At 42.3% G+C, this 70,563-nt stretch overlaps 8 protein-coding genes and 1 long non-coding RNA gene across 9 annotated transcripts; 1 reads left to right on the top strand and 8 right to left on the bottom strand.

The window, feature by feature from the left end:
• Positions 1-1,510: 1,510 nt before the first annotated feature.
• LOC145528425 (interferon alpha-H-like) lies at positions 1,511-2,080 on the bottom strand. Its single transcript, XM_081550847.1, has one exon. It carries the CDS (start codon positions 2,078-2,080, stop codon positions 1,511-1,513), a length of 570 nt encoding a protein of 189 aa, XP_081406973.1.
• Positions 2,081-9,299: 7,219 nt separating this feature from the next.
• On the bottom strand, positions 9,300-9,887 carry LOC145523778 (interferon omega-1-like). Its single transcript, XM_081538419.1, has one exon. It carries the CDS (start codon positions 9,885-9,887, stop codon positions 9,300-9,302), a length of 588 nt encoding a protein of 195 aa, XP_081394545.1.
• An 8,513-nt stretch (positions 9,888-18,400) lies between these two features.
• On the bottom strand, positions 18,401-18,970 carry LOC145518578 (interferon alpha-H-like). Its single transcript, XM_081526920.1, has one exon. It carries the CDS (start codon positions 18,968-18,970, stop codon positions 18,401-18,403), a length of 570 nt encoding a protein of 189 aa, XP_081383046.1.
• An 11,767-nt stretch (positions 18,971-30,737) lies between these two features.
• LOC145507131 (interferon tau-11-like) lies at positions 30,738-31,211 on the bottom strand. The gene has a single exon (XM_081493444.1). It carries the CDS (start codon positions 31,209-31,211, stop codon positions 30,738-30,740), a length of 474 nt encoding a protein of 157 aa, XP_081349570.1.
• Positions 31,212-39,551: 8,340 nt separating this feature from the next.
• Positions 39,552-40,139, bottom strand: LOC145513940 (interferon omega-1-like). The gene has a single exon (XM_081515278.1). It carries the CDS (start codon positions 40,137-40,139, stop codon positions 39,552-39,554), a length of 588 nt encoding a protein of 195 aa, XP_081371404.1.
• An 8,970-nt stretch (positions 40,140-49,109) lies between these two features.
• LOC145538160 (interferon omega-1-like) lies at positions 49,110-51,221 on the bottom strand. Its single transcript, XM_081569728.1, has one exon. The coding sequence runs from the start codon at positions 49,770-49,772 to the stop codon at positions 49,110-49,112; it is 663 nt and encodes a 220-aa protein (XP_081425854.1). The 5' UTR covers positions 49,773-51,221.
• A 3,690-nt stretch (positions 51,222-54,911) lies between these two features.
• On the bottom strand, positions 54,912-55,481 carry LOC145509633 (interferon alpha-H-like). Its single transcript, XM_081503108.1, has one exon. The coding sequence runs from the start codon at positions 55,479-55,481 to the stop codon at positions 54,912-54,914; it is 570 nt and encodes a 189-aa protein (XP_081359234.1).
• Positions 55,482-61,290: 5,809 nt separating this feature from the next.
• LOC145538123 (interferon omega-1-like) lies at positions 61,291-61,764 on the bottom strand. The gene has a single exon (XM_081569635.1). The coding sequence runs from the start codon at positions 61,762-61,764 to the stop codon at positions 61,291-61,293; it is 474 nt and encodes a 157-aa protein (XP_081425761.1).
• A 3,564-nt stretch (positions 61,765-65,328) lies between these two features.
• LOC145538139 (uncharacterized) lies at positions 65,329-70,138 on the top strand. The gene is made up of 3 exons (XR_014076664.1): positions 65,329-65,429; positions 66,392-66,477; positions 69,018-70,138. It is a non-coding gene; the product is annotated as an uncharacterized LOC145538139 (long non-coding RNA).
• Positions 70,139-70,563: the final 425 nt, after the last annotated feature.

The raw sequence follows: 70,563 nt of genomic DNA, 5'->3' as shown, positions 1-70,563 counted from the left end.
GAAATCAGCCCTGAATATTCATTGGAAGGACTGATGCTGAAGCTGAAGCTCCAATACTTTGGTTACCTGATGTGAAGAACTAACTCCTTGGAAAAGACCCCGATGCTGGGAAAGATTGAAGGCAGGAGGAGAAGGGCATGACAGAGGATGAGATGGTTGGATGGCATCACCAACTCGATGGACATGAGTCTGAGCAAGCGTTGGTGATGGACAGGGAAGCCTGGCATGCTGTAGTCCATAGGGTCACCAAGTCAGACACTATTGAGTGACTGAACTGAACTGAAAGAGAAAACTAAAATTGAGACAAAAGAGAACAACTATTGAGCCAATGGAGATAAAACAGAAAATAGAATCATATTTAACGTCAATTAATTCAAGAGAGGGGGCTTCCCTGGTGGCTCAGACAGTAAAGAAGCTGTCTGCAATGAGGGAGAATCAGGTTTGACCCCTGGGTTGGGATGATGCCCTAGTGAAGGGAACAGCTATTCCAGTATCCTTGCCTGGAGAATTCCATGGACAGAGGAGCCTGGTAGGCTATAGTCCATGGGGTTAGGAAATTAAGAAAAGAACAAAGTCACAATAACAATTAAATATAAAATAAATATAAGGAGAATGGCAAAAGTCAAGGAAATAGGAAATCTATAAAGAAAGTAAGAAAAGGCAAGCATGTGTTTAGAGAAAAAGTTTAATAACTTATAGAACTCTAGCCAGACTGATCTAGCTAAAAAGAGGAAACAATTTACCACACTACTATTATTCATGCCTCAATCTACACCAGTCTGGTTTCTGCCCTACTTTTCTGCCAAACCAGATCTTACTAAAGTCACCAAAGGCATGGTGCTTCCAGAGCCACTGGATAGTTTAGCCCTGTATGAAAGTGGTAGTTGCTCAGTAGTGTCCGACTCTTAACAATCCCATGGACTATAGCCCGCCAGGCTCCTCTATCCATAGGGATTCTCCAGGCAAGAATACTGGAGTGAGTTGCCATGCCCTCCTCCAGGGGGTCTTCCCAACTCAGGAATCAAACCAGGGTCTCCTGCATTGTATGCATATTCTTTACCAGCTGACCTACCAGGGAACCCCCTTTGTATATATATGCCACAATGTAATTTTTTTTAAAAATAATAAAAAATAGAAGTTTTCTATACCCAAAAAGTTTAATGAACAAAGAAAATAATAAATTGTCTAAATACAAAGAATATGTTTTTTTTTCTGAAACCACTGTGTAAAGATTCACATATTATTATATGAACAAAAGTTATTTAAATCTTTATAAATAGATAAATAAATAAATAAATGATAGATAAATAGATCAGCTTGGGCATCTGTGAGGGCCTAATGACTGTCGAATAGAACATGATGTAGCTTAAAATTCTTGAAAACATTTGACAAACTGATTCAATTCAGGGTACAATAACAGCAGAAATGAGAGTCCTTGACATGGCAGCGCAGGAGGAATTGTGGTCTTGTTGGTCCGTGAGAATCATTTCCCTGTTGAACCAGGTGTGTGTCAGTCCTTCCTCCTGAATCTCTCCTGCAAGTTTGTTGAGGAAGAGAAGGCTCTCATGACTTCTGCTCTGACAACCTCCCAGGCACAAGGGCTGTGTCTCTTCTCTTGCAGATAGAGAGTGATTCTGTGGAAGTATTTCCTCACAGCCAGGCCGGAGTCCCCCTTGAGCAGGGGAGCCCCTTGCAGCCCCTCCTCCTGCCTCAGACAGGCTTGCAGGTCAGTGAGCTGCTGATCCAGTGCGGAGCGGAGCTTGTCCAGGAGGCTGTCGTCCCACGCAGCGGCCGAGCCCTCTGTGCTGAAGAGCTGGAAGGTGTGCTGGGTCACCTCGTGGAGCACAGAGATGGCTTGAGCCTTCTGCGACTGGCTGCCACCCAGCGCCTCCTGGGGGAATGCGAAGTCATTTCTGTCCTGCAGGCAGGAGGAAGGGGAGACCCTCCTCAGTTGTTGCAGGAGCGTCAGGACCCTCCTGTTGGCCAGGCTGTGGGTGTGAGGCAGCTGGCAGCCCAGAGAGCAGATGGAGCTGCAGCTGAGCAGCAGCAGGGCCAGGAGTAAGGACCAGGCTGGGGCCATCGGGGACCTTGCAGATGCCGCTGGCCTGGGGAGGTGGGTGACTCTGTGAACGTGCTCTCTAGGTTCTCTGAAGACCTTCCTTCACGCCTGTGTCTTAAATAGGAGCTCATGGTTTCCATTTTCTGAAAGTTCCCTCTTACTTTCCACTTTTGTTTTGCTTTTCAATTTGCACTCTCCAAATGGGTTAGGATCGTGTTTCGCAAACATTTTGTCATTATTGCCTCCGCTTCCCCTATTGACAGAGTCTTCTGAGATTTTTTTTTTCCTAATTACCCCACCATGAAATTTTGACAACACAGTTATGCTCTGGATCCATCTTTGTACTCCATGCATATCTTTATACATAGAAAAGAAAGTGCAAAGCTTACTTGTTGTATTCACCCTAGGGTTAACAATGCCATAAAATGAAAGGTGTACATTAAATGTAAAAGCTGTTGAATTTTATTTAACTTTATGAATTAGTTTGAAGAATGATTTTTAATGGAGGATATTTACTTATATAAATAGTAATGTACCAAATTACATGTTCATATGAAATTCATATAAAAATATATAATAATACCACAGTATAGATAGACTTAAAAATCTGTCAAAACTCAAAATCATTGAAAATCTTAGGTTATTTTCTTCATATTTATTTTGAAGTACTTTTAACTTTGTTTCATATCAGAAATCAATTTTTTATTGCCTGTCTGTTGAATACTCATCTCAATTTTATAACATTTCTTTCTGTTTAGCTCTTGACATACTTATGGATGTTCTTAACAACTTTGATAGGAATAGATAATAAAATACCATGATACCAATCCAATGGAGGAAAGCAAAGAGGAACTAAAGAGCCTCTTGATGAGGGTGAAAGAGGAGACTGAAAAAGCTGGCATTTCAACATTTAAAAACCTAAGCTTCTGACATCTACGGCAAATAGATGGGGAAAGAGAGGAAACAGTGACAAATTTTCTTTTCTTGGTCTCCAAAACCACTGTGGACATTGACTGCAGCTACCAAATTAAAAGACACTTGCTCCTTGGAAGAAAAACTATGACAGAACTAGACAGCATGTTAAAAAGTGTAAACATCACTTTGGCAACAAAGGTCTGTATAGTCAAAGCTATGGTATTTCCAATAGTCTTGTATGGATGTGAGAGTTGGACCATAAAGAAGGCTGAGTGCAGTAGAATCAATGCTTTTCGAGTTATGGTGCTGGAGAAGGCTCTTGAGAGTCCCTTGGACAGCAGGAGATCAAACCAGTCAAGAAATCAACCCTGAATATCATTGGAAGGATTGATAATGAAACTGAAGCTCCAATAAATAAGTAAACGTTAGTTGCTCAGTCGTGTCTGATCTTTGTGACCCCATGGACCGTAGCCAGCCAGTTGCTCTTCTGTCCAGGGAATTCTCTAGCCAAGAATACTGGAGCAGGTTGCCATTCCCTTTTCCGGGGATCTTCCTGACGTAGGGATCAAATCTGAGTCTCCCACACTGCAGGTACATTCTTTACCATCTGATCTACCAGGGAAGCCCTGTACTTTGGCTATCTGATGTACAGAGCCAACTCATTGGAAATGACCCTGATGCTGGGGAAGATTGAGGGCAGGAGGAGAAGAGGGCAACAGAGGAGGAAATGGTTGGATGGCATTACCAACTCAGTGGATATGAATTTGAGCAAACTCCAGGAGATAGTGAAGGACAGGGAATCCTGGCGTGCGGCTGTCCATGGGGTCGCAAAGAGTCAGACAGGATTGAGCACAGATTTAGCAACTCAAAAATAGAAATAAAATATCCTTCCCTTGAGCCCTAGACAGCGCGCTTCTCCAGGCAGCTGCAGGAGGGCCAAAGAGCTCTTTCTCTCGGGTTCCTTTGGGATGCCCACTTTGGAAGGTTTGCAGTTCTGGGCTCTGCAGACCCTCAGGGCACAGCATCCTCAGTGAGTCTTTTGATACTGATTACTATTGGGGGTAAAAACCTTTTGTTTTTACAGTGCTGAGAGCTGAAGAGGGAGCCCTGTAGCCCTGCCAGCGACAGTGTTCTCTGGTTAAGAGCTCAGAACCTTGCATTTTCCGAGCCTTCCCTAGAGTTTTGTGCTGTATTTTCCAGGAAGGATTTCATTTACTGAGGGGTTTCAGGCAGAGAGTCAGCAAGTTAGGGTCGATTGTACAGATTCGGGTCCCTTCTGGCGCCATCCAGCAACAGCTCAGAGGCAGGGAACCTGGTGGTGGTGATGGGACCTCTGGAAGGTGTCCAGGATGTCCTGGGGGTGAGTCAGAGCGCGGCCACCACCAGGACCAAGGACTGGGGAGCTGTGATTTCCTGCCTTAAGAATATTTATCCCTGTACAGATTAAATTTAAAAAAATATCTCCTGGCCTATTCATGGATAATAAGGAAATAAAATGAAAATAATTTAGAACATGGAACCAACAGATTTCTTCTTGAACAAGTTGGCAGGAAAACTCAGGAATTAAGGGGAAATATTTTAATTCTCAAGATATTGAAATTTACTGACTTTCACCGATATTTGAAGTTAAGTAAACTGGTTAATTTCACTGCCCCCTCTCTGACTGAGTCAGTCAGATTAAAGGATTACTGATTAAAGGAATGGTTGATGTAAATATTTGGACCAAGCCATGGTTAGGGAACAATTGGCTAAATGGTTAAATAATTTTTAAAATATCCAATTTTTTTCAAAATATATTAAAATAAAAATCATTTTAGGTATATTTTTCCCATTATCCCTTGGGTAGAACCAGAAGGCAGAGCATTCTTTCCTGTTGCCTCATTTTTCTTGCTGTTTCCTTTCTTTCATCAGTACTCTTAATGTCCTTTAGATGGGCCATCATTCCTCTCTCTTTGATTCAGAATCTATGGTTTTTACCTGTGAGTGCAGATTATCAGTTTTCTTTCTGAAGAAGGGGATTGAGAATAATTACACATGACAATTTCTTCTCTGGCATGTATGCTTTGAACATGAAATATTTACATACAACCTCAACTAGCGTACTGCAGGGGCTAAACGTGCCATGCCCTGCGTCTTCGTTCAGGCTGCTCTAACAAGGTCCCAGAGTCTGGGTGGCTCATCAGTGATAGAAGTTTATTTGTCAGAGTCTTGGGGGCTGCAAGTGTGAGATCAGGGTGCCAGCAGGGTAGAGTTCTGGTGAGAACCCTCTTCTGGGTTGCAGACTGCCAGCTTCTCTCTATGTCCTCACATGGTGGAGAGCAGAGAGGAAGCAAAGTGTTTTGTGAGCCTCATGGAGACAGTAATCCTGTGCATGAGGAATCCCCCCTCATAGCCTCATCTAACCCTAATGATTTCTCTAATATCCCACCTCCTGATATGATCACATGGTGGGGGTAGATTTCAATACATGAATTTTCGGAACACACACACATTCAACCTGTAACATGGTAATAAGAAGATACCGAGGCATTGTGTTTATTGCACATTCATTAGAATCTATTTCATTCTTGATATTTATTTGAGGATAACACATTCCTTGATGCTGTCATCCCTTATTATGGCTCATTCATCCTGAATTGATTACTAAATAAATGTTACAATGCTACTGTGAACATGATTGCCAAGAACTTACCAAACAACTTCCACAGACTTTCAGTCTTTATAAAAAATGACGTTGACAACAACTACAAATTCCTTAACCCTTAAAAGGGACACTTAATCCTTCCAACATAGTTGAATCTGAGTTGTAAATATTCTCGTTTCCAGGAGCCACCTGCTAAGACTTTATTTGAATAAAACAATCTAATATAAAAATGGCAAGTCTGGGTTTCAAAACCTATTGTCAAATTCCAAACTCCACTTCCCTATTGATACCATAAACACCTGTGCAAATTGTATGTATTGAACCATCGCTTATTTTCCTATTTCACTAACACATGTTGTGCCTTTGTTTTCCATACCTTGCTGTTACAGTATCTATAATTTCATTAGTTTATCGCCTACCTCCAAATTTCTAGATGAATAGATCAATTTACAAAGTATCCTGATTATTTTATGTAATAAGCAAAATGAAATTATCAACTGGTAAAAGAGCCTCTTGATGAAGGTGAAGGAGGAGAGTGAAAAAGTTGGCTTAAAGCTCAACGTTCAGAAAACTAAGATCATGGCATCTGGTCCCATCACTCCATGGGAAATAGATGGGGAAACAGTGGAAACAGTGTCAGACTTTAACTTTTTGGGCTCCAGAATCACTGCTGATGGTGACTGCAGCCATGAAATTAAAAGACGCTTACTCCTTGGAAGGAAGGTTATGGCCAACCTAGATAGCATGTTTAAAAGCAGAGACATTACTTTGCCAACAAAAGTCTGTCTAGTCAAGGCTATGGTTTTTCCAGTGGTCATGTATGGATGTGAAAGTTGGACGGTGAAGAAAGCTGAGTGCCGCAGAATTGATGCTTTTGAACTGTGGTGTTGTAGAAGACTCTTGAGAGTCCCTTGGACTGCAAGGAGATCCAATCAATCCATCCTAAAAGAGATCAATCCTGGGTGTTCATTGGAAGGTCTGATGTTGAAGCTGAAGCTCCAATACTCTGGCCACCTCATGCGAAGGGTTGACTCATTGGAAAAGACCTTAATGCTGGGTAGGATTGGGGGCGGGAGGAGAAGGGGACGACAGAGGATGAGATGGTCAGATGGCATCACCGACTCGATGAACATGGGTTTGGGTAAACTCCGGGAGTTGGTGATGGACAGAGAGGCCTGGCGTACTGCAATTCATGGGGTCGCAGAGAGTCGGACACGACTGAGCGACTGAACTGAACTGAACTGAATTCTTTCTGAGAGTCTAAATGTGACTGATAAAATTAATAATTCTAATAATTATAAAATAATCATATTTAACTGTCCAAGATGATTCATATAGATTGCTCAATTAACCATCACCATATATTTGAGATGCATGATAGATAAGACCCTTGAGAATTATAGACATTGCAAGAGATTGGATTACAAACATTTCAGTGAGTCTCTGTAGAAAACAGGCTTCCCTGGTGGGAAAGAATCTTTCGGTGGATTAAAGAATCTACGTGTCCATGCAGGAGAGGCGTGTTAGATCCCTGGATTGGGAAGATCCTCTGGAGGAAGAAATGGCAAGGCACTCCAGTATTGTCTGGCAAATCCCATACAGAGAAGCCTGGCAGGCTACAGTCCATGGGGTCACAAAGAGTCAAATAAGACTTAGCGACTAAACAGTGAGAACACTGTAGAAAACACAAAGCTGACAGGGCTCTTGTGGATTTAGGTTAAAAATACTTAATGCTACCAAATTACATGAATATGGGAAATGACTGGAAGAATAGAAGACAACATACGCTAATGGGTGAAATGTCAGGGATGGAGCAGAGCATCCCCATGGCCATCAGCAGAGACCAGAGTTTCTGAAATTCAGCACTTCATCTGGGTCTCAGTGAACCAGCTCAGGTCTTGCCCTAAGGTAAGTCCTCCAAGCTCCCTTCGCTGCGAGCCAGCGGCCAGGATGTGCACCTGAACTCTCAGTAATGGCCCGGACGCGCCTCCAGGTCCAGCGCCACGAACTCCCGCGCAGGATCCAGGGGAGAACCGGGGAGTCGCCGTCGACAAGAGCCTTGACCCTGGCAAGGCGCCGCCTTAGCCGAGGAGCGCGTGGGGCCGCTCGAGCAGTGAGGAAACTTCCTTTTGGGTCCCACTGCCTAGGGGAGCGTTGCCACTACTTCGCTCAGATCTTTAGATTTCTGCACCTGCCCCCATGTCCACCCTCCCCTTTCTAGAAGGAGATTTTGACCAGAGCGGTTTACACTGGTGCCCATTTGTTTATGCTGCGATTGATCGCTGGAAGTCAGAGCATGTTGTGAAGTGTTTTCAAATTCAGGATTGTTTCTGGGGAGAAAGACTAATTCTTTCAGGGACTCAGGGAAAAGGGAAAGGCACCTGATGTCTGGACAGGAATCTACTAGGTATTGGGACCCTCCAGTGGGAAGACTTGGGGACAAGGCTGAGATTTAAAGGGAAAAGTATTTCATTTAATATTAATACAAATTGATAATTTGTCATGCAATGTTAATTGGTTAAAAAATATTTCAAAATTTATAGTGAAAGTCGTTCAGTCATATCTGACTCTTTGTGACCCCATGGATTATACAGGCCATGGAATTCTCCAGGCCAGAATACTGGAGTGGGTAGGCATTCCCTTCTCCAAGGGATCTTCCCAACCCAGGGATCAAACCCAGGTCTCTCACATTGCAGGCAGATTCTTTACCAGATGAGTCATTAGGGAAACCCAAGAATCTGGAGTGAGTAGTCTGTTCTTTCTCCAAGGGATCTTCCTGACCCAGTCATCGAATCGGGGACCCCTGCATTGCAGGTGGATTCTTTTAATTTATAAGTAATTATAAATAACTTAAAATCTGTAAGTTTTAAATATCAAGTTAAGATACTTTGTTTATGACCAAACAAAACTTTAGTTTAAGTTCTTGGCTTCAGTGGAAGCAAAATCATCAGTAATGTTTTCAAAATTGCTTCCTAGTTTATCTCACTTCATTGCATGAATGCCGTATTTGACTAACCTATGACCCAGTAACTGTCGTCAATAATTAATTTCAGTTTACAAAATCCCTTTTTCTCTCATTTCTTTCAACCAAGGGTCTTCCCTAGTGGCTCAGACAGTAAAGAATCTGCCTGAAATGCAGATTCCAGATTCCATTCTTGGTTGGGGAAGATCCCCTGGTGAAGGAAATGGCAACATACTGCAGTAGTCTTGCCTGGAAAAGCCCATGGACAGAGGAGCCTGGTGGGCTATAGTCTATAGGGTCACAAAAGAGTTGGACTTTTCTTAGCAACTAAACAAAAAACAATAAAAAATTCAAGAAGTTCACTTTGATAATATTTAATAAATAAATTACAAATTTAATGAAATAAAAATGTGAATGTATTTGCTAAATTTTAATACAATGTAAACAAAAATAATTTATATGAAAAAATAAATATGAGGAGACAACAGAATAAATATAACAAAATAACTAAGCAAACAAACAATAACATCAGGGCAGTCTTCACTTCAGACCGATGCACCTGCAGCCAAAAATATTTATATATATTCATTTACTACTGACAAAGTATTGGCTGAAGTAATTCAATAAATTTTGTGGCTAAAGCAGACATCAGAGTCTTCTGAAATGACCACAGGTGAGTTTGCAAAGATGATGGGGCATCTTAGTCAGTGAGAGTCATGTCAAGGTGAGTTCAGGTCTCCATCCATCTTTCTTAAGCTTTCTTGCAAGCTGGTTGATGAAGACAAGGATCTCATGATCTCCACTCTGACGATTTCCCAGGCGCAGTGGCTGTATTCCTTCTCTTGCAGGTAGAGATGGATGCCCTGGAAGTACCTCTTCACGGCCAGTGTGGGGCCCGTCCTTCCCAGGGCAGAGACTTCCTCTCCCATCACCTGCCCCAGGCAGGCGTCCAGGCCCTCCAGCTGCTGAAGGAGGCCAGTGCGGAGCTGCTTCAGGAGGGTGGTGTCCCAGGCAGCAGAGGAGCGATCTGTGTGGAAGAGGTTCAAGCTCTGCTGGAGCATCTCGTGGAGGACAGAGAAGACCTGGGCCTCCTGGAGCTGGCCGCCCTCCACCATCTGCTGGGGGAAAGCGAAGTCTTTTCTGTCCTGCAGACAGAAGCGAGGGGAGAGCCTCCTCATTTGGCCCAGGAGCCTGAGGTGCTTCCTGCCAACCAGCACTTGATTCTGAGACCAGTCACAGCCCAGGGATCCTCCAGGGCCGAAGCTGACCAGCACCAGGGCCATCGGTAGAGAGAGCACGAAGGCCATGGGGAAGATGAGGCTGCTGCTGGGCTGGCTGAGATGGCGTCTGGGTGAACCTTGACGTAGGCTCTATGATGCCATGTTTTCTAAGCAAGGCCATTAAATAGGGAACAGGGTAGTTTTCATTTTCTAGTCATTTCTCTACACTTTTACTTCCTTTTTTTATTTTCATTTATGTATTCTGAATATGGTCAAACAAATTGTCATCAATCTAAAGTATTAATTTTGTCTACTTCCCAATAACTTCAAATGTACCCATCCAAATGGATATTTATCAATCAAATGAGAAAGGTCTTTGTCTTATATCAGAAATGATGTAGGTTTCTGAGTACAAACATTATCACTCTCTTTCATATGTAAATGTAGCTCTTCTCTGTTCCAGGAATACATTTTTGGCCCTGATCTTAGGCTCAATTTTTGTTTCTTACTTTACTTAGGAAGGCAGGCTCTGTATTTATTAGGGATTTACCAGGTCACTCTATCAAATAAACTGTTTGAAAGAAACGATGGATTTTCTTTAGTGTTTGATTTAGAGAAGAGGCTGATTATTATGAGTCCATGAGCTCCTCCCATGTTTCTCTTCCTTCTACAACACGTTCCTGCATTCATGTGGTTGTGCTTCTGGGAACCATGAAGTCAGGACTGTTACAGACATCACACTTTCTTTCCACCATTTTCATACTGGAGACCTATTGTCCTTCGCTGGCTCGGCCATTATCCCCACCAGGCATTCTGGTTCTTCTCAGATAATATGGGTGGGAAGACTCTAATCCCAGGATAATTGTATTTCTCCAGCAGCACCTCACTCAAGCAGGCAAGATCACATGGAGCCACACCTTGTCCTCTAGAGTGACAGAGTCCCCTTGCTCACCTGCTGGACTCCCTCCCTGAGGACAGGCTCACCACATTCTGAGGACTCAAAAATCTTCTTTCTGTCAAGGGCTTGTTTATTTGTTGGGAAAAGAGATCGTCTTCCTGAACCATCAACTTTCACCTGCGGTGTTTGTGTGAAGGCCCTAGTTCTCAGTGGTGACCTCCTCTTCTCTGACCCGTTTCCCCAGGTGTCCAAAGTGTCAGCAAAGCTCAGATGCTGAGAGCAAAAGTGCAATTGTGCAAGTTGGTGGAGGAATTTCCAACTGCAGTTATTTTGCTTTCAGTAGATAAATAATATTTACTTTGCCAGTATAGTTTTTATTATTCAACTCTTTTACTTAAACTGTTTGATACTTGTTCTGCTCAGAGTTTCTGAGCTGGAGGAAGGATTCAGTGCTGGTGTTGTCTCTCACTGGAAGCTTATGTCACAGAATCTAGTAAGTTACAGTTGTTCACTCAGGCAGTTGATTCCACTGAGCATCTCTGTTCCTCTGTCTCTGTTCCTGTGAGAATGCAGGGCAGTGAGACCCAGCCTACTGGATCAGGAGAAATAGTCTTCTTTCCTTGAGTGTAATTTTTCATTTAAACTTTTTATATTCACTTAGTGACTTATTCTGGGTAGGCTCCGGGAGTTGGGGATGGACAGGGAGGCCTGGCGTGCTGCAGTGCATGCAGTCGCAAAGAGTCGGACACGACTGAGCGACTGAACCGAGTAACTAATTGGACAAGATTTGTCTCAGTGCTCTTGCTCTGGTTGTAATTCATCATGACGTGAGAACAACAGAGGGAAGTAAAGAAAGCCAGAGGGGAGGCATCTCTATCACTTTCAAGACGTTAGATTTTTTTGTTTTTCTTTGCAACTTTTCTAGAAAGTAAAATTGCACAGTTGTTTTGTGGGCAACAAGAAAACAAGGGTAAGTCTCAATGTCATGAATATGAAAGAAGGGAAGTGGTTTTCCCCTGACACAGTGACGTATCCTGAGTTAGCCAACTTCAGTGCAGCACAGCTGGGGACAAGCCTGAGGCAGAGGGAAACGATGAGGCCAATATGAACAACAGAAAGGCTGGGACATGACTGTTTCTTACAGAAGCTCAACGAAGGACAAGACCTGGATCTGTTGACTGCCCTCAACTCTGTAAGACTAGCCACCTAATTTTTTTTTTCTTTAATCCACATGTGGTCAGTATAAGGGCAGAGGGAAGAAGTCACACTCACCAGCTCACAAGAGACAGGCAATCAGAGCCCCAGTTGCTCGAACACTAATCCTCTCTGGCAGGGTCGAGGAGACCAGCTTTGCTGAGCATCTGCATAGGTGATAAATCCACTTGGGCAAAGAGAATGTGCTTTGAAATAACTAGAATGAAAGGGAATTAAATGATTCCAAAAGATCCTGATCTTAGTCTGCTGCTGCTGCTGCTGGGTCGCTTCAGTCGTGTCCGACTCTGTGCGACCCCATTGATGGCAGCCCACCAGGCTCCACCGTGCCTGGGATTCTCCAGGCAAGAACACTGGAGTGGTTTGCCATTTCCTTCTCCAATGCATGAAAGTGAAAAGTGAATGTGAAGTCACTCAGTTGTGTCCAACTCTTCGAGACCCCATGGACTGCAGCCTACCAGGCTCCTCTGTCCATGGGATTTTCCAGGCAAGAGTACTGGAGTGGGTTGCCATTGCCTTCTCTGGATCTTAGTCTAGCTAATAGTAATTATGATATTAAAAATAATAACTGAATTTTATTGATTACTAATCCTAATGATCTCCCCAATATTCCAGCTCTTGATACTATCACATTGATGGGTTGGGTTTCTGTGGGTTTCTTAAGAATTTTAAAAATATTTCTTTTATGTTTTTATTTGGCTGGGCCAGGTCTTAGTTGAAGCATGCTGGATCTTGGATCTTCCTTGCTTCATGCAGAATCTTTACGTGGGCCATGGGGAGTCTTGCTTGCTGTGTAGGATCTAGTTTCCTGACCAGAGATCCAGCTCAGGCTCCCTGCTTTGGGAGCATGGAGTCCTGGCCACTGGACCATCAGGGAAGCCTTGAGGGGTAGGGTTTCAACATATGAATTTGGGGAACAGACACGTTCAGTCTGTAACACAGTAGTAAGGAGATACCAATGTGTTGTGTTTATGGGAAGGATTCATCAGGATATATTTCATTCTTGATATTATTGAGAAGTAAGAACACATTCCCTGAGGCTGCCCTCACTTTTTATTGCACATCCATCCTGAACTGATTACTAATTAAATGTTACAAGACTACTGTGGACATGATTACCAAGGACCTGCAGACAAATTTCACAGATTATCAGTGTTTATTGAAAATGACAGTGACACAACTACGAATTCCTTAGCCTCTCCTCTTGTCCAGAAGCACATTTGTAGCCCTCATCTTAGGCTCCGTATTTCCCTCTCACTTTATCTAGGAAGCCAGGCTCCCTCAGCTATGGTTTCCGTATTTATTTAGGTATTTACCAGATCACCTTGGCAGCTGAGCTCTTTGAAACAAAGGATGGGTTTTCTTTAGGGTTTGATTTAGAGAAGAGGCTGATTAGTATCAGTCCATGAGCTTCTCCCATGTTTTTCTTCCTTCTAGAACACGTTCCTGCAGGTCCGTGTGGCTGTGTTTTAGGGAACCACAACATCAAGACCATTACAGATATCACGCTTTCTTTCCACCATTTTCTTGCTGGAGACCTGTTGTCCTCCACAGACTGGGCCAGTACCCCCACCAGAATCCTGGTTCTTCTCAGGGAACATGGGTGAGGAGACTCTAAATCCAGGACAATTGTATTTTCCCAGCAGCACCTCATTCACAAGGGAGAGATCACATGGAGCCACCCCTTGTCCTCTGGAGTGACAGAGTCCCTTCCTCACCTGCTGGACTCCCTCCCTGAGGACAGGCTCACCTCAGGATGTGGTGAGCAAACGTCTCCTTTCTGTGGCGGGCTTGTTTATTTGTTGGGAAAATAAGTCATCTTCCTAAACCCATCCTCTCCTCTGCAGTGTTTGTGTGAAGGACCCTAGTCCTCAGTGGTGACACCCTCTTCTCCTGACCCATGTCCCCAGATGTCTGAAGTGTCAGCAGTGCTCAGATATGAGAGCAAATATGTATTTGTGCAAGTTGGTGGAGGAATTTCCAACTGCAGTTATTTTGCTTTTAGTAGATAAATATTATCTGCGTTGCCAAGTATAGTTTTATTATTCAATCCTTTTACTTAAACTGTTCAAGACTTGTTCTGCTCAGAGTTTCTGAGCTGGAGGAAGGAGATTCAGTGCTGGTGTTGTCTCTCATTGGAAGCTTATGTCACAGAATCTAGTGAGTATCAGTCATTCATTCAGGCAGTTGATTCCACTGGGCATCTCTGTTCCTCTGTCTCTTTCTCCCCCTGAGAATTCAGGATGGTGAGAGCCAGGCTACTTGTTCAGGGAGAAATAACCTTCTTTCATTTACTTGAGTGTAATTTTTCATTAAAGTTTCTGCATTCATTTAGAGGCTTGTAGGTCAAGATTTGTCTTGCTGCTTCTGCTCTGGTTCTAACTCACGTTGAGGTAAGAACAATAAAGTGAAGAAAGGCAGAGGGGCTGTATCTCTTATCATTCCTAGACTTTAGTTTTTTTGGTTGTTGTTGTTGTTTCCCTTTGCCACTTTCCTAGAAAGTAAAAGTCCACCATTGTTTTGTGGGCAAAGAGAAAATTAATGTATTCTGAATGTCTGAAAGGAGGGAAGTGGTTTTCCCCGATACAATGACGTATTCTGAGTTAGCAAATGCAGTGCAGCCCAGCTGGGGATGAGGCTGTGGCAGAGGGGAAGCATGAGGCCAGTATGAACCACACAAAGGTTGGGACATGGCTGCTTCTGACAGAAGCTCAACGAAGGCCAAATCCTGGGTCAATTGACTGCCCTTTGCTTTGGAAGATCAGCTATGTCAGTTTTCTTTCAATTAATCCACGTAGGATTAGTTTCAGGAGAGAAGGAAGAAGTCAAACCCACCACCAAACAAGAGGTGGACAACTAGAATGCCAATTGCTACAACACTAATCCTCTCTGGCAGTATCTTGGAGACCAACCTTCCTGAGCATCTGTCTAGGTAACAAATCCGATCAGGCAATGAGAAGATGCTTTGAGAAAAACTAAAAGGAAATGGAATAAATGATTCCAAAAGACCCTGATCTTAATCAGGAAAATAGTAATTATGATATTAAAATAATCACTGAATTTTATTGCTTGCTACTAACGGACTAGCCACTTTGCAAGTTCTTTAGAATTTTAACTGAATCCTCTTGTTAACTCTTAGGTCACACTTACTTATAATCCTGGAGAAAAATATAAATCTGGACAAATGAGCTATTCCAATCATAGCAAAGATTCAAGGGCAAACCTTGGCGGCTTTGATTTGTCTGAACGATCCCATTGAAAAAAAAAAGGAAGGGTGAAAATCAACATGACATTAAGAAACCAGTGAAATAAGTGATAGGAGGAGAATGAGATGACAAAGACCCCTTAATCCATTTCAAATGCCAAAGGGTCACTATTGTTTTGTAGGGCCACAGGGTGTGGTCTGAAGTCAACAGAACTCAGATCTAATCATAAATAGATGAAATCAGTATTAAGTAGTTAGAAGGGAATAGATTGTTCTGCCCACTGAGGGGAGAAAAAAAGCAAGTGTTTGCTCATTGGCTAGTGGTTAGGATCCAGCACTTTCACTGCTGTGACCTGATTTCAATCCCTGGTTGGGGAAGTCCAATCACACAAGCCTTGCAGAAGGAAGGCTAAGCTTCTATGAGTGGTTTCTTCAATGAAATATAGTGAAATAACTTTATTATCCCTACTAGTAGTGAGCCCTCTTTTCTAGTATTTTAAACTCTTGATCTTTCCTGTGAATTTAAGTACAAAGAACAAGCATCTAATAGTTTCTCGCCACATGAGCTCTGACCTTTCTCCTTCAGGATGACAATGAAAACATCTTTCAGCATCAGGTTCTGCAGAATGAAGACAGTACCCACTGCACTCCCTGACCTCCAGCACATCCTGATAGGAGTTCAGGATGGAGATCAGGAACGAGGCACTCTGTGCTCTGGGAAAACTGACACAGCAGGTCAGCAGAGAGTTAGATAATTTCCAGAGGAAATTTATGAACCCAATTTTGCACCTTTTCATGGGTAGAAAAGCTGTAAAATCTTTCAGAGAGATCTGTTCCTCCTGATTCTCAGCCACATTGTCCCAAGATGTGAGCTTATCAGCACGTCACCCCTTCACCACAATCACATGCATACTGACCTCCCCTATGTCCGTGGAGCAGTCCCTTAGAGCAGAAGAGAGGCTGACCTCCAGCCTGTAGTCCTCAGCAAGTCCTCCTGAAAAAATGAGCTCCCACCACCTGCAGTTCTCATTCTAAAGGAAGACCCCTGCATTTCTCACCTCCAGTCCAAACGGGTCATTCTGATGTCGAGTCCAGTGAAGAACCTCTGCTCCTTATTTTCCAATTACTGGTCAAGATGTGGGTGTCGAGGAGGCCTGTGTGTGACAAAGATGGAAAAACATATGTGCTTCCTAGACAGAAGCAGTGAAGATTTTTCTTCTTAGCATGGAGAGACTGGCTTGAATTGTGAAGTAAGCCTCAAAGCTTTGTGTAGTTATCTTTTTTTTAAATTTCTAGATCAACTTATTAGACATCATTAAGTAATAATATAGAACTGAAATTAAATAGTTATTTAGAAAATAATTTGTTAATAAAATGATACGTTTCCCAGTAATAAAAGAATGTTTTTTACTTGTTTTAGGACCCTAATTCTCAAGAAGGCTTCTAAACCTCTCAATGTACTTTAAATGTCCTCTGAGGGGCTTCCCTGGTGACTCAGTGGTAAGGAATCTGCCTGCCAAGGCAGGTGACACATTGGACTACATGTGGTCTAGAGGCTGTGAAGCCCACGCACCACAACTATTGCGCCTGTGCCCTAGACCCCGGGACACCACTACTGAAGCCTGAATGCCCTACAGCCCATGCTCCTCAACGAGGGAAGCTACTGCAATGAGAAGCCTGTTCACCACCACTAGGAGAAGCCCTGCTTTGGGCAACTAGAGAAAAGTCCATGCAGCTGTGAAGACCCAGTACAGTGAAAAATGAAAAAAGAAATTAAAAATTATATAAAAAATGCCCCTCTGACTTTACATGTAGCTGCTCAGTGCTATATGTCCTAACTGGGAAGAAGAGCAAGATGATTGATCCATCAATGTCCTCCTTCAAAACTGCCTACATTAAATACATGAATTTCCACAAAGATCTTTGTTACTTTGAGAAATTGCGATCTCCCAGTCTGCACATTACTGACATATGTCCTCGTCTGTGTTGTTCCCTGTCCTGAGGACCTGCCGCTGTTCCAGGAAACACTTTAAACTTCTCTGTTCTCCTTTCAAGCTCTCAAGCTGCTGCTGACTTTCAACTCCAAGTTTCCTGCGCTTTGGGTTTTTTGAGCAAATGAGATTCCTGATTCAGGCAAGCTCCTCCTAGTGTAATCAGCACGTGGAAGAGCCCAGGTAGGGGCACAGAGGAGCCCCTGGAGTCTCCACCATTGTTCACTGTGGGGCGGGGTTCCCTCTATTTACTGTGTTTCTCTGGGAGCCTGGGCAGTTTGGACGTTCAGTGCTTGGCAGGCAGAGTAGGTGAAGTCATAGGGGAGTGCCTGACAAATCTAGAAGTTTCACTCAGGTTCTGCTTTTAGTTGGTGGTTTGAAGTCATAAAGGAAGACTGACAATACGAAACCATAATGGAGAATGAAACACCTATATGAATGGAGAGGACACCTTCATGCAGAGTGAATGAGGAAAGCACACTGGGGATTCCTACACTGGGAGGAAGTGAATGATTGTGATATTTGAGTGTAAAGATAAGATATTCACCTGACCTCTCACCAATTGACTACCATGTCTTCAAGCATCTCTACCACTTTCCAGGGAAAAACCTTTGACAACCAACAAGAGGCAGAAAGCCCTTCCCAAGAGTTCATCAAATCCTGAAGTATGGATTTTTTTGATCATTTTTTTAGGTTACTTTCTTTTTGAAAAAATCAGAGTTACAAAATGTATTGGAGTAGTTCTGTTCATTTCGAGGTCCTCAGAGCAACAGACAACATAGGTAGAGCTTGTGTATTTTTTGCTTCTAACATCCAAATCCTAAAGAGGGGTCAAGGTTTTAAAAAATGCATGTTTTTAATCAAGCTGCCATTCAGGCTTGGTGTTTCTGCTTTAGCAAAAAAACAAAGTAAGTTTTTTACAGTAAGAATTTAGTGAATGAAGAAAACTCATTAACTGACTAAACACAAAATATACATTTTCCCATAAATATACATACTTAATATTATATCAACAAGATCATTTAAATATTTGTAAATAGATAAATAAATACTAAAATAGATAAATAACAGTCCAGGTAGTGAATAAGTAGATAGATCAGCCTCGGCATCTGTGAGGAACAAGTGCCTGTAGAGTAGAACATGATGTCACTTAATATTCCAGGAAATATTCGACAAATTGATTCAATTCAGTGCATGATGACAGCAGAAATGAGAGTCCTTGACATGGCAGCGCAGGAGGAATTGTGGTCTTGTTGGTCCGTGAGAATCATTTCCCTGTTGAACCAGGTGTGTGTCAGTCCTTCCTCCTGAATCTCTCCTGCAAGTTTGTTGAGGAAGAGAAGGCTCTCATGACTTCTGCTCTGACAACCTCCCAGGCACAAGGGCTGTGTCTCTTCTCTTGCAGATAGAGAGTGATTCTGTGGAAGTATTTCCTCACGGCCAGGCCGGAGTCCCCCTTGAGCAGGGGAGCCCCTTGCAGCCCCTCCTCCTGCCTCAGACAGGCTTGCAGGTCAGTGAGCTGCTGATCCAGTGCGGAGCGGAGCTTGTCCAGGAGGCTGTCGTCCCACGCAGCGGCCGAGCCCTCTGTGCTGAAGAGCTGGAAGGTGTGCTGGGTCACCTCGTGGAGCACAGAGATGGCTTGAGCCTTCTGCGACTGGCTGCCACCCAGCGCCTCCTGGGGGAATGCGAAGTCATTTCTGTCCTGCAGGCAGGAGGAAGGGGAGACCCTCCTCAGTTGTCGCAGGAGGGTCAGGACCCTCCTGTTGGCCAGGCTGTGGGTGTGAGGCAGCTGGCAGCCCAGAGAGTAGGTGGAGCTGCAGCTGAGCAGCAGCAGGGCCAGGAGTAAGGACCAGGCTGGGGCCATCGGGGACCTTGCAGATGCTGCTGGCCTGGGGCGGTGGGTGACTCTGTCAACGTGCTCTCTAGGTTCTCTGAAGACCTTCCTTCACGCCTGTGTCTTAAATAAGAGCCCATGCTTTCCATTTTCTGAAAGTTCCCTCTTACTTTCCACTTTTGTTTTGCTTTTCATTTTGCAATCTCCAAATGGGGTAAGGCAGCGTTTCTCAATCATCTTTTTTTCATGTTGCCATTTTTTCTTCTGCCCACAGAGCCTTTTTGGATATTTTTTAGGTGCCCCTACTGTGAAATTTTGATAGCACAGTTATACTGTGTATGTTTTTATGTACTCTATGGATATCTTTTCTCTGTACATAGAAAAATGAACTGTAAAACTTACTCTTTGTATTCAATGTAGAGTTAATAATTACATTAAATTTTAAGCTATAATTTAAATGTGAAAGCTACTGATCTTTTATATTTTTTATTGAAGGATAATTGCTTACAGAATTTTGTTGTTTTCTTTCAAACCTCAACATTAATCAGTCATAGGCATACATATATCCCCTCCCTTTTGAACCACCCTCCCATCTCCCTCCCCATCCCACCCCTCTAGGTTGATACAGAGCCTCTGTTTGAGTTTCCCGAGCCATTCAGCAATTTCCCATTGGCTATCTGTTTTACATACGGTAATGTAAGTTTCCATGTTACTCTCTCCATACACCTCACCCTCTCCTCCCCTCTCTGCATGTCCATAAGTCTATTCTCTATGTCTGTTTCTCCATTGCTGCCCTGCAAATAAATTCTTCAGTACCATTTCTCTGTATTCAGTATATGTGCATTAGAATATGATATTTATCTTTCTCTTTCTGACTCACTTCACTCTCTATAACAGGTCCTAGGTTGATCCACCTCTTCAAAACTGATTCAAAGGCATTCCTTTTTATGGCTGAGTAATATTCCGTTGTGTATATGTACCACCACTTCTTTATCCATTCATCTATTGATGGACATTTAGGTTGCTTCCATGTTCTAGCTATTGTAAACAGTGCCACAATGAACACTGGGATACATGTGTATTTTTCAACCCTGGTTTCCTCAGGGTATATGGCTAGGAGTGGGATTTCTGGGTCATATGGTAGTTTTATTCCTAGTTTTTTAAGGAATCTCCATACCATCTTCCATAGTGGCTGTATCAGTTTACATTCCCACCAACAGTGCAAGAACTTTCCCTTTTCTCCACATCCTCTCCAGCATTTATTGTTTGTAGACATTTTGATGATGGCCATTCTGACCTGTGTGAGGTGATATCTCATTGTGGTTTTGATTTGCATTGTTCTAATAATGAGCGATGTTGAGCATCTTTTCATGGGTTTGTTAGCCATGTGTATGTCTTCTTTGGAGAAATGTCTGTCTAGGTCTTTTTCCCACTTTTTGATTGGGTTGTTTGTTTTTCTAGCATTGAGTTGTATGAGCTGCTTGTATATTTTTGAAATTAATCCTTTGTCAGTTCTTTCATTTGCTATTATTTTCTCCCATTCTGAGGGATGTTGTTTCACCTTGCTTATAATTTCCTTTGCTGTGCAAAAGCTTTTAAGTTTAATCAGGTCCCACTTGTTTACTTTTGTTTTTATTTCCATTACTCTAGGAAGTGGGTTAGAGAGGATCTTGCTTTGGTTTATGTCACTGAGTGTTCTGCCTATGTTTTCCTCTAAGAGTTTTATAGTGTCTGGTCTTATATTTAGGTCTTTAATCCATTTTGAGTTTATCTGTGTGTATATTTTTGGGAAGTGTTCTAATTTCATTCTTTTACATGAAGCTGTCCAGTTTTCCCAGCACCATTTATTGAAGAGGCTGTCTTTTCCCCATTGTATATTCTTGCCTTCATTGTCAAAAATAAGGTCCCCATAGGTGCATGCATTTATTTCTGGGCTTTCTATCTTGTTCCATGGGTCTATATTTCTGTTTTTGTGCCAGTAACATACTGTCTTGATGACTGTAGCTTTGTAGTATAATCTGAAGTCAGGAAGGTTGATTCCTCCAGCTGCATTCTTCTTTCTCAAGACTGCTTTGGCTATTCAGGGTCTTTTGTGTTTCCATATGAATTGTGAAATTTTTTGTTCTAGTTCTGTGAAAAATGCCACTGGTGATTTGATAGGGATCGCATTGAATCTGTAGATTGCATTTGGTAGTATAGTCATTTTCACAATATTGATTCTTCCTACCCAGGAACATGGAATATCTTTCCATTTGTTTATGTCATCTTTGATTTCTTTCATCAGTGTCTTAAAATTTTCTGTGTAAAGTTCTTTTGTCTCCTTAGGTAAGTTTATTCCTAGATATTTAATTCTTTTTGTTGCAATGGTGAATGAGATTGATTCCTCAATTTGCCTTTCTGGTTTTTCATTGTTAGTATATAGAAATGCAAGTGATTTCTGTGTATTGAATTTGTATCCTGCAACCTTGCTAAATTCCCTGATTAGCTCTAGTAATTTTCTAATACTATCTTTAGGGTTTTCTATGTACAGTATCATGTCATCTGCAAATAATGAGAGCTTTACTTCATCTTTTCCAATCTGGATTCCAGACAATGTTGAATTCCAGGCTATGTCCAGGACTTACAGAACTATGTTGAATAATGGTGGTAAAAGTGGACACCCTTGTCTTGTTCCTGATCTTAGGGGGCATGCTTTCAGCTTCTCACCATTGAGAAAAATATTTGCTGTAGGCTTATCATATAAGGCCTTCACTATGTTGAGGTAGGTTCCTTCTATGCCCATTTTTTTGAAGAAGTTTAATCATAAATGGGTGCCGAATTTTGTCAAAGGCTTTTTCTATATCTACTGAGATGATCATGTGGTTTTTATCTTTCAATTTGTTAATATGGTGTATCACATTGATTGATTTGCATATATGGAAGAATCCTTGCATTCCTGGAATAAACCCAACTTGATCGTGATGTATGAGCTTTGTGGTGTGTTGCTGAATTCTGCTTGCTAAAATTTTGTTGAGGATTTTTCCATCTATGTTCATCAGTGATATTGGTCTGTAGTTTTCTTTTTTGTGTTGATTTGTCTGGTTTTGGTATCAGGGTGATGGTGGCCTCGAAGAATGTATTTGGAAGTGTTCCTTCCCCTGCAATTTTTTGAAAGAGTTTTAGAAGGATAGGCACTAGCCCTTCTCTAAATGTTTGATAGAATTCTCCTGTGAAGCCATCTGGTCCTGAGCTTTTGTTTTCTGGGGAGACTTTTTATCACAGCTTCAATTTCAGTGCTTGTAATTGGGTTGTTCATAATTTCTATTTCTTCCTGGTTCAGTCTTTGAAGATTGAACTTTTCTAAGAACCTGTCCACTTCTTCCAGGTTATCCATTTTATTGCCATATAGCTGTTCATAATAGTCTCTTATAATCCTTTGTGTTTAGTCATTGTCTGTTGTAACCTCTCCTTTTTCATTTCTAATTTTGTTGATTTGATTCTCCTCTCTTTTTTTCTTGATGAGTCTGGCTAAAGGCTTGTCAATTTTGTTTATTTTCTCAAAGAACCAGCTTTTAGTTTTATTAATCTTTCCTATTGTTTCTTTCATTTCTTTTTCATTGATTGCTGCTCAGATCTTTATGATTTCTTTCCTTCTACTAGTTTTGGGGTTTTTTGTACTTCTTTTTCCAGCTGTTTTAGGGTAAAGTTAGGTTGTCTATTAGATGATTTTCTTGTTTCTTGAGGTAGGATTGTATTGCTATAATCTTCCCTCTTTGGACTGCTTTTGCTGCATCCCATAGGTTTTGAGTTGTCATGTTTTCATTGTTATTTGCTTCTAGATATTTTTTGATTTCCCTTTTCATTTCTTCAGTAATCTGTTGATTATTTAGAAATGTGTTGTATACTTTCCTTGTGTTTGTGTTCCTTACAGTTTGTTTCTTATAATTAATATCTAGTCTCATAGCGTTGTGGTCAGAGAAGAAGCTTGATACGATTTCAATTTTCTTAAATTCACCGAGGGTTGATTTGTGACCCAAGATGTGGTCTATCCTGGAGAATGTTCCATGTGCACTTGAGAAGAAGATGTATTCTTTTGCATTTGGATGGAATGTCCTGAAGATATCAGTGAGATCCATCTCATCTAATGTATCACTTTAAGATTTGTGTTTCCTTAGTAATTTTCTGTTTTGATGATTTGTCCATTGATGTGAGTGGGATGTTAAAGTCTCCTACTATTATTGTATTACCGTCAGTTTCTCCTTTTATGTCTGTTAGTGTTTGTCTTATGTATTGAGGTGCCCCTATTTTGCGTGCATAGATATTTACAATTGTTATGTCTTCCTCTTGGATTGATCCATTGATTGTTATGTAGTGTCCTTCTTTATCTCTTGTAATCTTTATTTTAAGGTCAATTTTGTCTGGTATGAGGACTGCTACTCCATCTTTCTTTTGCTTCCCATGTGCATGGAATATATTTTTGTATCCTCTCACTTTCTATCTGTGTCTTGAGGTCTGAAGTGGGTCTCTTGTAGACAGCATATATATGGGTATTGATTTTGTATCCATTCAGCCAGTCTGTATCTTTGGTTGGGGCATTTAATCCATTTACATTTAAAGTAATTATTGATATATATGTTTCCATTGCCATTTTCTTAATTGTTGGGGGTTGATTTTGCAGATCCTTTTTCTTCTGTTGTATTTCTTGACTATATAAATCTGTTTAACATTTGCTGTAAAGCTGGTTTGGTGGTACTGAATTCTCTTAACTTTTGCTTGTTTGAAGAGCTTTTTATTTCTCCATCAATTTTGAATGAGATCCTTGCTGGGTACAGTAGTCTTGGTTGTAGAGTTTTCCCTTTCAGTACCTTAAATATATTGTGCCATTCCCTTCTGGCCTGTAGAGTTTCTGCTGAAAGATCAGCTGTTAAGCATATGGGGTTTCCCTTGCATGTTACTTTTTCCTTCTCCCTTGCTGCTTTTAATATTCTTTCTTTGTGTTTAGTCTTTGTTAGTTTGATTAGTATGTGTCTTGGCATGTTTCTCCTTGGGTTTATCCTGTATGGGACTTGTGCCTCTTGGACTTGATTGACTATTTCCTTTTCCATGTTGTGGAAATTTTCAACTATAATCTCTTCAAATATTTTCTCATGCCCTTTCTTTCTCTCTTCTTCTTCTGGGACCCCTCTAATTCAAATGTTGGTGCATTTAATATGGTCCCAGGGGTCTCCTAGACTATCCTCATTTCTTTTGATTCTTTTTACTTTATTCTGCTCTTCAGAAGTTATTTCCACCATTTTATCATCCAGCTCACTGATTCATTCCTCTGTTTCAGATATTCTGCTATTGATTCCTTCTAGAGTAGTTTAAATTTCAGTAATTGTGTTGTTTGTCTTTGTGTGCTTATTCGTTAATTCTTCTAGGTCTTTGTTAATGGATTCTTGGTTTCCATTTCGCTTTCAAGATTTTTGAGCATCTTTACTATCATTATTCTCAATTCTTTCTCAGGTAATTTGCCTATTTCCTCTTCATTTATTTGGACTTCTGTGTTTCTAGTTTGTTCTTTCATTTGTGTAGTATTTCTCCGTCTTTTCATTATTATTTTTTTCTACCTTATTGTGTCTGAGGTCTCGTTTTCCCAGGTTTCAAGGTTGAATTCTTTCTTCCTTTTGGTTTCTGCCCTCCTAAGTTTGGTCCAGTGGTTTGTATAAGTTTCTTATTGGGTGAAATTTGTGCTGAGTTTTTGTTTGTTTGTTTTCCCTCTGATGGGCAGGGCTGAGTGAGGTGGTAATCCTGTCTGCTGATGACTGGGTTTGTATTTTTGTTTGGTTTGTTGTTTACATGAGGTGTCCTGCACAGGGTGCTACTGGTGGTTGGGTGATGCTGGGTCTTGTATTCCAGTGGTTTCCTTTGTGTGAGTTCTCACTATTTGATACCCCCTAGGGTTAGTTCTCTAGTAGTCTAGGGTCTTGGTGAGTCAGTGCTCCCACTCCAAAGGCTCAGGGCTTGATTTCTGGTCAGGAATGGAGATTCCCCAAGTGGTTTGTTATGACATTAAGTGAGATTAAAACAAATATCCAAAAACAAGAAACCAAAGATGAATCCCAGACAAATGGCAGTTACAAAATCAGGCAAATTATAATTAAAATAAGGGTATATACACATATGCACATACACCCATGAGCAATGTCAAAACAGTCCAACAAAAATAAAGTACAATAGACTGACCCGGTGAACAAAGGAAATCAAAAATTATATTTACCAGTTAATCACAAAATTAACTAAAGCACAGACTGGAAAACAAAGCTAAAGCAAGGTGCCAAGTAGGGGATAAAGCAATGAAAACAAAACTAAGAAATATGAAGATTTATATACATTAAAAATTAACTGCAAGGGGAAAAGAGCAGTAGGAAAGGCACACAAAGAAATAAGTGTAGAAACAAATATGATATGTTTCAAAAGTTAAAAGTTAAAACTATAAAAAAGAGAAAAGAGAGAAAAAAAAAAGGAAGAATAAAGAAAACAGGAAAAAAAATGGATAACTATGCAGAACTGTGAAAGCCCAGCATAGATGCAGAGGTCTCTAACAACAAAAAGCGTGACTGAATATACGCATATACACATACACCCATAAGCAAAATCAAAACAGTCCACCAAAAATAAAGTACTATAGACTGACCCAGCAAACAAAGGAAACCAAAAAGTATGTCTACCAGACAAAACTAAGAAAACTACTGAATTATACTTTAACTTTATAAACTAAGTATTCCAAGTGACTTTTAATGTCATATGTTTACTTATATAAGTAGGAATGTATCAAATTACGTATTCAAATAGAACTTGCATAAATACCTGATAACAATACCAAGGTATAGACACTCTTAAAAGACATTCAAAGCTGCTCAAATCATTGAATAAATTAAAATAGTTCTTTAATATTTATTTTGGGTACTTAACATTGAATTTTCTTCATATCAGAAAGTAATTTTTAGTTTTACTGCCTGCTAGATATTCATCTGGATATTATCAACATTTTCTTCTGCTTAACACTTGGATATGTTGAACAGCTATAGTAGAATTACATAAAAATATATATTTTTGTATTTTATTTACAAATACAATTTTTCACTTTTATTTAATTTCTGAAGCCCAAATCACACAGAGGTTAAAACATGAGCAACAAGCACAAGACAGCCAGTGGTTGCTCATAAGTATGGAAAGGCCACCTCTCACGATATGACTTTGAGATCAAGCAAATGATGGAGAGAAAGTCCTCCAGCGAACCATCAAGTTGCCTTACGTTGCACCACTGACCTTGTATACAATTTGTTTATATTCCATGAACTCAATCTCTATGCTCCTCTTATGTATGATACACAAGAAAGGCCAAAGACAGAAATAAATACTAAGGAGTCAGATTTTGTTGTATCAGATTGGGTTTTGGAGTGTAATAACAAATCATTGTAATGACAAGTTTGTTCATGTTTCAGAAAACTAATACCTGCATGTATGGAAGCATATCATCTCCAGTGAGAAAGCATGATTTAGGAATCACCATCCATGTGAATCTCTCTCTCTGTTCATTTGCATTAAATTTCATATTTTCCAAATGACTTTCAAGTTACAATCCAAGTCTGTTCTTTTCAAATAAAAGGAAATCATCTTTGTAATTAATTCAGAATGGGATAAATATTGATTATTTCATGGGAAGATTTAACTTTTGGCTCTGCTCCTAAATTCTTTTGATTTTACAGTGGATTTTATGTTGCCTTCTCCCCTTACGTTCCAAACTTCAAATAAGAGATATGTGACCATCTTTGGCAAATCAGCTCTGTAATGACTGAACTCTGTCTTCTTCTCTGTGGTATCCTTTGTACCAGGCCCAGTGTAATCGCTCACCAAGTTGTTTTTTTGTTATTTATTTATTTATTCACTTTTGGCTACCCTGCGTCTTCATTGCTTTGCCTGGGCTTTCTCTAGTTGCGGCAGTTGGGAATCATTCTTCCTTGCAGTGCCTGGTTTTCCTGTTGTGCAGTCTTCTTCAGGCTCTAGCATGCAGGCTGCAGTAGTTGCAGCGTGTGGGCTCTAGAGCAGGGGCTCAGTAACAGTGGAGCACTGTCTTCGTTGTTCTGTGGCAGGTGGAATCTTCCTGGACCAGGGATCGAATCCGTCTCTCCTGAAGAAAGATTCTTATTCACTGCACCACCAGAGAAGTCCTCAACAAGTAATTTTAGCTAAAGCAGTTTCTGAGATTTCCTCCTACTACTGGAAGGCATTTACAAATGATCAAGCTATTTTACTTCCCCTGGGCCCTATTTCCTGGAATTATAATAGACGGCGGCTGGTATTTCCACTCTATTCCTGCTGGAACCAGTCATACTGAGTTTGTTGCTAAAACCACTAGAAGTCTCCTTCCTTGAAGGCACATGTGGTCTGGTCTGGGGATTCAAGTAGCAAGTGGAACACACTTTCAGCCTTTGCCCAGCACTATATTAAACTCAGGAGAATGCTTCACCCCTAATTGTCCTCAACTAGGTCATGATTCCAGAAAACATCTACTTTTGCTGCATTGACTACACTAAAGCCTTTGACTGTGTAGATCTCAGCAAACTGTGAAAAACTCTTCAAGAGAAAGGAATACCAGGCCACATTACGTGCCTCCTGAGGAATCTGTATGCAGGTCAAGAAGCGACAGTTAGCACCAGACATGGAACAAAAGACTGGTTCCAAACTGGGAAAAGAGTACATCAAGATTGTATACTGTCACCCTGCTCATTTAACTTATATGCAGAGTACATCACGAGAAACACTGGGCTGGATGAAGCACAAGCTGGAATCAAGATTGCCGGGAAAAATATCAATAACCTCAAATATGCAGATGACACCACCCTTAAGGCAGAAAGCAAAGAGGAACTAAAGGAACACTTTCACTAAAGATGAAAGTGAAAGAAGAGAGTGAAAAAGCTGGTTTAAAACCTAAAACATCCAGAAAACGAAGATCATGGCATCCAGGCCCATCACTCCATGGAAAATAGATGGGGAAACAATGGGAAGAGAGACAGACTTTATTTTCTTGGGCTCCAAAATCACTGCAGATGTCGACTACAGCCATGAAATTAAAAGACACTCGCTCCTTGGAGGAAAAGTTATGGCAAACCTAGACAGCATATTAAAAAGCAGAGACATTACTTTCCCGACAAAGGTCCATCTAGTCAAAGCCATGGTTTTTCCAGTAGTCATGTATGGATATGAGAGTTGAAGTATAAAGAAAGCTGAGTGCTGAAGAATTGATGCTTTTGAACTGTGGTGTTGGAGAAGACTCTTGAGAATCCCTTGGACTGCAAGGAGATCCAACCAGTCCATCCTAAAGAAAATTAGTCCTGGGTGTTCATTGGAAGGACTGATGCTGAAGCAAAACTCCAATACTTTGGCCACCTGATGTGATGAGCTGACTTATTAGAAAAGACCCTGATGCTGGGAAAGATTGAAGGCAGGAGCAGAAGGGGACAACAGAGGATGAGACAGTTGGATGGCGTCACCGACTCGATGGACATGAGTTTGAACAAGCTCTGGGAGTTGGTGATGGGCAGGAAAGCCTGGCGTGCTGCAGTGCATGGGGTCGCAAAGAGTTGGACACGACTGAGGGACTGAATTCAACTGAGGTCGTGACAGAAAAGGACATGCCTGGTGTCATACACAGAGCCATGTTTCTGCACTCCAACTCTCCCTGATGCTCATAGCTCACAGCAACCAGGCAGTTTACCACAATACTCTTTGGTGGATCTTTACCGACACGGCAATTACTACTACACTGATCCAGATTCTTCAGAGAATCCTCACAAGGAATGATGAATGATCATTTTCATGCTCCATTTTATTCCACTGCATCGGCTGTGGAGCTCCATTTCAGTATGACTTCCAGTATTTGACATGTAATAATTAAAGCCTTATGACAGGTTGAAAATCTAGAGTTTGGATATGAATCCCTGATCTCCTTTTTTTGCCAGCTAACCTGCTCTTTTTTTTTTTCTTTTGCTCAGCGTGAGTATATTCTTACAAGCATGTAGACTTTAAAGCCCTTTATGTTCTGAATGGTTAGCACCCCACAAAATTCATCTCTTGAAGTCCTAAATCCCAAATTAATGATATCAGGTGACAGACCTTTTGGGATATGCTTAGGGTGTGGGGATGGAGACCTCACAACAGGAAATAATGCCCTTCTAAAAGAGATGGATATGAACTAGTCCCTCTCCTGCCCTGTGATGATACAAGGAGAACTCTGCAGTGTGAGATCTGAAGCATGCTCTCACCAGAACTGGACCACACTGACATCCAGTTTTCAGATATCCAGACTTGAGAACTAACTTGCAGCAATATATTTCTGGTCTTTGCAAACTTCCTAGTCTATGCTATTTTGTTGAAGAAGCTTGAACATGCTTCTTCAACATGAACATGAAGATACAACATGCCTTGTTTTATCCTAAGAATATCTCCAGGAGTCTGTAAAATACCTGAAAGGAGAAATCAACTTCCTCAACCCCGTTTCCTAGACATTTTGTCTGGGCCGTAACATTGCTTGAACTCAATCAATATTCATGTAACATCAATTCACAAAAATGGTAATGATAGGAGAAACAATAATATCAACATCTGTTAATAGATATGATGTGATAACACAATAATTTATATATCCTTCATGGTTCTACAAGGGAGGATATGATGAAATAATGTGTGAGATAATTTTTAAAGATCATTTGTAGAAATATTTTCTTCAAGTTTGCATTTTCAATATTTGGAAGGTGTGGTGAGTAGAAGACCCACTGTCCACTTTTAGTGGAGTGATTCTCAAGTACTTTGCTTGTAAATGTTTTCCTCATTAGCCTATGCCTTTGGGAGTCAACCTGAATGCTTCTTTCAAATAGTCTATGATGCTCTGAACTCTGAGTGACAGCTCTGTCATCTTCCCCAAGGTGAAACTGTGGAATAAGAGTTTGTCAGAGTGTGTGCAAGTACGAACATTGGTATTCCCCTTGCACACTCACCCAGAGCTCCATTAGGACAAATAGTGCAAAAATGAAAAAAAGGTATTGTGCACTGAACTTGTCTTCTCATTTCTTAATCATCCAATTATTTCCTAACTTCCTTGCCGCGAGACTCCCATGAGGATAAGTCCGGGCCGGATAATGTGAGAAGTGCTATTACCCCGTGTAGTCCTGGTCCTTGGAAGCATCCCATGTGATCCACCAGACTTTTCTGTTTGCCTTCGAGGAGAATAGACTCAAGTACTACAGGCAAATTTGGAGTCACAGGTTGATGATGGAAAAAATCTCAAAACAATGGCACCAATGTTCTCAACTCACTCTTTGGAGGAGAGCAAGCTAGAAGATTCACCTGATCAAGAAGGCCTGCATTGTGCTCTTCAAAGAAGGAAAGTAAAGCGTCCATTAGAATCAAATTCCTGACACATTGCTGTTTACCTGTTAAAGAAGCTAAGCTTTAGGTTAACTGACAAATACCTTTAACAACATTCTCTCTTAAAAACTTTTCCATAAAAAAATAAATTTCATATGTTGAAATAGCAAATACCCTCAAAACACATAAAATCTGTTCAATTATGTTATAAAATTATTTATTTAAGAAAAGAGATTGTGTTTTCCTGTCTAGATATTTTTGTAAAATTGTGATTTTCATTTCCGACATTTTTCAGCTTATAAGCAAACAGATGATCACTTTGGAGGCTTCAGCAAACAACAGTCTGGTATAGTGGAGATTTGTCACAAGTATAATTTTCATTTTATCTGTTGACTTTTCTTGAGGATTCTTACATGAGGGAAAGGCACTTTTCAATTTCCACTTTGACAACCTCCCAGGCACAGGGGCTGTATTCCTTTCCCTTCAGGTAGAGATGGATTCCTTGGAAATACTTCCGGACAGCAATTCCCAAATCGGGACAATCCAGAGTCACTTCTTCCAGCTGTTCCAGGCTCTGAGCCAGGCTGGAGAGTAGTTTGTCGAGGAGAGTGCTGTTCCAAGCAGCACAGCTGCTCTCCATGGTGAAGAGGTTGAAGATCTGCTGGAGCATCAGTTGGCGATAACAGGTGCCTTGAGTCATCTGGATTGGGGTGATATTCTCTCTTCTCCAAGGAAACTTGAAGTCGTGTCTGTGCTCTAGGCATGACTGAGAGGGGATCGTTTTCATCTGTCTCAAATGTATGAAGATTTCTTTGTTGTCAAGAGGACAAGCAGGGATGAAGCGGAGCATCACTCCTACCACTAGCAAATAGATTTTGGCCATAGAGAGTTTCCGTGATTCACTGGAAGGCCAACAGGGGGCGCGCGGATACCGCTAATCAATGAGCGAAACGTTTCTTCGCCTCGTCCTGGCACAGCGCGCTTCTCTGGGCGTTCACAAGAGGGCGAAGGATGTCTTTTTATCGGTTTTATTAGGGACTTTGCGAGTTCTGAGATTTCCTTTCAGTGGGTTTGGCAGCCAGACAGGAAAGGCGTCGCTGCTCAGAGACCAAGTTGGTGCTCCTTTAATAGTGCACTAAGAAATCTTCAGCCTGAGCCCTCGCCAGAGACATGTTGTGTGGTGGTAAGCCCGGAACCTTGCGTTTTCTGCTTTCCCCCGAGTGTTGTGCTTTCTTTTCGCACAGAAACATGAGCGAGGCCACTTTTACAAAGAAAATGCGTTTACGGAGGCTTTTGAAGCGGAGAATTAGAACGAGTTGGGGCCGATTTTACAGATCCAGGCTCATTTCTGGCGCGATGAAGGGACAGCTGACGGAAAGGGGAACTTGGCGGCGGCGACGGGACGACTGGACGGTGCTGGGGACGCCCTGGGGGGAATCGGAGCGCGGTCCCCACCCGGGCCAAGAACGGGGAAGCTGTGCGCCCCTGGAGATGCTCTGGGACTTGCAAGGTGTCGTTCAAGGAATTGGCCTTGAAGTGGGGGAGTAAGTCTTGAACAACTGAAAAGTAGGAATATTCAAAAACTCACAGCGCTGTATTTTCATGCGTTTAAATTTCTATTTAATTATATTTGTCTCATTAAATATTTAAATGTTTTAATTTTTGAAATATTTTATGAAAACATTTAAAATATTGATATATGATATTAAAATATGTGAGTATTGAACTATTTATTCATTTTATGAAAATATTTTAAATGTTAGATAATATATTAAAATATTAGTTTTGAAATGATATTAATATTTATTAATATTTTATTAAATTCTTTTTAAGCTATGGTTTATTTATACTGAAACAAGTATTTAATATGATTTTACTTTACTGGCTTTAATGGAAGCCAACCTTTTAACCTTCAACATCACTTCTATATTTGTTTGACAATTTTTGTGACTCTGTGACAGTCTTAAATAATTTTTATTTAACCTGAGTTTCTGAAATACCGCTGCCAGCACCCCACCTTGAGTGTAGTGAAGAATAAAGAATTAGTGCAGATGTCCCTGGTGCAATGATTAAGACTGTGCTTTCAATGAAGGAGGTGCGAATTTGATGCCTGGTCTGGGAATTAAGATCCCACATGCAGTGCTGTGCAGTCAAAAAGAAAGGAAGAAGGATGGAAGAGAGAGAGGGAGATAGGAATGAAGGAAGAAGAGGCAGTGTCCTGTACAAAGCGTTAAGGGCATTTACCAGGTCTGATCTTTTCATTTTCTTTAGGATGAATTTTATAGGTGAAATGAAAATTGCCCAGATTTCATTGGCAATGTGAAGCCTTTCTTTGTAAGACACATATGATCTTGCAAATGAAAGGGCATTGCTTGTCTTTCTTGAAAATTTTGATGTTTTGTTCAGCGTGTATATTTTGGTATTTTCATTTTTTAATATTTAGTTACAATGTTATTTATCTTGATGTCTTAGACTTGGTGCCATTTAACATTTCATACTCAAGAGAAGTCCTTTCTTACTTTACCGCAATACTAACCCAAGAAATAGCTTTAGAAGAACTGTTGCCACCTTCCCTGGTGGCAGGGAAAGTATATGAATGTCCCATTTCTTGTCATCCTCTCCTCTTGTCACATTTTATAACCGATTTCCTGGCCTCTTTAACCATTAAAAAAAATCTATGTCTTAATATCACCAGAGGTGGTCTGAGACTAAGTGAGGATGATGTCAGGGACTGTTTACCTCATTTATACTCTTCACAGAGCAGATATAATTTTGTAAGACAATTTTTCAAGATGCTGGTCCCGAGCAAAAGGATTCAAGTGCTGTAAGATTTCTTTTCATAATGTTCCAGGACTGCTGTAAGCGTGGAATCTTGGGATCTGCTCCTTCACAGCACTTTGGGCGCCCCCTCTCCTAGGCTTTGGTTTTGGTGGGCCTCAAAACACAGCATTTTAGCCATTTCCCTTCTCTCCATTTCTTTTTAAACAAAACTGTCATTTTTTTTTTCTTTTAGAAACAAATTTCCTTTAACTAACTACAAATCTGATTTCTTTTTCTCTCAGTATGATTTTGAAGTATGACACAATCTGTATCTTAAAAAGTAGCATCAGAGGTGGTCTAAAACCTACTGAGGTTGAGAAAAGGGAGTGCTTATTATCTCATTTATTAACAGAACAATTGTGTTTTGTTAGACAACCTTCCTAGAATCTGTTTCTCTGCAAAGAACTTCAAGTGCTGTGGGATTTCTCTCCATAATGTACCAGGCACTGATCAAAAGGGAGGAAACTTGGGCTGCTGGGCTCCTTCAGAGTCCTGCAGGCAGTCCCTCTCCTAGAATTAACACTTGGGTCTCAACATGCAGACCCTAGACAGTGTTAAGAGACTTGCAGGCAAAACTTCTTTGGTTGGACTGAGGGTGGAGTGAAGAGATTACTATTGGTTATATTAATATGAAGGATTGCTATCATTCACTAAGTTCCACATTCTCAGCCTAATTTGCAAACTGCATTATTTGAAGTAAAGGATGTCCCCTGTGACAGCTACTAAAGTTGTCTCGATGTTTCAGAAGACGAAAGGAAGGTCTGGTGTGGGCTACACTCAGGAGCCCCAGGTTGTGTGAGAGTAGAGCTTCCTGCTGCTCCCGGTCCCTCCTCTTCATCAGCTCTGAGTACTGGCCCTCAGCTGCTCTGAGCTCCTGCTGCCTCCTTCCTCCTCATCCTGCCTCGATGTCCTCTCCCCTGCTCCCAAGAGGGCAGTCATCATTCGTGCCTGACTGTTCTGGAATGCACATCATCAAGCACATTGTCACATGTGTGTGTGGTCAGCACACTTTGGTGACAGAATAAAGAAACTATATGAATTAACCCATGTTCAGTATTATGCCACTATTATCTGTAGACCATCAGAAAATAAGAACTATGGTCCTGTAAATAACTGTGGAAGAATTCAAACCTTATGTATTAGACCTTAAAAAGGAAATGCAGATGGTTGTGGATAGATATATTTTGGTGCAATTTAAACTGTCAGAATAGAGTATGTAGTCACACCTCTGAGTTCTCTTTTCCACCAAAGAAAAGAGTTAGATTGAGCTTCAGGTTTTTCTTTCAAGCTGAGTTGACTCATACAGATGAATATCTCCTTTTGGACTGAGACTTTTCCATGAGTATATCTCATTTCCAGTGTAATAACACAAAAGAAGCATCAAAGCTGTGACATTCTCCGATGCCCAGGATAGAAGGGAAAAGTTTCTCCGTGAAAACGAAATTGAGAAAAGAGCAGAACATGACAATTCTGGCCTATTTAAAGATCTTATTTGAGGGAAGGTGCTGGGAACAGCTGGATAAAGGCTGGCACAGCCCAACATCTGCAGCATCACCAAGCTCACCAGATGCCAACCCCTTTCCTGATGACATGGAGGGTGATGTTCTCCAGCCCTGGGGAATGGTGATCATCACCATTGCCACCCTCTGAGAGACCAGGAATCCCCCAAACTCAGCGCTTCAGTGAAGCTGAGTCCCAGGGCTACAGCTCAACAAGGTGCTCAAAGCTGCCTTCTCAACGCCTCTGCGGCTGGGATGGGCACCACAGATCTCCCTGTAACAGACCAACTGGCCCTGCCTGCCCAGTGGGAACTGACTCCATGTCAAGCGCCTTGAGCTCCATCGTGGGATCCACCAAGGAGACCGGAGAGTCCTGGTTGGCAGGATACCCGGGTCCAGGCAAGGCGCTGCTGGGGCCCAGGGAACGCATGGAACAGCGGGAGCAGTGAGGAAACTTCGTTTTCTGGCCCGACGGCCTAGGGGAGCTTTGCAGCCACTTAGCTCGGGGCCTCTGATTTCTGCACCTGCCTCTCCTTCCACCCTCCCCTTGCTGGGAGGAGATTTTAGCCGGAGTGCTTTACACTGGTGCCCATTTATGCAGCGACTGACAGCTGGAAATTAGAGCATGTTGTGGTGTGTTTTCAGATTCAGAGTTGTTTCTGGGCGAAGGACAGATTCGGGGAAAGGGGAAAGGCACCTACAATCTGGACTGGCACCTACTAGATATTGGGGCCCTACTGCGGGAAGACGCGAGGGCAAGACTGAGACTTACAGGAGCTCCTGGGAAAGGGAAAATGATTTAATTTAATATAAATGGTCAATTGCTCCTTCAACGTTCAACTAGTTGAAAAATATTTTAAAATGTATAAAGAAGCCTGAAACTCACACCAAGTTTAAATATTTCCCTTATGCCAAAACAAGGTCACCTGCAAATGTTTTCAAAATGACTTCTTTGTTCATCTCAGTTCAATTGAGCGAAAGCTGTAGTTGACAAACTTATGACCCAGGAACTCCCTTAAATAACAAAATTTTTAAAATCTTTCTTTCTTCCCATTTCTTTTAGCCTAGGATCTTATGTTAAGCTTTAAAATTTATAGATAGTTTTGCATTGGAGAGTTTTATTAGCTTTTTAAAAATGTCATTTCATACACATAAATTGCTTTAAAATTCGTAATCAAGATGTTTTTGTGTTCAGCATAATGTAGGTTTCCACTTAATATACCATTTGCTACTTAATAGGCACTTTATATGCCAAACACACTGATTGCATGTTGACTTGATGCCCGGTAAATATCTCGGTGTGCTTGCTACAGCTATGAGATTATTTCATTTGCTAGTAAAATTTTAAAATGTTTAGATATTCTTTGTACAATACTAGAAAAGATTAACTTATTCTAATTTGCAGAGGTAGAAGTTTTGCATTAAAAACTAGAGTTGAGCAATGCACAGATGTGGCATACTCTTCTTTAAGGTAGATATGAAATAATGGCGAAAACTTTGTATACACCTGTCACAGTAACAACTCTCACAGCTATGTTTAATGTGTCCCCAGTTCTTTATATAATCTATTCATATATGATAATTTTGTAAGTTGTTATATTATCATCATATAGAGTACATAACATGAGATGGTATATTGAATGGAGTACAGTATTCTCATTATCCCTATTTTGTTTTTAATTAGAGAATAATTGCTTTACAATGTAGTGCTGGTTTCTGCTGTACAACCATGTAAATCAGGTATAAGTACATATATATGCACTCCGATATCCCTATTTTAAAGCTGAGAAAACTGTAGTATAGGACTGAAAAATCAACTGGACTAAATGATGCAGGAAATTGAGGGAAAACTAAAGAGATGCCCAGATAACAAATATACTGGTCACCTGAGAACACAAGAGTAGCTCACAAAAAATAAAAACAAAAAATGTGGCAAGATTGTCATTTTCAAACAGTTTAACTGGTAAAACGATTTTAAGCTTATCATTATTATTATTATCATTATTACACTTACACTTTCATTGACAACCCTGAGGATCAGTAGTATCCTACCATTGTGCAGGATGCTGGGTGGGAATAAGAAATGGAGACATGCTCTGCTCTGGGGAGTCAATTCCTCCCTATTTAAGGGACTCTCAGAAGGTCCTGATGGAGGATGTGGGGGGGGCAGAGGTGTTTAAAATGAAAAGAAAGACTTTGATCTTGAAAACTACAGATGATAAGAAATTCTTAAAATAATAAACGTTGAAATATGGTGAATGAAATGTATAAATTGGTGGGATCTTTGTTGATCAATTTTTATAAATGAACCCTGGCTTGTTACTGCGGGAACTTGGATATACCTCAATAACAATATTTTCTGTGCAGCACATTGACATATTGATTATTAAACTCCTTCTTAGAAAATCATGCTATTTGAAGATAAAGAATATACCTATTACCAGTAATTAACTTCCTGTTCAAATCTCAGCCAAACATAGGTCCATGGTGCTGAATAAAAGATATGGTGGGTGTGCATGAGATGCTTCAACATATTTCAAATGGTTGAATATCAAAGTTTTGGCTTAGTTTCTGGCACAAGATGGCAGAATGGAAGGACATGCACTCATCTCCTGCAAGAGCACTGAAATTGCAAGTAGCTGTTGAAAGCCATCTACAGGAGGACTCTGGAGGCCAACCAAAAAAGATACCCCATGTCCAAAGACAACAAAGAAATTATAATGAGATGATAGGAGGAGCTCAAGCACACTAAAAATAAACCCCATACCTGCCAGTTGGGAAACCAGCAAACTGGAAAACAATACTACCAAAAAAAGTCTCTCACTATTGTGAAGGATCTAAGACTCACGTCAGGCTTTCAGGTCTGCGAATCCAGCAAAGGGCCTGGGAATCCCCAGGAAATCTGACTCTAAAGGCCAGGGAGATTTGATTACAAGACTTCCACAGGACTGTGGGGAAAAGAGACTCCATTCTCAAAGGGGACAAACAAAATCTTGCGAGCACCAAGATGCAGGGGAGCTGAGCAGCAGTGACCCCACAGGAGACTGAACCCGATCTACCTGCTAAAGTTGGAGTCTCCTGTGGAGGTGGGGCAGCAGTGGCTTGCCGTGTGGACAGGGGCACTGATAGCAGCAACCCTGGAAGGTGCCTCTTGGCGTGAGTCCCCTTGGAGGCTTCAGAAAATCAAACATTTCACGCATTAATAATGTTTCTCACGTCTTTAGTATGAGAAGGGTAACAGAGCTCTTTGTTGGGTTTTGGTCTTTCAGGAGCAAGGCAGAGGCTCCAGGAGGTGACATTACCAGCAAGTATGGACAAGGGACTTTATGGAAAGGAGAACTAGGATCCAACCCGGGACAGCCCAGGACTGGAGAGCAGAAATGCATTTCACAGCGCCTGCTCTTTGCTTCCTGCCTCTGCATGTGTTTGATTTTCTGCACTGATATGAGATCTCTATTTTTCCCTATTATTCGTCTTTGTATTACATCAAAGCATTTTCTACTAATTCATCTTTCTCAGAGAGTTTTTTACAAACTCATAGGAGTGCTTTAGAGATATGAAACCCAGAAAATGGAATTCTCTAGAGCACACAGCAAAGGAAAGTTCCCACACTGAAAACACTATGAAACTAGCACCCAAGTTGAAAAGAAAATACCTTTGCCAGGGGCCTAGGATCTTTCTAGTGTTGCCTTCCACTCACTGTCTCAGGGAAGCTGTCCTGTTTCCTCCCTGAGGGCAGCCACTCTGTGATTCTCACTGTCCTGATGATTTCTGCCAGGAGCACTTAATGCCTCTTTTGTGATATGGACTCGTATCCAAACAGTAATCCTGTGAAAACTGCTCTTATTGTCCCCATATTAAAGATGAGGAAACTCACCTGTTGTGTTTGTGATATTTTTCAGGGTCACTCTGCTGGTAAATAGCAGAGCTGGGATTCAGAGGCTTTGGAATTTCTAGAACTCTCCTTTACTTGGGCTCTCTTCCTGTGGCTTCCACTCTGACTACACCATGCAGCTAGAAACCAGCACAGAACAGAGCTCCTGTGTTGGAGGCAGTGAAGTTACTGTGTAAGGGAGTGAACTGCTCAGGAAGGGAGTGCTGAGGAGAAGGTGGAGACAGAGTAACAGGAGTCAGGAGCAGCCAGTCCACTCCGTATGTCATCAGGTTTCCAGCAGGAGGTGACATCTTCCCTCAGATATTTACATCAACCATTCTTTAATGAGTGGTTATCAATTAGTTATGCCTAGGGCATCAAAACTAACCGTTTTCTACAATTTCATAATTCCTTTCTACCTGTTTTCTTTTTGGCACCCTCCACAGCTTATAGGATCTTAGTTCCTCAACCAAGACTCCCAGGAGGGAAAGTCAGAGTTCTAACAACTGCACCCACAGAAAATTCCCAGAATTCGACATTTTGACAAATGTTTCCTAGAAAGTGATAGAACTGTTCCATAGTATAAAGTGAACAAATACTATTTTGTGATAGTTATATGTAGACAAAGTAAGGATTTAGGTTTTCAAACTGAAAACTTAAAAAATTTATCTTGATAACTATTTAGTAAATAAAAAAATTACAATTGTAATGAAATAGGGGAATATAGTTTCTAAATTTTAATACAGTGTAAACATACACATATTTTATATGAAAATAAAAATATAATGAGATAAAATATTACATTAACTAAATAAATACAGAATAAATAAGTAACATTAGAGCAGGCATCGCTTAAGGATTGATTCCCCTGCACCTGAATACTTATATGTCTACTTGCTTATTACTACTGACATGTATTGGCTGAGTTAATTCAATAAATTTGGTGGCTAAAGCAGAATTCAGAGTGTTCAGAAATGACCCCAGGAGAGTATACATGGATGACATGTCATCTTAGTCAGTGAGAGTCATGTCAAGGTGAGTTCAGGTCTCCATCGATCTTTCTTAAGCTTTCTTGCAAGCTGGTTGATGAAGACAAGGATCTCATGATCTCCCCTCTGACGATTTCCCAGGCGCAGTCGCTGTATTCCTTCTCTTGCAGGTAGACATGGATGCCCTGGAAGTACCTCTTCACGGCCTCTGTGGGGTCCGTCCTACCCAGGGCAGAGTCTTCCTCTCCCATCACCTGCCCCAGGCAGGCGTCCAGGCCCTCCAGCTGCTGAAGGAGGCCCGTGCGGAGCTGCTTCAGGAGGGTGGTGTCCCAGGCAGCAGAGGAGCGCTCTGTGTTGAAGAGGTTCAAGCTCTGCTGGAGCATCTCGTGGAGAAAAGAGAAGGCCTGGTCCTCCTGGAGCTGGCCGACCTCCACCATCTGCTGGGGGAAAGCGAAGTCTTTTCTGTCCTGCAAACAGAAGTGAGGGGAGAGTTTGCTTATTTGGCCCAGGAGCCTGAGGTTCTTTCTGCCAACCAGCACGTGTTTCTGAGACCAGTCACAGCCCAGGGATCCTCCAGGGCTGTAGCTGAACAGCACCAGGGCCATCAGTAGAGAGAGCACGAAGGCCATGGGGAAGATGAGGCTGCTGCTGGGCTGGCTGAGACGGCGTCTGCGTGAACCTTTGGGTAGGTTCTCTGATGCCATGCTTTCTAAGCAAGGCCATTAAATAGGGAACACGGTAGTTTTCATTTTCCAGTCATTTCTATACACTTTTACTTCCTTTTTTGGTTTTCTGTTATGTATTCTCATTACAGTCAAAGAAAATTTCTTCCATCTAGACTATTCAGTCCTGAATATTCATTGGAAGGACGGATGCTGAAGCTGAAACTCCAATACTTTGGCCACCTGATGGGAAGAGCTGACTTATTTGAAAAGACCCTGAGGCTTGGAAAGATTGAGGGCAGCAGGAGAAGGGGACAAAAGAGGATGAGATGGTTGGATGACATCACCGACTCAATGGACATGGGTTTGGGTGGACTCCGGGAGTTGGTGATGGACAGGCAGGCCTTGCATGCAGCGGTTCATGGGGTCACAAAGAGTCAGATACGACTGAGCGACTGAACTGAGCTGAACTGAACTAGACTATTAATTTTGCCTTTTCCTAGTGATTCAGGTGTGCGCATCCAAGTGGATATTTTTCAGTCAAATGAGAAAGGTCTTTGTCTTAAGTCAGAACTGATGCACATTTGTAATTACAGATGTTATTGCCCTTTGTCTCTCACGCGTAAGTGTTGCTCTTTCTCATCCATGAACACATTTGACTTGCTCTTAGGCTCCGTTTTTCCCTCTTATTTCCATAGGAAGCCAGGCTCTGTCAACTCAATGGTTTCCGTATTTATAAGGGATTTAGCAGATCACTGTGGCAGTTAAGCTCTTTGAAACAAATGATGAGTTTTCTTTACTGTTTGATTTAGAGAAGAGGCTGATTATTATCAGTCCCTGAACTCCTCCCACATTTCTCTTCCTTCTAGAACACATTCCTGCAGATCCCTGCCCTTCAGGGAACCATGAGGGCAGGACTATTACAGACATCACCCTTTCTTTCCACCATTTACTCCCCTGTGGTCCTCCAGAGACTGGGCCAATACCCCCACCAGAATCCTGGTTCTTCTCAGGGAACATGGGTGAGGAGCCTGTAATTCCAGGATAATTGTATTTCCCCAGCAGCGCCACACTCACAAGGGAGAGGTCACAGGGAGCCACCCCCTGTCCTCTGGAGGGACAGAGTCCCCTTGCTCACCTGCTGGACTCCCTCCCTCCCAGAGGGCAGGCTCACCACATCCTGTGGACTCGAAAATCTCCTTTCTGTGGAGGGTTTGTTTATTTGTTGGGAAAATATTGTCTTCCTGAAACCCCAACCTCTTCCTTGGAGTTTTGTGTGAAGGGCCCTAGTTCTCCGTGGTGACCTCTTCTTCTCCTGACCCATTTCCCCAGGTGTCCAAAGTGTCAGCAGTGCTCAGATGCTGAGAGCAAAAGTGTGTTTGTGCAAGTTGGTAGTGGAGGAGTTTCCAACTGCAATTATTACACTTTTTGTACATAAATAATATTTACTTTGCCAAGTATAGCTTTTATTATTCAACTCTTTTACTTAAACTGTTCAACATTTGTTCTGCTCAGAGTTTCTGAGCTGGAGGAAGGAGATTCAGTGATGGTGTTGTCTCTTATTGGAAGCTTATGTCACAGGATCTAATGAGTTTCAGACATTTATTCAGGCAGGTGATTCTACTGGGCATTTCTGTTCCTCTGTTTCTATCTCCTCTGAGACTGCAGGGCAGTGAGACCCAGGGCACTAGATCAGGAGAAATAGCCTTCTTTCGTTTACTTGAGTGTAATTTTTCATTTTGTATGCAGGTCAGGAAGCCACAGTTAGAAGTGGACATGGAACAACAGACTGGTTCCAAATAGGAAAAAGACTCCGTCAAGGCTGTATATTGTCACTCTGCTTATTTAACTTATATGCAGAGTACATCATGAGAAACACTGGGCTGGATGAAGCACAAGCTGGAATCAAGATTGCCAGAAGAAATAGCAATAACCTCAGATATGCAGATGACACTACCCTTATGGCAGAAAGTGAAGAAGAACTAAAGAGCTTCTTGATGAAAGTGAAAGTGGAGAGTGAAAAAGTTGGCTTAAACCTCAACATTCAGAAAACTAAGATCACGGCATCCAGTCCTATCACTTCATGGCAAATAGATGGGGAAACAGTGGAAATGGTGGCTGACTTTATTTTGGGGGCCTCCAAAATCATTGCAGATGTTGATTGCAGCCAAGAAATTAAAAGACGCTTACTCCCTGGGAGGAAAGTTATGACCAACCTAGACAGCATATTAAAAAGCAGAGACATTACTTTGTCAACAAAGGTCCGTCTAGTCAAGGCTATGATTTTCCCAGTAGTCATGTATGGATGTGAGAGTTGGACTATAAAGAAAGCTGAGCACAGAAGAATTGATGCTTTTGAACTGTGGTGTTGGAGAAGACTCTTGAGAGTCCCTTGGACTGCAAGAAGATCCAGCCAGTGCATCCTAAAGGAAATCAGTCCTGGGTGTTCATGGAAGGACTGATGTTGAAGCTGAAACTCCAATATTTTGGCCACCTGATGCGAAGAGCTGACTCTTTTGAAAAGACCCTGATGTTGGGAAAGATTGAGGGAAGGAGAAGAAGGGGATGACAGAGGATGAGATGGTCAGATGGCATCACCGACTCAATGGACATGGGTTTGGGTAAACTTCGGGAGTTGGTGATGGACAGGGAGGCCTGGTGTGCTGCGGTTCATGGTGTCACAAAGAGTCAGACACGACTGAGTGACTGAACTGAACTGATATACACTGAGTGACTTATTGGACAATGTTGGTATTCCTGCCTCTGGTCTGGTTCTATTTCGAGATGAGACAAGAACAATAAAGGGAAGTAACGAAAGCCAGAGGGGCTGCATCTCTATCACTTTCAAGACGTTAGACTTTTTTTGTTTCTCTTTGCAACTTTCCTAGAAAGTAAAATTGCACAGTTGTTTTGTGGGCGACAAGAAAACAAGGGTAAGTCTCAATGTCATGAGCATGAAAGAAGGGAAGTGGTTTTCCCCTGACATAATGATGTATTCTGAGCTAGCAAACTGCAGTGCAGCATACCTGGGACTAGGCTGTGGCAAAGGGGAAGGATGAGGCCAATACGAAAACAGAAAGACTGGGACCGGGCTGCTTCTTACAGAAGCTCAATGAAGGCCAAGTCCTGGGTCAGTTGACTGCCTTCAGCTTTGGAAGACCAGCTAGCTGATTTCCCTTTCCTTTAATCCACATGTGGTCAGTATAAGGGGAGAAGGAAGAGAGACGGGCAATCAGAACCCCAGTTGCTAGAACACAAACCCTTTCTGGCAGGGTTTAGGTGATGCCAGCCTCGCCTAGCATCTGTGTAGTTGACAAATCCACTTGGGCAATGATAAGATGCTTTGAAAAAACTAGAATGAAAGGGAATTAAATGATTCCAAAAGATCCTGATCTTAATCTGGGTAACAGTACAATTATGAAATTAAAAGTAATAGCTGAATTTTATTGATTGCTAACCTTAATGATCTCCCTAATATTCCAGTTCGTGATACGATGACATTGATGGGTAGGGTTTCTGCAGGTTTCTTAAGAATTTTAAAAATATTTCTCTTATGTGTTAATTTGGCTGGGCCAGGTCTTAGTTGAAGCATGCTGGATCTTGGATCTTCCTTGCTTCAGGCAGGATATTTACTTGGGCCATGGGAAGTCTTGCTTGCCACATGCAGGATCTAGTTTCCTGACCAGAGATCCAGCTGAGGCTCCCTGCTTTGGGAGCATGGTGTCCTGGCCACTGAAGCATCAGGGAAGTCTCGAGGGGTTAGGGTTTCAATATTTGAATTTGGGGAACACACACACTTTCAGTCTGTAACACGGTAATAAGAAGATCCCAAGGTATTGTGTTTATGGCAAGGATTCATTATGATATATTTCATTCTTGGTATTTATTTGAGGAGAAAGAACACATTCCTTGATGCTACCCTCACTTTTTATGGCACATCCTTCCTGAATTGATACTGATTAAATGGTACAAGACTACTGTGAACCTAATTACCAAGGACCTACCAGGCTTCCCTGGTGGCTCAGATAATCAAGAATCCGCCTGCAATGCAGGAGACCAAGGTTCAATCCCTGAGTCGGGAAGATCCCCTGGAGAAGGAAATGGTAACCCACTCCAGTATTCTTGCTTGGAGAATTCCATGGGCAGAGGAGCCTGACGGGCTACAGTTCATGGGGTCACAAAGAGTCGGACTCAACTGAGCGACTAACACCTTCACCAGACAAATTCCCCAGACTATCAGTGTTCATCAAAAATGGCAGTGACCACAACTACAAATTCCTTAGCCTCTGTAAGGGACTCACTTAATCCTTCCAACATAGTTGAAACTGAGTTACTATTCTCCTTTTCAAGAGCCCCCTGCTAAGACTTTATTTGAATAAAATAATCTAATAATGAAATTGCAAATCCAGGTTTCAAAACCTAATATGTCAGATTCCAAACTCCCTACGCACAGCACAAACACCTGAGCACACTGCATGTACTGAGCTCTCTCTTGTTTTCCTATTTTACTTCTAACACAAGATGTTACTGTGGTGTTTCACACCTCGGTGTTACAAATCTCTTATTTCCATTAGTTAACGTCTCCCTCCAAATTCTAGATAACCTGAGTGATTTACAAAGTATCCTGGTTATTTTGTATAAGAAGCATAATTAAATCATCAACTGGTAGTTATTACTGAGAGTCTAACTGTGCTTGACAAAGTAATTCTAATAATTATAAAATAATCATATGTAATTGTCCAAGATGACTCATAGATTATTAAGTGATCCTCATCATAAAATTGAGATACATGATGGACAAAATCCTTGAGAGTTACGACCCACGCACGAGACTGGATTACGAACATTTCAGTGAATCCTCTGTGGAAAACCCCATGCTGAACTTGTGGATATAGGTAAAGCATATTTAATACTACCAAATTACATGAATATAGGAAATGACTGAAAGAAGAGAAGACGACATATGCTAACGGGTGAATTGTGAGGGATGGAGCAGAACATCCCCATGGCCATCAGCAGGGAAACCAGGAGTTCAGAAATTCAGCACCTCACCTGGGCCTCAGTGAAACAGCTCAGGTCCTGCACTAAGCTAAGCCGCCCTCCCAACTCCTTTTGCTGCGCCCCAACGGCCGGGAGGGGGCGCCCGATCTCTCAGTAACTGACAGACCGGCGCCGCAAACGCAGCTGGACCCGCCTCCCGGTACAGAGCGGCCAACTCGGGCGGCGGATCCACGGGGAGAACTCGGGGGTCGCCCTCGGCAGGAGCCGCGACCCCGGCGAGGCGTCGCCGGGGCCCAGGGAGCGCGCGAGCAGAAAGGAAACTTCTTTTTCGGGACCGACTGCCAGGGGAGCTTTGCCGACGCTCCTCTCAGAGCCTTTGATTTCAGCACCTGCCCTTGTATCCACCCTCCCCTTCCTGGGAGACTTTACCCAGAGGATTTACACGGTTGCCCATTTGTGCTGCGATTGATGGCGGAAAATCAGAGCATGTTGTGGTATGTTTTCAGAATCAGGACTGTTTCTAGGGGAAAGGACTGATTCAGGGACAATGGGAAAGGCATCTACAATCTGGACAGAAATCTACTAGACATTGGGACCCTCCAGTGGGAAGGAAGACGTGGGGATTAGACTGAGGCTTAAAGGAGCCCCAGGGGAAAGAGAAAATTATTTCATTCAATATTAATATAAAAGGTAAATTTCTCCTATAATGTTAATTGTTTGAAAAATCTTTTTAAATGTATAAGTCTTAAACTCACATCAAGTTGAAATATTTTCCTTATGCCACAACAGTACTTTTAAGTTCCTGGCTTTAATGGAAGCAAAATCATCAGTAATGTTTTCAAATTGCTACTTTAAATGTATCTCTCTCCACTGAGGGAATGCCATATTTGACAAAATTATGACCCGGTAACTACCTTAAATAACCAATCTCAACTTACAAAATCCTTTTTCCTCTCATTTCTTTTAACCAAGGATCATCTATTAAACATTCATTTTTTTATGTAGTCAGTTTTTCATTGGAGAGTTTCATTAACTTTTTCAAAATATCAAATCATATGGATAAGTTGCTTAAAAACCTGCCATCAAAATGCTTTTGATTTTAGCATAATGAGTGCTCAGTAGGTACCAACTGTGAAATAGGCAGCTGGGTATATGATTCCAGCATGCATCTTGGGAAGGCATCACCATCAAGACAGATCTTTAAAGCCCTGAAAACTAGAGCAGGTCATGACCTAGTTCATGAGTGTGAATGGAAAACAGTTCTGGGCCCTGAACACAGGAAAACCACAAGTGTCTTTGTCACAAGTGAAACTCAGACTGGATACCAGCCAGATGGCAGGAGTGCAGTGTGAATGTGGAGCCTGGGATCCGGTTGAGGACCTTGCAATCTGTGTGTCTTCTAGCTGGAGATCACGGAGTTTGAACAAAAATGATTAATGAGCTTCTTTACATGGGTGAAGTGACAGTGCAAGAGCAATGGGTGCACTGTGTGTGGATCAGAAATTCACAGAAGAAACCTGCATTCCCAGTGGATATGACGGGGAAAGGCTGCCACCTATTCTAGCATCCTGGTCTTAAAACTAAAGTCTCAACTCCACAGCTCTTCTTCTCAGCTCTACTGTGATGCTGGGGCTCCAGTTCCTTCCAGTACATTTCTCCTTTGCCTGCAGATTGTTTTTCTTTCTGAGTTCTCCCTTACCAATTCCAAGAGGTGGACTAGAAGGATAGAGTATGACTGATAACAACTGCCATCAGTTAGGAAAAGGAAAACTAATGGTTGCTGCTAGATGCTATGTGTCACCAGTCAGATTGGCAAAAACTAAAAAGGATGATTAGATCCTGTTTTGGTCAATGTGTGAGAACATATAAGGACTTACATGGTCTTGAATATGGATTAATGTAGCCATTGTTATCGTGGACAGTTGGCAGCATGCATGTGCAAGGTTTATGTATTTTGACCAATAAAATTGACTTCATGGCCTCTTGTTCGAGAATGACTCTCACTTGGGTATAAGACACCTGCATATGCTTGTAGCAGTCTCTCTAAAGGCACTAATTTCTGAGAAGGACCGACCCTAGGAGGTGACACTGCCAGCACTTAGGGACTGAAGTCTTTATGGAAAACAACTAGGACCAAAGCCAGGACAGCCCAGGGCTGGAGAGCAGAACCTCACACTCCATGGCCTTTGCTCTTTTCTTCCTGCCTCTGCTTCGCTGCTGAAAGACTGAAACCCACCAGAGAGTTGAGAAGGTAATTTTAGAAATATCTAAAGAAGTAGTAGAGCAGTACTCATACTAAAGAAGCAGAAACATTATAATGAGTAACGTGTGCGATTCTCCGCATCCCTCTGAGGTCTCTAGGATTTCCCTATTACTCGTTTTTATAGTAGACCAAAGCATTTTCTACTAATCCTTCTTTCTCAAAAAATTTGTATGACTTCTAAGAATACTTCTAGAAGTCTGAAACACAGAAATTGGAATTATCTTCAGCATTGAGCACAGGAGAGTTCACACACTGAATATACTGTGAAACTAGCACCCAAGTTAAATATTTTTACCAAAGACCTAGCAGCTTTCTACTGTTGCCTTTCAGTCACTGCCTCAGGCCAGCTGTCCTGTCTCCTCCCTGTGGGCAGCTACTCTGAGACTCTCACTGTCCTGATTATTTCTGCCAAGCACACTTTTATGCTTCTTGTAACATGGACTCATTGACCCGAATAGTAGTCCTGTGAAAAACTACTGTTATTTTCCCCATGTTTGAGAAGAAGATCAAGACAGCATGTGTGCCTGCGTGCATGCTAAGTTGGTTCAGTCGTGTCCGACTCTTGTGACCCATGGATGTAGCCCATGAGGCTCCTCTGTCCATGGGATTTTCAAGAAAGAATACTGCAGTGGGTTGCCATTTCCTTCTCTTTAGTGTTTGTGATATTTTTCAGGGACACACTGCTGTAAAATAACAGAGCTGCAATTCAAAGGTTTTGAAACTTCTAGAACTCTCCTTTCACTTGTGTTATCTTCCAGTGATTTCCACTGAGAGAAACTTTGAAGCTAGAAACCATCTCAGAACAGAGCTGCTGTGTTGGAGACAGTGAAGATATTGCATAAGGGAGTGCATTGTTCAGTAAAGCAGGACTTAGGGAAGGTAGGAGCAAGAGTTAACAGGTATCAGGATCAGCCACTCAGCACCACATGTTGGCACCTTCGCTGGAGGAGGTGAGTCCTCCCCCACATACTGACACCAACCATTCTTTGCTGATTGGCTATAAACTAGTTATACTTGTGACTTCAGGACTAATCATTTACCACAGTTTCAGAGACTCCTTTCTACCTGTTTTTTTAGGGTGGAGGGGGGCTGCATTCTGTAGCTTGCAGAATCTTAGTTCCCTGACCAGGTATCCATCGTATATGAGCTTCTTACACTGGAAGCATGGAGTCCTACCCACTGGACTGCCAGGGAATTCCAGGAATTCCACCTTTTGACAATCATTTCCTGAAAAGTGATATGACTATTCTGTAGTATAAATGGACAAATGCTATTCCATGATAGGTTTATGTAGACAAAATAAGTATTTAGGTTTTCATAATGAAAAAAATATTTACTTTCATAAGAATTTAATAAATAAATTACAAGATTAAGGAAATGAACGTATTTTCTGAATTTTATTACACTGTAGACAACCATTTTTATATGGAAATATAAATATGATGAGAGAAAATAAATACATAAATAAACATAAATAACATCAGGGCAGTCATCCTTTATGGACTGATCCCCGTGCAGTTGAAAACTTTATATCTACTTGCTTATTGCTACTGAGAAAGTACTATTGATTGAATTCAGGAAACATTGTGGCTAAAGCGGAAATCAGAGTCTTCTGAAATGACCGCAGGTGCGTGTACAAGGGTGATGTGGCGTCTTAGTCAGTGAGAGTTATGTCAAGGTGAGTTCAGGTCTCCACCCATCATTCTTAACCTTTCTAGCAAGTTGGTTGATGAAGAGAAAGATCTCATGATTTCCACTCTGATGATTTCCCAGGCACAGTCGCTGTATTCCTTCTCTTGCAGGTAGACATGGATTCCCTGGAAGTACCTCTTCACAGCCAGTGTGGGGCCCCTCCTTCCCAGGGCAGAGTCTTCCTCTCCCATCACCTGCCCCAGGCAGGCGTCCAGGCCCTCCAGCTGCTTAAGGAGGCCAGTGCGGAGCTGCTTCAGGAGGGTGGTGTCCCAGGCAGCAGAGGAGCGCTCTGTGTCGAAGAGGTTGAAGCTCTGCTGGAGCATCTCATGGAGGAAAGAGAAGGCCTCGGCCTCCTGGAGATGGCTGACCTCCACCATCTCCTGGGGGAAAGCGAAGTCTTTTCTGTCCTGCAGACAGAAGTGAGGGGAGAGTCTGCTCATTTGGCCCAGGAGCCTGAGGTTCTTCCTGCCAACCAGCACGTGGTTCTCAGACAGGTCACAGCCCAGGGATCCTCCAGGGCTGTAGCTGAACAGCACCAGGGCCATCAGTAGAGAGAGCATGAAGGCCATGGGGAAGATGAGGCTGCTGCTGGGCTGACAGGGACAGCATCTGGGTGAACCTTGAGGTAAGTTCTCTGATGCCATGGCTTTCTAAGCAAGGCCATTAAATAGGGAACATGATAGTTTTCATTTTCGAAACATTTGTATACACTTTTACTTCCTTTTTTGTTTTTCATTTATGTATTCACTATATGATCAAAGAAAATGTCATCAATCGAAACTATTAATTTTACCTATTTCCCAATAACTTCAAATGTACCCATCCACTTGGATATTTGTCAATCAAATATGAAAGTTTTTATTATTCAACACTTTTACTTAAACTGTTCACCACTTTTCTGCTCAGAGCTTCTGAGCTGGAGGAAGGAGATTCAGTGCTGGTGTTGTCTCTCATTGGAAGCTTATGACACAGAATCTAGTGAGTATCAGTCATTCATTCAGGCAGTTGATTCCACTGGGCATCTCTGTTCCTCTGTCTCTTTCTCCCTCTGAGAATGAAGGATAGTGAGAACCAGGCTACTCATTCAGGGAGAAAGAGCCTTCTTTCTTTTACTTGAGTGTAATTTTTCACTTAGAGTTTCTACAGTCATTTAGGGACTTGTTGGCCAGGATTTGTCTTGCTGCTCCTGCCCTGGTTCTAATTCAAGCTGAGGTAAGAACAATAAAGGGAAGTAAAGAAGGCAGAGGGGCTGTGTCTCTATCATTTTTAAGACTTTATTTTTTTGTTGTTGTTGTTTCCCTTTGCTACCTTCCTAGAAAGTAAAATTCCACAATTCTTTTGTGGGCAAAAAGAAAACTAATCTAAGTTTGAATGTCTGAATATGAATGAAGGGAAGTGATTTTTCCCAACACAATGATGTATTCTGAGTTAGCAAACTTCAGTGCAGCACAGCTGGGGATGAGGCTGTGGAAGAGGGGAAGCATGAGGTCAATATGAACCACAGAAAGGCTGGGACATGGCTGCTTCTGACAGAAGCTCAACGAAGGTTAAGTCCCAGGTCAAGTGACTGCCCTTTGCTTTGCAAGATCAGCTACCTCATTTTTCTTTCAACTAATCCACGTAGGATTAGTTTCAGGCGAGAAGGAAGAAGTCATACCCATCACCTAACTAGAGATGGACAGCTAGAATGCCAATTGCTGGAACACTAACCCTCTCTGGCAGCGTCTTGGAGACCAGCTTTGCTGAGCATCTGTCTAGGTAATAAATCCACTCAGGCAGTGAGAAGATGCTTTGAAAAAAACTAGAATGAAATGGAATTAAATGATTCCAAAACATCCTGATCTTAATCTGGATAATAGTAATTATGATATTAAAAATAATAGCTGAATTTTATTGCCTGCTGCTAATGGACTAGCCACTTTTCAAGTTCTTTAGAATTTTAACTGAATCCTCTCATTAACTCTTAGGGTCACAGTTACTTATACTCCTGGAGAAAAATAGAAATCTAGACAAATGAACTATTCCAATCATAGCAAAGATTCAAGAGCAAACCTTGGGGCTTTGATTTGTCTGAACGATTCCATTGAAAAAAAAAAAAAGGAAGGGTGCAAATGAACATGACATGAAGGAACCAATGAAATAAGTGATTGGAGGAGAATGAGTTGACAAAGACCCCTTAATCCATTTCAAATGCCAGAGGGTCACTATCTGTTGTTTTGTAGGGCCAGAGGGTATGGTCTGAAGTCCGCAAAACTAAGACCTAATCATAAATATACAAAATCACTATTAAGTAGTTGGAAGGGAATAAACTGTTCTGCCAGCACAAAGAAAAGCAGGAGTTTTCTCATTGTCCAGCACTTTCACTGCTGTGACATGATTTTAATCCCTGGTTGGGGAAGTCCTATCACACAAGCCTCACAGAAGGAAGCCTAAGATTTTATGAGTGGTTTCTTCAATGACATATAGTAAAATAATTTTATTAACCCTATGAGAGGTGAGCCCTACTTTCTATGTATTTTAACCTCTTGGCCTTTCCTGTGGGTATAAGTACAAAGAAAAAGCATCTAACAGGTTCTCGCCACATGAGCTCTGACGTTTCTCCTTCAGAATGACAACGAAAACATCTTTCAGCATCAGGTTCTGCAGAATGAAGTCGCTACCCACTGCAGTCCCTGACCTCCAACACGCCCTGCTAGGAGTTCAGGGTTGAGATCAGGAACGAGGCACTGTGTGCTCTGGGAAAACTGACACAAGAGGCCTTCTGAGAGTTAAATAATTTCCAGAGAAAATTTATGAACCCCATTTTTACAACTTCTCATGGGTAGAAAAGCTCTAAAATCTTTCAGAGAGACATCTGTTCCTCCTGATTCTCAGCCACATTCTCCCAAGATGTGAGCTTATCTGCACGTCACCCCTTCCCCACAATCACGTGCATACTGACCTTCCTACGTCCGTCGGGCAGTTCCTCAGAGCTGAGGAGAGGCTGTCCTCCAGCCTGTAGTCCTCAGCAAGTCCTCCAGATAAAATGAACTCTCAGGAGTCATGTTTTGGGTTTTTTTGTTGCTGTTGTTTGCCAAGGACCCCTTCCGGGAGACCCCCTCAGCTAACCTGCCGTTCTCGTTCTAAAGGAAGGCCCTGCATTTCTCGCCTCCAGTCCAGACGGGCATCCTGTTGTCTATTGAGAGTCCAGTGAAGAACCTCTGCTCTTTATTTCCCAAGTTCTGGTCAAGATTAGGTGTTGAGAAGGCCTGTGTGTGACCAGGATGGAAGAATATGTTTGCTTCCTAGACAGAAGCAGTGACAAATTTTCTCCTTAGCAGGGAGAGACTGGCTTGCATTGTGAATGAAGTAAGCCTCAATGCCTTGTAGAGTTATCTTTTTTTTTTTTTTAATTTCTAGCTCAAGCTATTAAACATCTTTAAGTAATACTATAGAATTGACCTGAAAAGTTTATTTAGAAAATAATTTGTTAGTGAAATGATATTTTTAGCAATAATATCAGACTGTTGTTTACTTGTTTAGGACCCTAATCCTCAAGAAGGTTTCCAAACCTCTCAATGGTCTTTAAATGTTCTCTGAGGGTCCTCTATGGTGGCTCAGTGGTAAGGAGTCCAGCTGCCAATAGAACCACATGTGGTCCTAGAGGATGCCACATGCTGCAGAACAGCTGAGCCCGTGTGCCACAGCTATTGAGCCTGTGCTCTAGACCCCGGGACCACCACTACCGAAGCCTGTGCTCCCCAGCAAGAGAAGCTACCACGGTGAGAAGCCTGTGCCCCACACCTAGAGAGTACCCACCTTTGCCACAGGTAGAGAAAAGTGTGCAGCAGTGAAGACACAGCACAGTGAAAAATGAATAATTAAATAAAATTATTTTAAAAGTCCCTCTGACTTTATATCTAGCTACTCAGTGCTATATGTCCCAACTGGAAAGAAGAGAAAGATGATTGGTCCATCAATGTCCTGATGACTGCCTACATTAAACACATGAATTTCCACAAAGATCTTTGTTACTTTGAGAAATTGTGATCTTCCAGTGTGCACATTACTAACATATGTCCTGTGCGGAAAGCTCTGTCCCACTGTTGCTAAATGTATTAAAAGCCCTGCCTGTGTCCCTTCTATTCAATCTTGTTTGATTGTGTTTGTCTCTCAAAGATGCAAAGACATCATGATGGACTTTAAGAACTTCCTTGGATTGCATTGTCCCCAGGCACCTCTTGCCCTGGTCTGTGATAACTTGCTGGGTCCTAAGGAAGAAACAAGTCTGCAGCTGTGACGGGAGTGACCCTCGCCCCTTCCAGGATTCTGCAGGCTGCTGTGGTATGAATGTCACCCGTGCTGGGGACACAGCTAGTGGCCAGGCATTTGTGCTCTTTCTCTGTGCTCTCAGCAACCATTTCAATCTTCTCATCCTCTGAAAAGGAATGTTGTGGAGAAACACTTGCCACAGTGCAGCTCATCTGTGTTGTTCCGTGTCCTGAGGACCCGCTGCTGCTCCAGTGAACACTTTAAACATCTCTGTTCTCCTTCCAAGTTCTCAAGCTGCTGCTGACTTTCAAATCCAAGTTTCCTGCGCTTTGGGCTTTTTGAGCAAATGAGATTCCTGATCCAGGTGAGTTCCTCCTAGTGCAGTCAGCACGTGGAAGAGCCCAGGTAGACACTCAGAGGAGCCCCTGGTGTCTCCACCATTGTTCACTGTGGGGCGGGGTTCCCTCTATTTACTGGGTTTCTCTGGGAGGCTGGACAGTCTGGACCTGCAGTGCTTGGCAGGCAGAGCAGGTAAAGTCATAGAAGAGTATCTGACAAATCTAGAACTTTCACTCAGGTTCTGCTTTTAGTTGGTGGTTTGCAGTCGTAAGGGGAAATTGACAACCAGAAACCGTAATGGAGAAGAACACAGCCGTATGAATGGAGAGGACACTTCATGCAGAGTGAATGAGGAGAGCACGCTGGGGATTTCTACACTGGAAGGAAGTGAATGATGGTGATATTTGAGTGTGAGGATAAGATATTCACCTGACCTCTCGCCAACTGAATACCACATCTTCAAGCACCTCTACAACTTTTTCCAGGGAAAGAATTCTAGAACCAACAAGAGGCAAAAATTCCTTCCCAAGAATTCATCAAATCCTGAAGATGGAATTTTTTTTTTTGAGATCATTAGTTTCAGGTTACTTGTTTTGAAAAAAATCATAGTTACAAAAGGTATTGGAGTAGTTATGTTCCCTTCAAGGTCCTCAGAGCAACAAACAACACAGCTAGAGCTAGAATATTTTTACCTCTAACGTCCAAATCCTAAGAGGGGTCAGGGAATTGTAAAACGCAGTTTTTAATCAAGTTGTCATTCAGGATTCGTGTTTCTGTTTTAACGAAAGAACAAAATAAGTTTTTTACAGTAAAAATTTAATAAAGGAAGAAAAATCACAATCATCACAATCATAAAATAACTAAATACAAAATATCCATTTTCCAATAAGTATACATACATACTATTTTATCAACAAAATAATTTAAATATTTATAAATAGGTAAATAAATATTAAAATAGATAAATAAATGTCCAGGTAGTTAAATACTTAGGTAGATCAGCTTCGGGATCTGTGAGGAACCAGTGCCTATAGAGTAGAACATGATGTTGGCTAATATTCCTGAAATGTGATAGATTGATTCAATTCAGTGCATGATGACAGTAGAAATGAGAGTCCTTGACATGGCAGCGCTGGAGGAAGTGTGGTCTTGTTGGTCCATGAGAATCATTTCCCTGTTGAACCAGGTGTGTGTCAGTCCTTCCTCCTGAATCTCTCCTGCAAGTTTGTTGAGGAAGAGAAGGCTCTCATGACTTCTGCTCTGACAACCTCCCAGGCACAAGGGCTGTGTCTCTTCTCTTGCAGATAGAGAGTGATTCTGTGGAAGTATTTCCTCACAGCCAGGCCGGAGTCCCCCTTGAGCAGGGGAGCCCCTTGCAGCCCCTCCTCCTGCCTCAGACAGGCTTGCAGGTCAGTGAGCTGCTGATCCAGTGCGGAGCGGAGCTTGTCCAGGAGGCTGTCGTCCCACGCAGCGGCCGAGCCCTCTGTGCTGAAGAGCTGGAAGGTGTGCTGGGTCACCTCATGGAGCACAGAGATGGCTTGAGCCTTCTGCGACTGGCTGCCACCCAGCGCCTCCTGGGGGAATGCGAAGTCATTTCTGTCCTGCAGGCAGGAGGAAGGGGAGACCCTCCTCAGTTGTCGCAGGAGCGTCAGGACCCTCCTGTTGGCCAGGCTGTGGGTGTGAGGCAGCTGGCAGCCCAGAGAGCAGGTGGAGCTGCAGCTGAGCAGCAGCAGGGCCAGGAGTAAGGACCAGGCTGGGGCCATCGGGGACCTTGCAGATGCTGCTGGCCTGGGGAGGTGGGTGACTCTGTGAACCTGCTCTCTAGGTTCTCTGAAGACCTTCCTTCACGCCTGTGTCTTAAATAGGAGCCCATGGTTTCCATTTTCTGAAAGTTCCCTCTCACTTTCTACTTTTGTTTTTGCTTTTCAATCTGCACTCTCCAGTGGGTTAGGGCAGCGCTTCTCAATCATTATTTTTTCATGTTGCCCTTCTTTTTTCTGCCCACAGAGCCTTTTTAGATATGTTTTCTTAATTGCGCTGCACTGTGAAATTTTGATAACGCAGATATACCGTGTATGTATTTATGTACTCTATGGATATCTTTTCTCTGTACATAGAAAAAGGAAGTGTAAATCTACTCTTTGTATTCAGAGTAGTTAAGAATAACATCAAATTTTAAGCTATAATATAAATGTGAAAGCTACTGAATTTTATTTTAACTTTATAAACTCAGTTTTCAGAGTGACTTTTAATGTCATATGTTTACTTATATAAGGAGGTATGTATCCAATTCCATATTGAAATAAAATTTACATAAATACTTTATAATAATGCCAAGGTATAGAGATACTTAAAAGTCATTCAAAGCTGCTCAAATCATTGAATAACTTAAAAATAGTTCTTTGATATTTGTTTTAAGTATTTATCATTGAATTTTCTTCATGTCAGAAAGTAATTTTTAGTTTTACTGCCTGCTAGATATTCATCTGGATATTATCAACATTTTTTCTCTTTAATACTTTGACATGTTGAACCACCTTTGTAGAATTATGTCAGAAAATACAATATTTTTGTACTTTATTTACAAATACAATTTTCCATTTTTATTTAATGTCTGGAGCCCAAATCACACTGAGGTTCAAACATAAGCAACACGCACGAGACAGACAACGGTTGCTCCTAAGTACAGAAAGGCCACCTCTCACAATATGGCTTTGAGATCAAGCAAATGATGAAAAGTCCTCCAGTGACCCATCTAGTCCCCTTGGGTTGCACCACTGATCTTGTATACAATTTGTTTATATTCCATAAACTCAATCTCAATGCTTCCTTTATGTATGCTACATAAGAAAGGCCACAGACAGAAATAAATATGTAGGGGTTAGATTTTGGTGTATCAGGTTGAGCTTTGACATGTAATAACTAATCATTGTAATAACAATATTTGTTCATATTCCAGAAAACTAATGTCTGCCTGCATGGAAGCAGCATTATCCCCAGTGAGAAAGCATGATTTAGGAATCACCATCCATTTGAATCTTTTTCTCTGTTCCTTTGCATTCAATTTCAGATTTCCCAAATGACTTTCGAGTTCCAATACAAGTCTATTATTTTCAAATAATAGGAAATCATCTTTGTATTTAATTCCAAATGGGATCAATATTGTTTATTTCATGGGAAGATTTAACTTTTGGCTCTGCTCCTGAATTCTTTTGATTTTACAGTGGATTTTATGCTGTCAAAGCCCCCTATATTCTGAACTTCAGATAGTAGGTATGTGATTATCTTTGGCGAATCAGCTCTGTAGTAACTGAAGTGTGTTTTCTTCTCTGTGGTGTCCCCTTACCAGGCCCAGTGGAATCGCTCAAATTATTTCTTTATTATTTATTTATTTATCCACTTTTGGCTACCCTGGGTATTCATTGCTTTGCCTGGGCTTTCTCTAGTTGTGGCAGTTGGGAATCATTCTTCCTTGCAGTGCCTGGTTTTCTTGTTGTGCAGCTTCTTCAGGCTCTAGCATGCAGGCTGCAGTAGCAGCGTGTGGGCTCTAGAGCAGGGGCTCAGTAACAGTGGAGCACTGTCTTCGTTGTCCCGTGGCAGGTGGAATCTTCCTGGACCAGGTTTCGAATCCGTCTCTCCTGAAGAAAGATTCTTATTCACTGCACCACCAGAGAAGTCCTCAACAAGTAATTTTGGCTAAAGCAGTTTCTCAGATTTCCTCCTACTACTGGAAGGCATTTACAAATGACCAAGCTATTTTTCTTCCCCTGGGCCCTAATTCCTGGAATTACAAAAGACAGCAGCTGGTATTTCCACTCTATTCCTGCTGGAACCAATCATACTGAGTTTGTTGCTAAAACCACTAGGAGTCTCCTTCCTTGAAGGCACATGTGGTCTGGGGATTCAAGTAGCAAGTGCAACACACTTTTCAGCCTTTGCCCAGCACTATATTAAACTCGGGAGGATGCCTCACACCTAATTGTCCTCAACTAGGTCATGATTTGGAAAATCCCATGGATGGAGGAGCCTGGTAGGCTGCAGTCCATGGGGTCACTACGAGTCGGACACGACTGAGCGACTTCACTTTCACGTTTCACTTTCATGCATTGGAGAAGGAAATGGCAACCCACTCCATTGTTCTTGCCTGGAGAATCCCAGAGACGGGGGAGCCTGGTGGGCTGCCGTCTATGGGGTTGCACAGAGTCGGAGACGACTGAAGCGACTTAGCAGCAGCAGCAGCAGGTCATGATTCCAGAAAACATCTACTTCTGCTGCATTGATTAGGCTAAAGCTTTTGGCCATGTGGATCACAACAAACTGTGGAAAACTGTTCAAGAGATAAGAATACCAGGCCACCTTACGTGCCTCCTGAGAAATCTGTATGCATGTCAAGAAGCAACAGTTAGCACTGGACATGGAACAAAAGACTGGTTCCAAACTGGGAAAAGAGTACATCAAGACTATATACTGTCACCCTGCTTATTTAACTTATATCCAGAGTGCATCATATGAAATGCCAGGCGGGATGAAGCACAAGCTGGAATCAAGATTGCGGGGAGAAATATCAATAACCTCAGATATGCAGATGACACCACCCTTAAGGCAGAAAGGGAAGAGGAACTAAAGAGCCTCTTGATGAAAGTGAAAGAGGAGAGTGAAAAAGCTGGCTTAAAACTTAAAACATTCAAAAAACTTAAAACATTCAAAAAACTAAGAACACGACTTCCAGTATCATTGCTTCATGACTAATAGATGGGGAAACAATGGAAAGAGTGACACACTGTTTTCTTGGGCTCCAAAATCACTGCAGATGGTAACTGCAACCATGAAATTAAAAGACGCTTGCTCCTTGGAAGAAAAGCTATGACCAACCTAGACAGCATATTAAAAAGCAGAGACATTACTTTGGCCACAAAGGTCCGTAGGGTCAAAGCTATGGTTTTTCCAGTAGTTATGTATGGATGTGAGAGCTGGATCATAAAGCTGAATGTCACAGAATTGATGCTTTTGATCTCTGGTGTTGGAGAAGACTCTTGAGAGTCCCTTGGGTTGCAAGGAGAAAAAACCAGTCCATCCTAAAGGAAATTAGTCCTGAATATGCACTGGGAGGACTGATGCTGAAATTCCAATTCTTTGGCCGCCTGATGAAAAGAACTGACTCATTGGAAAAGACCCTGAAGCTGGGAATGATTGAAGGCAGGAGGAGAAGGGGACGACAGAGGATGAGATGGTTGGATGGGATCACTGACTCAATGGACATAAGTTTAAGCAAGCTCTGGGAGTTGGTGATGGACAAGGAAGCCTGGCATGCTGCAGTTCATGGCGTCACAAGGAGTCAGACATGACTGAACAACTGAACTGAACTGAAGTCATGACAGAAAAGAACATGCCTGGTGTCATACACAGAGCCATGTATCTGAACTCAAACTCTCCCTGATGCTCATAGCTCACAGCAACCAGGCGGTTTACCACAATACTCTTTGGTGGATTTTTACTGACATGGCAATTACTACTACATTGATCCTGAGATACTTCAGAGACTCCTCACAAGGAATATGAATGATCATTTCCATGCTCTATTTTATTCCATTGCATGACTGGTGAGCTTCATTTCAGTTTGGCTTCCAGTTTTTGACATGTAATAATTAAAGCCTTACAACAGGTTGAAAATCTAGAGTTTGGATCTGAACCCGTTGTCTCCTTATTTTGCCTGCTAACCTGCCCATTCTTTTTTGCTCAGTGTGACTATATTCTTACTCCTACATGCCAAGCATGTAGATGTTAAAGACCTTTATGTTCTGCATGGTTAGGACCCCACCAAAGTCATATCATGAGGTCGTAACCCCCAAAGTAATGATATCAGGTGACAGACCTTTGGGGACGTGATTAGGGTGTGAAGATGGAGGCCTCACAAAAGGAAATAAGGCCCTTATAAAAGAGGTGGATATAAACCACTCCCTCTGCTGCCCTGTGATGATACAAGGAGAACTCTGCAGTATGAGACCTGAAGCAGGCTCTCACCACAACTGGACCAAGCTGACACGCATTTCTGGGATATCCAGACTTGAGAACTAAGTTTGAGCAATGTATTTCTGCTCTTTGCAAACTACCCAGTCTATGCTATTTTGTTGAAGAAGCTTGAATAGTAAGATATTACATGGCCCTGTTTTATCCTCAGAATACCTCCAGAGTCTGTGAAATTTCTGAAGGGAGAGGAATTATCTTACTGAACCCCGTTTCCTAGATGTCTAGTGTGGGCCGTAACATTTCTTGAGCTCAATCAATAGTCATGTAACATCAATTCACAAGGATGGTAATGGTAGAAGAAACAATAATAGCAATATCTATTAGATATATATGATGTGAGAACACAATAATTTAAAGATTCTTCATGATTGTACAAGGGAAGATATGATGAAATATTGTGTGAGATACTTTTTAAAGATCTTTTGCAGAAATATTTTATTCAAGCTTACATTTTCAGTATTTGGAAGATATGGTGAGTGGAAGACTCACTGTCCACTTTTAGTTCAGTGATTCTCAAGTACTTGCAAGGAGCTGCCTGATCACTCTTTCCTTGTCTCCCTCAGGTAGTAAGGAAACAGATTGTCTACACTTGTAGTTGTTTTCCTCATTAGCGTTGGCCTTTGGGAGTCAATCTGAATGCTTCTTTCAAATAGTCTGTGATCCTGTGAACTCTAAGTGACATCTCTGTCATCTTCCCCAAGCTGAAAATATGAAATAAGAGTTTAAATCAGAGGGTGTGCAAGCAAGAACATTGGTTTTCCCCTTACACACCCACCCAGAGCTCCATTAGGACAAATAATGAAAAAATGTTCTTGTGCACTGAACTTGTCTCCTTCTGTCTTAATCATCCAATTATTTCCAAACTTCCTTGCAGACTCCCAAGAGGATAAGTCTGGGCTGGGTAATGTGAGCAGAAGTGCTGTTACCCCTGTGTAGTCCTGGCCCTTGGAAACATCCCGTGTGATCCACTACTCTCTTCCCTTTGCCTTGAAGGAGAATAGACTCAAGTAATACAGACAAAATTGAAGTCACACATTAATAATGGAATAATTGCAAAACAAGGGGACCCATTTCCCTGACTCACTTTTTGGAGAAGAGCAAACTAGAAGATTCAGTTGATCAAGAAGGCCTGCATTGTGCTCTTCAAAGAAGGAAAGAAAAGTTTCCATTAGAATCAAATTCCTGGCACTTTTCTGTTTACCTTTTACAGTGGCTAAACATTAGATTCACTAACAAATGCCTTTAACAACATACTCCCCTAAAAACTTCAATAAAAAACTTCAGATTGAAGTTGAAAACAGTAAATACCCTCAAATACATAAAGCTCTTTTACATTGTTATAAAATTGTTTATTTAAGAAAAGAGACTTTGTTTTTCTTCTAAATATTTTTGTAAAACTACAATTTTTATTTCAGATACTTTTCAGCTTGCAAGCAAACAGAAGTCTAGATCACTTTGGAGAGTTAAGAAAACAACAATCCGACTGAGTAGAGAGTTGTCACAAGTATAGTTTTCAATTTATCTGTTGACTTTTCTTGAGGATTCTTACATGAGGGAAAGGCACTTTTCAATTTCCACTCTGATAACCTCCCAGGCACAGGGGCTGTATTCCTTTCCCTTCAGGTAGAGATGGATTCCTTGGAAATACTTCCCCACAGCAATTAGCAAATCGGGACAATCCAGAGTCACTTCTTCCAGCTGTTCCAGGCTCTGAGCCAGGCTGGATAGCAGTTTGTCGAGGAGGGTGCTGTTCCAAGCAGCACAACTGCTCTCCACGGTGAAGAGGTTGAAGATCTGCTGGAGCATCAGTTGGCAATAACAGGTGCCTTGAGTCATCTGGATTGGGGTGATATTCTCTCTTCTCCAAGGAAACTTGAAGTCGTGTCTGTGCTCTAGGCACGACTGAGAGGGGATCGTTTTCATCTGTCTCAAATGTATGAAGATTTCTTTGTTGTCAAGAGGACAAGCAGGGATGGAGCAGAGCATCACTCCTGCCACTAGCAAATAGATCTTGGCCATAGAGAGTTTCCGTGATTCACTGGAAGGCCACCAGGGGGCGCGCGGACACCACTAATCAATGAGCGAAAGGTTTCTTCGTCCCGTCCCGGCACAGCGCGCTTCTCTAGCAGGCCGCAAGAGGGCGGAGGGTGTCTTTTTATCGCTTTTATTAGGGAGTTTGCCAGTTCAGAGACTTCGTTTCAGCAGGTTTGGCAGCCAGGGGAAAGGAGTCGCTGCCCAGAGACCGAGTTGGTGCGGCTTTAATAGTGCACTAAGAAAGTTTCATCTCCGAGCCCTCGCCAGAGACATTTTTGTGTGGTGGCAAGCCCGGAACCTTGCGTTTTCTGCTTTCCCCTGAGTTTTGTGCTTCCTTTTCGCCCAGAAACTTGAGCGAGGCCATTTTTACAAAGGTCTTTCATGGTGACTCAGACGGTAAAGAACTCGCCTGCAATGCGGGAGACCTGGGTTCGATCCCTGGGTTGGGAAGGTTCCCCTCGAGCAGGAACTAGCACCCACTCCAGTATTCTTGCCTGGAGAATCCCCAGGACAGAGGAGCCTGGTGGGCTACAGCCCATGGAGGTCTCAGAGTCGGGCAGAGCTGAGCGACTTGGCACGTCTTTACAAGGAAAATACGTTTACTAAGGGGTTTGAGGCGGAGCCTCAGAGCGAGTTGGGGCCGATTTTACAGATTCGTGCTCGTTTCTGACGCTTGAAAGGACAGCTCAGGGAATGGGGAACTTGGCCGCGGCGATGGGACGACTGGACGGTGTTGGGGACTCCCTGGGGGTGAATCGGAGCGCGGTCCCCACCCGGGCTGAGGACGGGGGAGCTGTGCGCCTCTGGAGATGCTCTGGGACTTTCAGGGTGTCTTTTAAGGTATCGGCCTTGAAGTGGGGGAGTATTAATTAACTGAAAAGTAGGAATATTAGAACACCCATAGCACCGTATATTTAAATGTATGAATTTATGAATATTTAAATACAATTAATATTAATTGTATTTAGCCTGTTTAAAATGTTTATATTTTGAAATATTTTAAGGAAAATACTTAAATATATGCTATATGGTATTAAAGTGCATGAGTGTTAAACCACATTTTATTAAATGCTATTTCAACTACAGTTCTTTATATTACAACAAGAATTTAATTTTGCTTTCTTTGCTTTAATGGAAGCAAACTGATTAATATATTCAAGATCATTTCTGTTCTTGCTTGACAATTTTTTGTGACTGTGTGACAGTCTTCATTTTTATTTAACCTGGGTTTCTGAAACACTGCTGCCAGGACCCCACCTAGAGTGCCGTGTGGACAGAAGAGTTAGTGGAAATGTCCCTGCTGGTCCAAGGATTAAAACTGAGCTTTCAATGCAGAAGGTGCCAGTTTGATGCCTGGTTAGGGAGCTGAGATCCCACATGCAGTGCTGTGCAGCCAAAAAGAAAGGAAAGAAGAATGGAAGGGAGAGAGGGAGGAAGCAGGGAAGGAAGAAGAGGCAATGTCTTGTAGAAAGCATTGAGGAAGTTTAAAAAAATTTACCAGGTCTGATCTTTTCATTTTCTTTGGTAAGAATTTTATAGACTAAAGGTAAATTTCCCAGAGTTCATTGACATGAAACCTTTCTTCATAAGACATGGCCCTGCAAATGCGGAGTCATTTCTTGTCTTTATTTAAAATTTTGATGTTTCGTTCAGTATGTGTTTTGGCATTTTCATTTTTTAACATTGAATTACAATATTATCTCTCTTGATATCTCAGATTTGGTGCCTTTTACATTTCATACTTAAGAAAAGTTCTTTCTTCGTTTACTCCAATACTAACCCAAGAAATAGCTTTAGAAGTACTGTTGCCATCTTCCCTGGATGAAAGTATAGGAATGTCCCATTTCTTGTCATCCTCTCCCCTGTCTCACTGTATAACCATTTCCCTGGTCTCTTTAACCCTTAAAAAAATCTTTGTCTTAAAATAATATTGCCAGAGGTGGTCTGAGACTAACTGAGGATGAGGTAAGGGACAGTTTATCTCATTTGTATTCTTCACAGAGCAGCCATGTTTTTGTTTTGTTTTGTTTTGTGTGGGTGGGTGTGTTTTTTTTTTTTTTTTGGACAATTTTCTGAGGTGCTGGTTCTCTGCAAAAGGATTTGAGTGCTGTAAGATTTTTTTCCAGAATGTTCCAGGCACTTCTCTAAGACTGGAATCTTGGGCTCTGCTTCTTCACAATCCTACGGGCAGCCCCTTCTCCTAGAGTTTGCATTGGGGGCCTCAACATGCAGACCCCTGACAGTGTTAAGGGCCTTACAGTCAAAACTTCTCCTACTTGAACTGAGAATGGACTAAAGACATTACTATTAGATATATTGTTATGAAAGGCTACTATCATTCATTAAGTTCAGATTCTCAGCCTATAATTTGCAAACTTTATATTTGAGGAGCATGATATCCTCTGTGACCACTACTGAAGTTGTCTTGGTTTTTTAGAAGAGGAAATGAAAGTCTGATGTCAGTTACACTCAGGAGCCCCAGATTGTCTGAAAGTAGAGCTTTCTGCTGCTCCTAGTCCCTCCTCTTCATCCGCTGGGAGTGCTGGCTCTCAGCTGCTCTGACCTCCTGCTGCCTCATTCCTCTCATCCTGCCTCCGATGTCCTTGCCCCTGCTCCCAGGAGGGCAGCCACCATCCCTGCCTGACTGTCCTGGAATCCACATCAGCAAGCACATTGTCACATATTTATGCAGTCAGCACACTTTGGTAACAAAATGAAGAGAATCATATGAATTAACCCATGTTCAGTATTATGCTACTAGTATCTGTAGCCCATCAGAAAATGAGAGCAATGGTCCTGTAAATAATTGTGGAAGAACTCAAACCTTCTGTATTAGACCGTAAAAAGGAAATACAGAGAGTTGTGGCTAAATATATTTTGCTGCAGTTTAAAAACTGTCAAAAATAGAGTACAGGGTCACACCTCCTCAGTTTTCTTATTAGACTTAAAGAAGAGAGTTAGATTGAGCTTTGGGTTTTATTTCAACCTGAGTTGACTCATTCAGATGAATCCATCCTGTTGGACTGAATCTTTTCCATGAGTGTATTTCATTTCCAGTGTAATAACACAAAAGAAGCATCGAAGCTGTGACGTTCTCTGATGCCGGAAATAGACAGGGAAAGTTTTTAGGTGGAAACAAAAATGAGAAAAGTGCCGAAAATGACAATTCTGGCCGAATTAAGCATCTCATTTGCAGAAGGTCCTCAGAGCAGCTGGATAAATACGCAGCAAAATCAACCCCCCCGGTGGGGTGGGGGGCGGAGGCCTGCCAACGCCTTCACTGATGACAACAAGAATGATGTTCTCCAGCCCTGGAGCATGGTGATCATCACCATTGCCATCCTCTGAGAGACCAGGAATCCCCAAACTCAGCGCTTTAGTGAAACTGAATGCTGCTGCTGCTAAGTCGCTTCAGTCGTGTCAGAACTGAATGGCAGGCATACAACTCAAGAAGGCTCTCAAAGCCGCCCTCGCTGCGCCCCATCGGCCGGGAGGGGGCGCCCGAACTCGCCATAATGCACTGACGACAACGCGCACCCAGCGCGACCCGCCTCCAGCGCCGCGAACTCTGGCGCCGGATCCACCGGGAGATCCCGGGAGCCCGGGCGAGGCCCGCCGGGGCTCAGGGAGCGCGTGGGGCCGCGGGAGCCGTGAGTAAACTTCCTTTTCCGACCCGACTGCCCAGGGGAACTTTGCCACGGCTTCGCTCAGAGCCTTGCATTTTCTGCACCTGCCTCTGCGTCCACCCTCCCCTTCCTGGGAGGAGATTTTGGCCAGAGCGGTTTACACCGGTGCCCGTTTATGCTGCGATTGACGGCTGGAAATCAGAGCATGTTGTGATGTGTTTTCAGATTCAGGATTATTTTGGGGGGCTAGGGGAAAGGCATCTCCAATCTGGAGACGAATATTCTTACAATGATTTGATTAAATTTTAGTGATGAATTTGGCTTCTCTGGTGGCTCAGCGGTAGTCGGCCTGCAATGCAGGAGACCCGGGTTCTATCTCTGGGTTGGGAAGTTCCTCTGGAGAAGGGAATGGCTACCCCCTCCAGTATTCTTGACTGGACAATCCCATGGACAGAGGAGCCTGGTGGGCTGCAGTCCATGGGGTCTCAAACAGCTGGACAGGACTGAGAGACTAACACTTTCACTTTCGGGCTTCCCTGGTAACTCATAAAGAATCCTTCTACGGCGTTATAGTAGTTAAAAAGTATTGAAACGTGGATGTATTAAAATTCAGATTATTTTAACTTTAAACATTTTATTTATACCAAAACCAGAATTGGTTATAATTTACTGACCTTTTGAAGACAAGTTGAACAATAATTTTGTCAGAATTACATCTTTGCTTATCTCACTTTCAGTTGAGAGAATTAATTTAACTTTAGCTTCCTGAATATTTTGGAGACACAGCATATAAATTTCTGATTCGTATGAATTCTTTTCTCCATCTCATCCATAATGCATTTCCAAATTATAGGACATCTTTTTCTTGTCCCCTAGGTGAAATTACAATTCTATGGCGGTCCAGTGTTTTGATATCTTTCTTTGACAACAGTGATAACCATCTTGTTGGCACATTTTTATGGGGCTATCTCTTTCTCTTTCCACAGGATCAAAATTTTCACCAAGTTCTTCTGTATGTATTGAGACTGAAAAGTGACCAGAACTTTTCATTATGAAAGCTTCAGTATCTCAGGTAAACACATCACACCACTTTTTACCAATGCTATGTGAAAAGTGTCCAGATATTTAACAAGTAAGTACATTTAGGTTTCTTTGCTAACATACAGAATGCATGAAATTTGTCACAGTTTAACTTTGTGCCACAAGCCCCTCCCAGCGCCCCCCCCCCAACTTCTACACCTCAGGCTTTTTAAGTTGTGGGGCCAGATCTTGTCTTTATTTATGATTTTTATATATTGTTCATCAAGAATTTTATCATTAATTTTAATTTTTAAAAATATTGCACTAATGTATATTTTCTCCACATTATTAAGTCACTTGTCACCCCCTCTGACTGTATTTGAGGCAACTTTCTAACTTGCCTAAACCTAATCCCAACATTGGGAAGAATTTTTGACATGAAGTGTTGAGAAAATTATGTCTGAAAATCTGGAAACATCCCCTTCTCCCATCCCTTACTGTATTTTTTTCCTTCCAAGTTATCTTTCTCTTTATAACATTGTTTTACCTATACCATCACCAGAGGTAGTCTGAAATTAAATGAAATGAACATAGAGACTATTTGTATCATTTCTTTATACATTTCACAGAGTAGTTTTGATCTGCCAAACAACTTGCTAAAATTTAGGGGCTCCAGAAAGAGCTTCAAGCATGCTGTGTGATTTATCCTCTGTGCTAGACACAGCCTTAGCATCGGAGCCTGGGCGCTGCTCCTTCACATGCGTGCAGACACCCCTTTATCCAGGAACCCCCATTTGGGAGATACTAACTTCTCTGATCCTTAAGTTTAATAACATCTGAAAAAACATGAAGTAGCCAGTTAAACTATATCACACCCCAAATACAAAATTCAGACAATCTATGTGAACTTCCCTGGAAAGATTTCCGTGATAAGTATACAGAAATAACCTGTACAGTGATACCTTTGGTATACTTATATAAAAGCATATCCAAAAAGAATATTGACCCTATAGAGACAGTTTGAGATGCCACCCCCTCAACTTTAGTGAACAGGGGCCTTATTGAGTCTCCCTGGGCCAGTCTTGATATTTCCATGGCACTGGGACTTGGGGGCATGGGGTGGGTGGGCTCTGGACAGTGTTATTTGCCAAGTCTATGTGGCAACTCTAACCAGGCCAGGACTTAAATTTGTGTAAAGTGCTTGCCTATTTATTCTGTTCTTCACGACTACATTATTAGGATATATGAATATTCTCCAGTTAGTAGATGAGCTTTGGGGATTATATGCAGTTTTCTGTGTTAAATATCATTACCATAGTTATCTCCATGGACCTACAGCAGAGAAGGGAGGTGCCTGCTCCAGCAGGCCCAGACCGCAAGCAGCCCTTTGAAGACGTTCTGAGGCCGCGGCTAAGCACAGGGGTGCTGAGGTGCCAAGGCTTCCCCTGGATGGAGTGGCTTCACGGGCCGCGGAGCTGAGCCCTGCTGCAGAACCGTGATAGAGGAACTGAGAGCAGCATCCGCCTGACAGGGGGCACTGCAGGCTTCCCCACGTGTCCAGAGAGCTGTGCCCGAATCTCATCTGTAAGGCTGAGTCTCCAGCGCTTGTCTTCCAGAAGCGGCAGAGGCAGAGCATGGTTCCTGAGGAGAAAGCTGTGGTGGCCTCGGTAGACAGCCTGGGGGAGCATCCCTCAGATTCTGGTCCTTTCTGGGGGCTCTGTCCCAGGACATGCTGTGGGGGCCCTCTCTCCAGCCAGCTCCCTCGTTTCTCTTTCACTTCCCAAATGGCTGTTGAGTACCAAGTAAATCCTAAGCACCTGAGACTGGTCATCGAGCAGTGAGGCATGTTCTGGGAGAAAATAGATAATTCAGCTAGAAGTCACGACATAGACCAAAATGTACATGCCTGGGGCAATAAAAGCACCTTTCCCAGCTGGAAAACTCAAAGAAGGACTACTGTCTGGGAACCTTTTATCACTCTAACAGGAAGGAGGAAGGAGAAGAAAGGTGGTAAATGTTTTTGACTTTAGTGACAAAAATTCTCTTCTAGTGGCTTTTACTTCCTTTATGAAGTGGCATCCAGCACATCTGAAATTCGAGGGATGGAACTTTGTCAAAGAGGAGAATGTTTGAAATCGTTTGTGAAGAATAAGAGAGTTGATGGTGGAACCAATGATATAAGCTCCAAAACACCAGGGAGCTTTATCAGTTTTGTTCAGTTATGCATCCGAGGTGCACCTGTGTGTGTGTGCTCAGTCGCTGCGTCATGCCTCACTCTCTGTGACCCCAGGGACTGTAGCCCAGCATGCTCCTCTGTCCATGGGATTTTGCAGGCAAGAGTACTGGAGTGGGTTGCTTCTCCAGGGGGTCTTCCCGACCCAGGGATGGAACCCGCATCTTCTGCATTGGCAGGCGGATTCTTCACCACTGCACCACCTGGGAAGCCTTCCGTGCACACAGAAGGAACTTACCAAAGATATAGGGTGAATGAAATTATGAATTCCATATAGTGCTGGAGAGGCCCATTAGTCGTAGACCTTATATAGAACTACGGTAGCGCGATATACTCATTTGTGTTTTTTTATCTAATAGGTCTCCACCATGTACCTGAGGTCGGGTGTGGAAGAGGCAGAGGGTTTGGACTTCTGCCAGACAGGAGTGATGACACAAGAGTGACGTGAGGGCATGAAAAATGTTGCCCAATGGATGGACCAGGAAGTCTGCTCTGTTAGTTTCCAGGAACTGCCCTAACAAAATGCCGCAGACTGGGTGGCTTAGACAACAGAGAATTATTTTCTCACAGTTCTGGAGGCTAGAAATCCAAGATTGAGGTGTAGGCAGATTTGGTTTCTCCGGAGGCCTCTCTTCTTGGCTTGCAGATGGCTGCCTTCTTGCTATGTCCTCACATGGCCTTTTCTCTGGGTGTGCCCATCCCTGGTATCTCTTCCTTTTATGAAGACACCAGTGAGACATCAGGTGGTCCAGTGGTTAGGACTCTGCACTTCCACTTCAAGGGCCATGGTTTTAATCCCTGGTAGGGGAGCTAAGATCCAGCAGGGGTGGGAGGGAGGTGGGGAGATACTAGTCATATTGGAACAGGATGCGCCCCCCCACCCCCCGCCGTAGGATCTCATTTTAACTTAATCACCTCTTTAAAGGCCTTACCTCCAAATCCCATTACATTCTTAGGTACTGGATGTTGAGACTTTAATAAACAAGTGTGTATGGAGTACACATTTCAGCCCATAACATCTACATGGAGAGAGAGAACAGATGAGAGGCTGGTGATGGAGAAGAAGAAACTGAGGACCCACAGACTGTAATTCCTCGACTAATTGGCCGCTGGAGGGCAATTTAGACAATTTGGAGAAACTGAAGGTGGAGGTCAGAGGGTGGGATGCTAGGCTGTATTAGTGTATGACTTCAGATTGCAGACCAGCTCCTAAGGAAAAGCAAAGATCTGTGAGTCAGGTATAACTTGTCATGTGACCCATGGCCAGTCATGGGCACTCCAAGCCACTGCCTGTCTGCGTCAATGGGAGCAAAACGAAGGTCACTGTCCTGAGACACTCCTCCTCCAAGTTCCCTAGTCCTGGGTCTTCTGCGTGTGTGGTTACTCATCCTGTCTGAACTTCAAGTTAGAAGAATCAGATTGTTTTTGAATGAGTGAGAAGTGTTCTTCATTGTATAATAAACAGCGGGTAGTAATTTTCCCCAGGCTTTACTTGCTCTGTGTGAACTTATCTGTAGGCGATAAAGGCTGATTCTCACGGCCTGGATGTGGGAGCCAAGGCAGCTGAAGAGACTGGTGTGGCTACACTGACCCCAACCTCCTCTCTCCTCTGGGTGGAAATGGCACCACAGGTCTCTCAGTGGCTCTGTTTGCTATTTCACGGGGACTCCTCCTTTCAGGTGCCTCCACTTCTTTGTGGCTCTTCTTTTTCAGCCATCACGCCACTCTGCCCTTCAATGGTGTTAACCCAGGTCATATGGATGGAGAGGGATGTGGATAGTCTTTAGAATCTTTGGACACCTTGGCTTCAATGGGTTGAGTAGTGGTCCAAGGTGAACCCAGAAAAACTGCACTCTTGTCATAAATTGCAGGACCACCTGCAGCGCGTGTGCTTTCTGTGTCCTG

The sequence above is a fragment of the Giraffa tippelskirchi genome, chromosome 1, assembly GCF_054371585.1.
Source record: "Giraffa tippelskirchi isolate mGirTip1 chromosome 1, T2T-mGirTip1v1.2.pri, whole genome shotgun sequence".
Classification (NCBI taxonomy): Eukaryota; Metazoa; Chordata; class Mammalia; order Artiodactyla; family Giraffidae; genus Giraffa; species Giraffa tippelskirchi.
This window is presented reverse-complemented; position numbering and strand designations above follow the sequence as displayed.

Excerpts from the sequence above, each read along its gene's own strand:
- LOC145513940 (XM_081515278.1), bottom strand. The coding sequence starts at position 40,139 with ATGGCCTTCGTGCTCTCTCTACTGATGGCCCTGGTGCTGTTCAGCTAC.
- LOC145507131 (XM_081493444.1), bottom strand. The coding sequence starts at position 31,211 with ATGGCCAAAATCTATTTGCTAGTGGTAGGAGTGATGCTCCGCTTCATC.
- LOC145523778 (XM_081538419.1), bottom strand. The coding sequence starts at position 9,887 with ATGGCCTTCGTGCTCTCTCTACCGATGGCCCTGGTGCTGGTCAGCTTC.
- LOC145518578 (XM_081526920.1), bottom strand. The coding sequence starts at position 18,970 with ATGGCCCCAGCCTGGTCCTTACTCCTGGCCCTGCTGCTGCTCAGCTGC.
- LOC145509633 (XM_081503108.1), bottom strand. The coding sequence starts at position 55,481 with ATGGCCCCAGCCTGGTCCTTACTCCTGGCCCTGCTGCTGCTCAGCTGC.
- LOC145538123 (XM_081569635.1), bottom strand. The coding sequence starts at position 61,764 with ATGGCCAAGATCTATTTGCTAGTGGCAGGAGTGATGCTCTGCTCCATC.
- LOC145538160 (XM_081569728.1), bottom strand. The coding sequence starts at position 49,772 with ATGGCATCAGAGAACTTACCTCAAGGTTCACCCAGATGCTGTCCCTGT.
- LOC145528425 (XM_081550847.1), bottom strand. The coding sequence starts at position 2,080 with ATGGCCCCAGCCTGGTCCTTACTCCTGGCCCTGCTGCTGCTCAGCTGC.